This window comes from Canis lupus, chromosome 32 (genome assembly GCF_048164855.1).
Source record: "Canis lupus baileyi chromosome 32, mCanLup2.hap1, whole genome shotgun sequence".
Classification (NCBI taxonomy): Eukaryota; Metazoa; Chordata; class Mammalia; order Carnivora; family Canidae; genus Canis; species Canis lupus.
The window spans coordinates 5,866,422-5,927,369 of NC_132869.1; the positions used below are offsets into that span (position 1 = coordinate 5,866,422).

General features: G+C 42.5%; 2 protein-coding genes and 3 long non-coding RNA genes across 5 annotated transcripts; 3 read left to right on the top strand and 2 right to left on the bottom strand.

Moving 5' to 3' along the window:
* Nucleotides 1-28,440: 28,440 nt before the first annotated feature.
* On the bottom strand, nucleotides 28,441-37,134 carry ACTC1 (actin alpha cardiac muscle 1). Its single transcript, XM_072808279.1, has 8 exons — nucleotides 36,851-37,134; nucleotides 33,392-36,653; nucleotides 32,826-32,976; nucleotides 31,385-31,709; nucleotides 30,584-30,745; nucleotides 30,244-30,435; nucleotides 29,272-29,453; nucleotides 28,441-28,773 (listed from the first exon to the last, which is right to left on the bottom strand). Exons 3-8 carry the CDS (start codon nucleotides 32,952-32,954, stop codon nucleotides 28,630-28,632), a joined length of 1,134 nt encoding a protein of 377 aa, XP_072664380.1. The 5' UTR covers nucleotides 32,955-32,976; nucleotides 33,392-36,653; nucleotides 36,851-37,134; the 3' UTR covers nucleotides 28,441-28,629.
* Nucleotides 31,912-33,248, top strand: LOC140622651 (uncharacterized). Its single transcript, XR_012022342.1, has 2 exons — nucleotides 31,912-32,563; nucleotides 32,743-33,248. It is a non-coding gene; the product is annotated as an uncharacterized lncRNA (long non-coding RNA).
* A 136-nt stretch (nucleotides 37,135-37,270) lies between the features above and the next one.
* On the top strand, nucleotides 37,271-42,979 carry LOC140622650 (uncharacterized). Its single transcript, XR_012022341.1, has 4 exons — nucleotides 37,271-38,665; nucleotides 38,974-39,042; nucleotides 40,097-40,258; nucleotides 41,093-42,979. It is a non-coding gene; the product is annotated as an uncharacterized lncRNA (long non-coding RNA).
* LOC140622649 (uncharacterized) lies at nucleotides 38,448-41,171 on the bottom strand. The gene is made up of 4 exons (XR_012022340.1): nucleotides 41,024-41,171; nucleotides 40,030-40,119; nucleotides 38,933-39,243; nucleotides 38,448-38,615 (listed from the first exon to the last, which is right to left on the bottom strand). It is a non-coding gene; the product is annotated as an uncharacterized lncRNA (long non-coding RNA).
* Nucleotides 42,980-54,590: 11,611 nt separating the features above from the next.
* On the top strand, nucleotides 54,591-55,752 carry LOC140623339 (glyceraldehyde-3-phosphate dehydrogenase-like). The gene has a single exon (XM_072809742.1). It carries the CDS (start codon nucleotides 54,606-54,608, stop codon nucleotides 55,605-55,607), a length of 1,002 nt encoding a protein of 333 aa, XP_072665843.1. The 5' UTR covers nucleotides 54,591-54,605; the 3' UTR covers nucleotides 55,608-55,752.
* The last annotated feature ends 5,196 nt before the right edge of the window (nucleotides 55,753-60,948 follow it).

The following is a 60,948-nucleotide window of genomic DNA, read 5'->3' on the forward strand; positions in this document are numbered from 1 at the left end:
TGGAATTGGTATTTATCCCCCAAGGAACCTTCTCTAACATCTGGAGCTTATTTTCAAGGTTATTTCTTGCTCTCAAAATCATACTTGGATTCTCCTGGCTGCCCGGTATCTTGACCCTCTGAAATCAACCCAGTTCTGTTTTTGCCAAGACTCTGGGGGCTCAGGCATTAACCCAGCCCAGAGGCTTTTGTGATTTTCTGGCTCTTGTCTACCTAACTGCCTTCTGATCACTTTTGGGCTCCAAATCCAAGTCTGGTATGGAATGCGTCTTGTTTCTGGAGCTGGGGTGAGACTGGAAAGAAGCTACCACTCATTACTCACCGCGTGTTTAGCTCCCTCACTGCAGTGTTTTGATAGTCAGCCAAGGATTTGTCAAGACCACAGACTCCAGTTTACCCCTTTGTCCAGTTCACAATCTTCACTGACCAGCATAATCCCACACCAAAGTTCTCTTTTTTGTTATAAAATCATCATTCTACCTTGACTACAGACTGTCTTGGTTCATACCTCCCATTCCTGGAGCTCACCTTGAAACCACAACCTAGTGACCTTTGAAGCACCATTGTGCTTCACCCACTCCCCACCCCTTACTCTACCACCATAAATGAAAGTAATCCGATAAACAAGCATACCAGGGTGTTAATAACTGATAACCACTTAATGTATTATCCTTCTCAGAGGAATTATCCTCATTTAACTTGTAAAGCCTTCACTGAAAGACGTGAAATTTGCTAGGTAATTTTCCAAAACACTGTGTGGAAAAAGAGAATAGCTATTTGGGGGTGAAGGGTGTTCTGAGCCTCCTCAAATTACGCCACACAAGGACTTGCTTCTTTTATGGATCTGTAAAGTGGTCCTACTTGTGGAAATATGGGGATTACATTAACACAGTGGTTCTTCAACTTTATGTTAGAATCACCTGGAGAGCTTTGGAAAATCCCAATGCCTAGATTGTATCCCAGACCAATTAAAGCAGCATTTCTGGAGATGAGCCCAATGCATTGATATTATTCTTAAAAACTCTCCAGGTGATTCCAATATCCAATCAAGTTTGAGCACTAGTGCAATAATACCCACCTCCAACTATTTAGGCACAACTGCCCTGTGAGAGGCCAATAAAATAGGCTTTCTTTTCATGCTGGGAATGATGCTTCTGGACACAAAGCCAGAATTTCATTCTGAAAATGTGTTCCTGTGGTTCTGTAAGTACTTAGTATAATCCATACGGGCTAAGTAGTTAGTTGCTAAACTGAAAACACCCATCTCATTTCATCTCGGTCCATTTTTGGCCATCTGGTCCTCGTATTTCCAGTACAGGGCTATGTGTATATTAATGAAATGATTGTATCCGATTACATCTTTTATTCAGAGCACAAGAAGAACAGTCCATGTATCTTGTTCTCCAGCGTCACTGTTTCTCTCATGGTGTCAATAATTAAGTTATTCTATTTCATGCAGAGGGGGCATGGTATTCCATTAAGGTAAGAGTGTACAGCAAATCTGTTATTGCTTACAATAAAATTTCAATTTTGCTTCCTGTTATCTATAATGTAGATATAATATAGATGTTTCAGTCAAAAGCATAGACTTCCCCAAGTCAAATACTTGTTAGTCATCTCCATTTAAAAATGTCCCATCATAAGAGTGCCTGGGTGGCTCAGTTGATTGATTGTCTGACTTAGTTTTGACTCAAGTCATGGTCTCAGGATTATGAGACTGAGTCTCAAGTTGAGTTTGCCCTCAGTTCAGAGTCTGCTTAGGATTCTAACTCTTCCTCTCCATCTGCCCCTCCCCATGCTTTCATGTGCTCTCTCTCTAAAATAAATAAATAAAATCTTTAAAAAACTAAAACTAAAAATGTCTGTCATATAATTCATGTTAACAACCAATGTGACAATTGGTATACAAGAGAGATCACCTATAGCTCAACTAACTCACCAAATAGCTGAGTTAGATCACCTATAGCTCAACTAACTCACCAAATAGCTGAGTTAGTTGCAGTTTTCTCTAGTTCCTCTGCATAAGTCAGATGGTCAGAAAGCCATATGCCTAAACTGTATTTTTTTTGCCACTGCTTGGTGGACTAGGGAAGGGTCAGGGGGAGGGGACCCACTTTTTAACCTAAATCTTTCATCACAGTCTTTTACGTTGTTGCTGCAACCAAAACTGTTCTCCTTTTTAGAAAGATTTTATTTATTTATTTATGAGACACACACACACAGAGAGACAGAGACAGGCAGAGGCAGGCAGAGAAGCAGGCTCCATGCAGGAAGCCTGATGTGGGACTCGATCCTGGGACTCTGGGATCATGCCCTGAGCCAAAGGCAGACGCCCAACCACTGAGCCACCCAGGTGTCCCAACGGTTCTCCTTTTAAGGAAATTTTATAATGCCAGTTGTTCAAATAAAAAGGAAGTTATTCTATCTTGTGACATCCGACTGAACAAAAATGAACGAAGAACAGACGAACAGTTAAATAGTATGATGCTCACTCTTTATCACTACTTTCCTATGCTTTTACTTTCTAGAGTAAGCATTAAAAAATCAACAAATATACATAAATATAAATATATGTACATTGTTACAACCAAATTCCCCCAACCCATTAATATTTGATCTTTGCACATATAGATTCTTGACCCTCACATTCATTTGTTTGTTCAATGAATATTTACTCATGGCCTGGTAGATGCCAGGGGGATACAATAATGAATTAAATGATATAGTCTCTGACCCCATGGAGTCTAAAATCTAGTAGGAGAGATACACAAATCAATCAATAGTAATATAATTTTAAAACTGTGAAAAGTGCCACCAATGGACAGCTCTGAAATATGCAGCCCTGAATATATAAGAGGGCAGGGATGGGCTGCCCTGCTTTGTGGGTAGGGTTGGGAAGTGAAAGTCATTCTTTAGCTGAAATCTAAAGGAAGAACAAATCGGTGAAAGGGGTAGAAAGGGAGTGTTCTGAGCTCAGGAAACAGCAGTGGACAGACCTTGGAGTGGGAAAGAGTAGCATATTCAAAGAACTGTAAAGCCTCCCTGGTTGGTTCGTAAGTGGGAAGGAGAGGGGGCATGCAGCAAGGCTGAAGAGACAGGCAGGGGTCTCATCAAACAGAGCCTTGTAGACTAGGGTTGCGCCGTTGGTATTTTTCCTAAGAGTAATGTGCTGCTTTTGAGGGCTTGAAAAGAGGCAAGTGACATGATTAGGTTTGCTTTTTTAAAAGCTCAATCCATTTGCATTATGGGGTGAATAGATTGGGGGGGGGTGGGCAAGAGCAGGGATGACAAGCCACTGGTGAAGGGTTAAACTCAAATAGCACCCTTTCTTGCACTTATCTTCCATCCCTCAGGGAAACACCTCTACTGTTTAACCCTCTCTGCTCTCAGGTTAATGAGCTAGATGACTTCTCAGGAACCATCCAGAACTCATAATCCTCTTTAATTATGTAGGAAACAAATAGGCTATGATTGTAATGATCAACATAAATACCTCCGTGATTAGTTGAACCTTAAGGGCATTACTAATTGTGATGCCTCTTTCAAACACGTTTGTCTCTGAGTACAGTAAACAAATGGTGGAAGGCAGCTCTTTAGCACCAAGCAATTAAAAAAAAATGGAAAGAGTGGGACCCCTAATTAAGGAAGCCAGGGCTCCTGTGCACCTTTTTTTTTCCTCCCTGGAAACCCATGTTTTGCTTCAGTTCAGCAGAGGCCAGAAAAAAGTTCAGGTGGAGGGGAGCATTCTTTGAAAGAGAAAGAAGACATTAATCTCCAAGAATTTCCTGAGATTTTGGCCATTTATTTTTAATAATATTGTTTGAAGATGGCACCACAATCAAATGAAACTAAGGAGATCAACACTGCTGTTGATAAACAAATCCTGGGGAGTAGAACACAGATGAAAGTTGTTTTCCTAGGAGAATATAAATATATTCCAAATTTAGTAACCATAACTCAAACTATTTCTGCGACTCCTCTTTTAGAATTGTCTCCAGAACCCCTTGTTAGCATGTAAGAAGATCCTCATTACTTGAAAAAAATCACACCTCGTTTTTTACTATAAGTTGTATGAGCCAGCCTGATTACTCAATTTATTTTCATTAGAGGCTTCTGAAAATACATATTTTAATGAATCTGAATTTAAAAGAGGGTGAAAAATGATTTGCACCTGCATCGTATAGAGTTTCTTGGCAACTGTGAGCTGAGATTTGGGTTCCTTCTGCTTCTCCAGCATACAAGTTGGAAGGTTTCCTTGTGTTCTCCATGAATATCCAGTAACTTTTGGTTTTTTTACAAAATCAAATTTCCCTTCAAAGAATGGGTTTGCTATCACTGAAGATATTCATAAGCCTACTTGGCAGGCCTAGAATAAAGATAAGAAGCAGTTAGATGAATTCCTGAAATACTCTGTGCTCTGACAGGGCACCATGATGCTGCACATGGACGGCCTTGCTCGTCTGCCTTCTCCTGACCCCTCCTTGTTCCTCCAGACTAAGTCCAGCTATGCCCCCTAAGAAGACCCCCTCCTTCCCTACCATGTCCCCTACACAATCGTGTTAGGAGCTCCCAGCATGTAACTTTCCATGCTGTATAATAATTGTTCTCACCAATAGACCGTGAACTTATCCAGAGCAGGAACCATGTTATTTTTGTGTCGTTTTGCTTTTACCTTTATCTCCTTCAGGACTTAGCACAATACATAGCATGTAATAGTCACTCAAATATTTACGGAGTAAAACTTCATAAATAGAACAGCCCTAGAATACTGGTCCGGGAGCTAGAGATTTAGCATCCAGGTTTTTCCATGGCCAGCAGAATCCACCAATTCTTACCTCCAGCACCACCTTCTTAGGAATCCTTTCTGACTTTAACACTTTTTTTTTTTTTTTGTCTAGGCTTGGTGCCCCTTAAGAGACACTTCTTTTCTTTTCTTTTCTTTTCTTTTCTTTTCTTTTCTTTTCTTTTCTTTTCTTTTCTTTTCTTTTCTTTTCTTTTCTTTTCTTTTCTTTTTCTTTTCTTTTCTTTTCTTCTCTCTTCTTTCTTTCTTTCTTTCTTTCTTTCTTTCTTTCTTTCTTTCTTTCAGTTAGTTAACATACAGTGTAGTATTGGTTTCAGGAGTAGAATTTAGTGATTCATCACTTATATATAACACCCAGTGCTCATCACAACAAATGCCCTCCTTAATGCCCATCACCCACTTAGACCATGCCCCACCTACCTCCCCTTCGGCAACCTTGTTTCCTATAGTTCAGTTTCTTATGGTTTGCTTCCCTCCCTGTTTTTATCTTTTTTTTTTTTAATTTTTCCTTCCTTTCCCCTGTGTTCATCTGTTTTGTCTCTTAAATTCCACATATGAGTGAAATCCTATAACATTTGTCTCTCTCTGACTGACTTATTTTGCTTAGCATAATACACTCTAGTTCCATTCACATTGTTGCAAATGGCAAGATTTCATCCTTTCTGATGACTAGCATTTCATTATATATATATATATATACATATATAATGCATGTTATAGATGTAATACATACATGTAATACACACACACACACACACACACACACACACCACATCTTCTTTATCCAGTCATCAATTGATGGACATTTAGGCTCTTCCCATAGTTTGGCTATTGTTGATAATGCTGCTGTAAACATTGGGGTGCAAGTGCCCTTTTGAATCAGCATTTTTGTATCCTTTGGATAAAGACCTAGTGGTGCAGTTGCTGGGTCATAGGGGAGCTCTATTTTTAGCTTTCTGAGAAGCCTCCATACTGATTTCTAGAGTGACCACACCAGTTTGCATTTCCACCAACAGTGCAAGAGGGATCCCCCTTCTCCACACCTGTTGTTTGCTGGCTTGTTGATTTTAGCCATTCTGACAGGTGTGAGGTGATATCTCATTGTGGTTTCGATTTGTATTTCCCTGGTGGTGAATGATGTTGAGCATTTTTTTTCATGTGTCTATTGGTCACGTGTATGTCTTCTAGGGGGCACAGGTTTCTAAAGAGAGAATGCTATGAGAACATGAAATATTTGGGCCTAAATCCCACTCTGTAGCTAGTTTCTAACTGTATAACTTGGATTCATTTATTTAGTCTGAGTATTGATTTCCTTCACTAAAAATATGACAATAGTACCACAGGGTTGCTGGGAGCACTGCATGACATATAACCTGGCAAATAGTAAGTACTTAATAAATGCCAGTCTGCACTCCCCCTTTGCACTTCCTCAGCACTCTGCACTTGTCCCATCATCTTCCTTATCTGCCTTCCCTTGGATTCCAAGTCAAAGATTATATTTTTCCTACCTGAGGACTCATGGGAATTATTCAATAATTCCTCCAGAATTTGTTCACTGAACACAATCTCCCATTTTAGAAGCTTAGAATGTTAAAATGACCCACTCAACTCATAGGTAGGAAATTGCCAAGCCAAGGACCACAACACAATTCTAATGCTTTTTTAAAAAGTATTTATTTATTTATTTGTTTATTTATTTATTTATGAGAGCAAGCGAGCACATGAATTTTGGAAGAGGGAGAAGCAGACTCCCCACTGAGCAGAGAGCCCAATGCAGGGCTTGATTCCAGGACCCCAGGATCTGACCTGAGCCGAAGGCAGAAGCTTAACCAACTGAGCTACCCAAGTGCCCCACACAAATCTCATGCTTAAGCCAATACATTCTGGTCCCACTGCATGAAACCATGAAATTAATGTATACACATATCTGTGAAATAGGATCCGTGCACACCTACACACGCACATCTTCACAAAGACTGATCAAATATTAAGCACAATCTAGCTTCCCTTAATGGAAGAAGAGGATCGTATTTATATTCATTACTACCACTTCAATCTACCATATACTTCACTCTTTTTGTTCTGCTATCTTCCTGAAATAACTGTATCATAATTTTGTTGAGCAGATAGTCAGAGTTTATATTGTGTTGTGTAAATACTATTCCCAACTTACTCTTGTAGAATTCCATAATTTCCCCATTTTCTGTGCAAAATTTTATTCTCCCTGGTCTGAACATTTTTGTTTGGATGGCTTGATTTTCTAAGGTCTTATTTATTCAACCCCAAATTCTCTGTCCCGGCCTCCTCTCAAAATACTTGAATACACCATGTCCTGCCAATTACATTTTCTTGGAGAAACTTCTTCCAGAACATTCTGACTTCTCCAATCTGACTGATTAGAGAAGTAAACAAGTGGAGTGCTGGGTGGTACCTCACCATCATCCCTCTTTCCTGTGTGCATTGATTTGCCCCATGTTTTCTTCTTTTGTGGTGTTCTCCCTTGTTTTGATAAAGTCTTTTCTCTAATAGTTTTTTGAGACAGAGCCCATGGGGGGAAAATGTTAGAGACCTCTTACACCTGTAATTGACTTCGATCTCCAATTGCATAACCCTTCAGGGTGTACAGGCATTCCTCTGTGGTCTTACAGTTTCCAGTATTACATCTGAAGTACAAGACATTCTCATTCTTGTATAATGTGTGCAACTTTTTCTTTAGAAGATTTTTCGGATATTCTTTTTGATCCTAACAGTCTCAAATTTCACAATAGTTTACCTTAATATAGATCTTCTCTTCATCTCCTGTGCTAGATATTCAGAAGGCCCTTTCAGTCTACAAACTCATGCATCTCAGTTGTGGGGAAGGTTCTTGGATTATCTTGTGGATGGTTTTCTTTCTAATCCTCACCCCTCTTTGCTCTGTTCTCTCCTGTTAGAATTTATTACTTGGACATTGGCCCTTCTGGACCTGTCCTCTAACTTTTATCTTCCTCTCTAATTCTCTCTTTGTTCTGCTTTCTGGGAGATTTCCTCAACTTTTTCTTGCATTCCTTTTATTTTATTTTTAAAACTTCTATAATCACAATTTTAATTTGCAAGAGTTCTTTTGCACTGTCTTGTCTCTCTCTCAGGAAAATAACTATAATTTTTTAGGTTTTCTTTTCCCTGCATGGTCTGTGTTTCCTCTATATTTTTTTAGGGTTTTTTTTTGTCTCCATATTTCACATTACAGGTTTTCCTCTTCTGATATCTTCTGACTTTTGGTTGTCAGCTCATGTTTAAGAGTGAATGAAGCACTACGGAACTGATTGGAAACTCCAAGTGTGTGAGTGGGCTGACTATGGGTTTCAGGGTAGGGCAGTGCTACTGGCATATGGTGGGTGGATCCCAGGGAGGCTGCTATACATTCTTCATGCACAGGAAAGCCCCCCACAACAAAGAGTTCTTCTACCCAAAATGTTAGTTTTGGTTGAGAAATCCTGAGTACCTCATAGAGCGATTTAGTTAAGAAAACCTCTGATTTGGGTACTTTTTTCCCCCTCTTTCTCCTGGGCTGGTTAGATTCTGCCAACAAGAATCCTTTCTGGGTGGGGGGTGGGGTTTAGACCTGGCTTCCAACATCCTGGGTGCCAGTAGAGAGCTGGCGGTTTTAACAGTCAGAGTGCAAAGGTCACTTAATCACTCCATTGGCAATATTGTCTCCCCATCATCATCTATGAGTAAATTCTCCCACTCCAGAGACCCTCTCCAGAGGCTAAGCATCCAGTTTTCTGCCAGAATGGAGGAAAGGCAGTTACTCAGCTGTATGGAGTGGGGAAGGAGACAGTAGAATTTAAATATCTCTTTAAATAGACTTTTAAGTAATCATCCTGATTTCAGCATCCTTACCCCCTCTTGACTCTCAGCTCCTAAACATTTATGAGGCGGAGAAGAGAGGTGAGTTTCTGCTGAATAAAAGAGTTGGTGCTCAGTTTTTTCTACAGCTGACTGCTAAGATATTATCACTTGACTATCTGCTTTCCAGTTTTCAATTCTCTTTATCTTTATAGATTATGTCTTCTTAAAAATCCCTTTACTGGGCAGCCCCGGTGGCTCAGCGGTTTAGCGCTGCCTACAGCCCAGGGCGTGATCCTGGAGACCCAGGATCGAGTCCCACATCAGGCTCCCTGCATGGAGCCTGCTTCTCCCTCTGCCTTTGTCTCTGCCTCTCTCTCTCTCTCCTCTCTGTGTATTCTCATGAATGAATAAATAAAATCTTTAAAAAAATCCCTTTATTATCTCATTAGTGAGGTCTCAAGAGTAAATGTATGTGCTCCCCCATCTATTATGTGGCAGTTTCACAATTATCTTTTTCATGTTGAAGAATTCACCGGTATTCTCCAATAAGAAAACCCCACAAACAATGCATCTATACCGAATTCAAGGTAAAATGTCTGCATTCTGTTAACTTTTTCATGGCCAGTTTGCAGGACATGTTACCAAATAAGTTTTGATGTCGGGACTGGTTTGGCTGGGTTCTTTTTCTCTTAAAGAAATCTACTGACTACAAATATGAGAACCTGATTTAGAGTTCACATTATCTACAGGATGCAGTGTGATAGGAGCCAAAAAAAAAAAAGAAAACAATTTTTTAAAACCCAAACCCAAGAGAAAACAGGAATCTAAACATAATCTGCTAAAAATAAAATAGCAGTGTGGTTTAATTGACTAACTGAAATTCTGTGTGAAGAGAATTCAGATTTCTACAGCTGACCTGCTCCTCAAGCAGCTGGAAAAATGATGTTAACTCAGTGTCACTGGCTGCGATTTCTCCTGGAAATCTAATTTTCACTGTTGTTCTTTGAAATCTGGTGACTCTGGAGGGGACCTGGATTGTGCTCTGGATTTCTATCCTATGCACAGATGCTGCTTTCACTGCCAACTGGAGCATCACTTGCATTAAAAATAAAAAAAATAAAAATAAAAAACCTGCTTTGGAAGCAGAGAGAGGATATACCCACATTTCCTAGGTACAGTGAGTGCTGGCTATGATTCTTTACACTTCAGCCTCAAGTCTCACATGAAGGCAGACATTCATTCCACCATTAAAGACACATTTGCATTGAAGTTGTGCAAATAAATGCAGCCCAAGAGTAACTGAAGCCCGAGCCTAGAATGAGGTGACTCTTCCATTTTAATATCTAAGGGAACTACTTATATGGTGCCATGGCAACAGCATCACCTTCAGTGGTTCTCCTAAAAAAAAATCTTGCAAAAACATGATCAGAATACATGAAGATTTGGCATTGATTTGATGAGCCAGTGGTCAAAGTATTTCGTGCCTTACTGTATTTCATTGGGTACTTTTTAACTTTTGAGAAACTACACAAAAAATATTCAGCTTAGAAAAATTAGAATATACAAGTAGCTAAAGAAAACTCCCAGTAGTTTCTCTTTTTTTTTTTTATTTATTTATGATAGTCACAGAGAGAGAGAGAGAGGCAGAGACACCAGAGGGAGAAGCAGGCTCCATGCACCGGGAGCCTGATGTGGGATTCGATCCCGGGTCTCCAGGATCGCGCCCTGGGCCAAAGGCAGGCACCAAACCGCTGCACCACCCAGGGATCCCTCCCAGTAGTTTCTTATTCAGATATGAGCACTGCCTTGCGGTGATTTTTCTATGCCTATATACCCAACTATATATATATATATATATATATATATAGAGAGAGAGAGAGAGAGAGAGAAGTATATTTTTGAGACAAAGAATGAAAGGGCTTTCTCTTCATAAACCTTCACTGAAAAACTATGAAAAACTATGAAACTATGAAAAATTTTTAAAAACTATCAATCAAGAAAGAAATTAAGTCCAGAGTGGAATGTGAGAAAAAAATTATGAAAAAAATAGTCTTGTTTATAAAGGCAAGTACATACTGTAAATACTGTGGAGTCCAGGATCAAGCTACCAGTCTATTCAGTTCCTAGGAAGGGCTCTCTTTCTGGATTGCATATGACCACCTTCCTGCTAACTCCTCAGATGGAGGGGAGAGAAAGCAGGCTCCCTGGTGTCTCCTCTTATAAAGGCATAAATCGCATCATGAGGACCCCATCCTCATGATGTCATCCAAATCTCATTACTCTTAAAGGCCCTATCCCCAAATACCATCACACTGGGGATTAGGGCTTCTGTATATGAATTTTGGGAGAACACAAACATTAAGTCTATAATTGTCAGTAAAGGAAGACAAGGAAACGAAACATAACAAAAAGCATAGTAAATGTAAAAAAAAAAAAACCCACAGAATTCGATGACAGAAGCATCAAAATGTGATTTAATCATTAGATGCATAGTATCTAGCAGAAAAAAGGAAAGAAATTGATTTTCATCTATACATCTCAATAAAAGTAGATCTCAAAAACTAAATGTTGAATGAAAAAAGCGAGATGCTGGGTGATAAGTGGAATGTGACTTAATCGGTTTAAATGTTAAGCACAGGAAACCATAGCCTGTGTTTTCTACAGGGATATTTAGCAGATAAATGGATATTTGGGAAATCTATAAAAATAGAATCAGAGGCACCTGGGTGGCTCAGTCCGTTAAGCATACAACTCTTGATTTGGGCCCAGGTCATGATCTCAGAATTGTGACATGGAGGCCCATGTAGGGCTCTGCACTGAGGGTGAAGCCTGCTTAAGATTCTTTCTCTCCACCCTCTTTCCTTCCCTGTATACCCCACTCAAAAACAAACAAACCAAAAACACAAACTCATAGATCAGAAAAGCAGGCATCAGTTTCAAGAGAATGGAAACAAAACAAAACTGAAGAAGGGGGCTGAAGAGGAGTACAAAGGAACTTGGTACTGAAAAAAAAAATTTTTATGTGAAAAAAAATGTAAACACCTGTATGGTATCCTGTTAAGAGTCTGTCAAATGTTAAAGATGATACAATGAGCAGAAACAGACAGATTTATTGTCCTCACAGAACTAATGGTCTGAAGGGAAGGCAAATAATTACTCTCAAAAACATAAATCATAACTGTGGGTAAGCTCAAGGAGGGCAATAGGGGAGTGCAGGAGTGAGGAGGAAGGCAGCACTCTCAGTGGAGAGGCCACCATATGCAAAACCCTGGCAGTGGGAGTAGACATATATATAAGACAGTAGGGTTAGAGCTGGGGAAGGGGTACGAGAAGGGGTTAGGACAGGAAGAGAGAGCCACTCCATTTTGGTCTTCCAGGCTGCTTGAAAGGTCTTTATCTTGAAAGCAGCAGAAAGAAAGCCATCAAGAGGTTTTATGTGGTAGGGGGAGATTAATCAGAGTTGCAGTATTAAAATATTGCTCTTGGTTCTGTGTAGAGTGAGGATAGAGGAGCAAGAGAGGATATGTGGGAGTTATTGTAGTGTCAGGTGAGCCTGGGACTGTGAGGAAAAGGAGAAGAAGGAGATGAAATTCATTCCACCAGAATCAAGAGATTTTTAGAAGAACATTCAAAAAGACTGGCTGATAGGTTGGCCATAAGAAGTGAGACAGAAAGAGGTGCAAAGATGAGTCCCTGGCATCACTGTATGGACTCCTGCCATTTAGAGAGATGAGAATAAGGCCAGTTTTGGAGGTGAAGATTTTGAGTTTGCTTTTGGACAAGTTGAATTTAAAGTGCCTTTGAGACCCAAGTAGAGATTCAAGGAGGCAGCTGAATATAAATGTTTGGAATATAAAGGTGGGAGTCAATCCTTGGGGGCATGAATAAAGTAACTTGGGGACACACTGGAAGGGGAAGAGGACCTGTATAATTGTCCTGACAAATTCTGTTATGGCTGGTAGGTAGAAGACAGAACTGCAAAGGATATGGAAAAGCTACAAGTTGGAGGAAAACTAAGAGTAGAGCCAGGGAAGAAGATCTTTCACCAAGAGGCAGGCATCACTTGTGATGAGGGTTGACAATAGCTCTCTGGACGAGGCACCATGGAGGTCATTAGAGATCTTCACAAGAGCTGTGTTGGGGGGTGAAGTGAGAGATTGGAGTGAGCACTAAGGAAAGGGAAGCAGCCCTTTGGAGGTGTCTGACCTGTGGAAAAGAGAAAGAGAACAGCAACTCCAGTGGAATGTTGAGTTGAGGCCACATGGTTTCTAATGGAAAGATTTAACTTTGCACTTTTGCTGAAGGCAATTGAGAGAGTTTCAGTCTCTGGCTTCTCTTTTCTTTTTGAAGTTGGCAGGGCAAGTCAGGAAGAACAAAGAAGACATGGAGAGAGCAGTAGGAGTAATTGTTCATAAACTTAAGGCATCTAAAAAAAACACAAACAAACAAACAAACAAAAAAACCTTAAGGCAGAAGGTTTAAAATGGCTCCCGGTTGCTAAACATGTGCTCCATATAGGCACTTCACCAGTCTATAGCCTTATAGGCATTATGTCCTTACATAGGGGCACAAATGATTTCTCCTACATTATAAGGTCTTCATTTAATTCAGTTGAGTTTGTTTCCTCCAGAGGAGCTCAGTCCCTAGTTCAAATTCTACACTGCACTTAGAACTGGAGTTTGTGAAGGGATGGCCAAGTACTGTATGTAACTTCTGAAACCATCTAGAGCATTCTTGGGAACATGCTGGGTGGTGTGGTCTAGTGGAGCAAGGAAAACCCTGAATGTGAAGAAGGGTGTGGAACAACACTGATAATGCAGCAGGGTCACTTCAGTCTGGAAGTGACCTCGGAGAGAGGGACAGGACCACAAGGGAAACTGGCGACTCCCCCATCCTGGTCCATCCCTCCCTCCCCACATGGAGTGTGTACTCCATGTAAATGTTAACAAAAATGTCAAACTTTTTTTTCACCATGATCCACACACATATACACAAAGAAACCATTTATGTTGCAACCTAGTGCATACACATATAGACTTCAACAGCATTCCACAAAACATTATCTACCCTCACTATACACAGTATACTCTGGTATTTTCTATTTTCTCCCCTGCTTGGTTCCTTTTTTTTCAATGTTTCTTGGAATCTACTCAACTAATTTCAAAATTCATTTAATGGCTCATGACTTAACAGTTTGAAAAACATGGTTCTAAATAGCATCAAATCATTCTGGTGGACAACTGAATACTTACCTGTTGGCCTGAGCCAAGAGAAGGTAATGGCTATTTGGGGAAGAATGGAAGAGAATAAGCAGTTATGGGTATTTGTCCAGCCTTCCTAGGAAACTCTGACCCTGGTCTGGTAAGAGTGTCACCAGGGCTCAGTAAAATGAGAGAGTTTCATAAGCTACCACTTCTGTGTGTGGCCCAAGTTTTCTTATGTGGGTTTGTTTCCTTCTAGAATTTGTACTACCAACCAGCGGTCATGGTCTAGGCAGCTTCCTCCCCTCTCACCACTTCCTGTTTCTGTATTCTCTATGGCACAGGCCAGTCTTCAAGCATTTTTTTTTCTAATTTTCTAGGGTTATGAATTTATATCCTGTCCTCTCTTTCCACTGCCCATCTCCCAAATGGTGACTGCTCCCTAAATTCAGTGTCACTGGCACAAGCCACATCTTCCAAAGAGAAGGGATGAGGACAGGGCTAAGATTTGTTTGGCACTTAAATCCCGTTTGAGGACAGGTCAGGCCCAGTAAGCAAAAGACAGACAGACTCTGTCTAGAAAAGAGAAAGGCTAGGGTATGTTTGACTTCAGTATTTAAGAATGAAGTACCAGCTGTTCAGTTCTTCAACAAATAGCAATCGAGTGTCTGCTGTGGAGGAAGGCAAGAATTTCAGGAGGGAGTCATTAATTCAAAGGACATCCAGAAAATACAGAGTAGATGGCACCTTGATCTGCTATAAAAAATAAATAAATAAGTGACCCTAGGGATGAAATTTAATAACTCTTTATAAAAAAGGTCTACAAATCCAGGGGTATCATATGTGGGAAATATTCACTGACTGGAAACAAACATTTGTATTAGATAAATTAGCTCCTAAAAAGTCCATTTCCTCTGCTCACGCAAATGTTGCTCTTTGTGCTGAGTGGAAGGGCATTTCCGCTTCTCCCACTGCAAAAGCTGTATTTCTTTCAACATTAAGGTTAATGAGGGCTGGGGCCCCCTAATCTACATGAGTAGGTTAATTCTCATGTGTCCCAGATAGTTGAGAGAGAAAGAGATTTAGAACTTCGGCTGAAGGGAGATGCACACACTGCCCACAGCGAATGCACGCCAAGAAGCCAGAAAGAGCACCCCATAGAAGGGTCTCTGTCCCGCAGTTCCTCCATCTACAAGGTAGGGGTGCTGAGCCTGACCCCACCCTTCCCTGTGTGTGAATGGGAGGCAACAGTTCCTAGGTATGTATACTTCAAGGTTTGATTATATTGTAGTAACAGAAATATTTGGTCAAAAATTGGGGTGCCTGGGGGCTCAGTAGGTTAAGCGTCTGACTCTTGATTTTGGCTCAGGTCATGATCTCAAGATCCTGAGATAGAACCCCTTGTCAGACTCTACACTCAGTGGGGAATCTGCTTGAAGATTCTCTCTCTCCGTCTGTCCTTCTTCCCTGCTCTCTCTCTCTCTCATAAATAAATAAATAAATAAATAAATAAATAAATAAATAAATAAATAAATAAATAAGTCTTTTAAAAAAATCCCTGATTCCGCCTCTTTGGGTAGGCAGGATTTTAAGAACTATTTTGTCAAAAATTAACAGAGCTGCCATGACATTGCTGGTAGAACACCAATCTTCAGTGTATTTTCAGAATTAAGGATGTGGTTTGAGGTGATCTCATATTCTGTTGTCAAGGGCATGGATGGATTTCCAAAAAGCCCTTAGAAATGTCTTCATTGGCTTAGTTGAAAGTTCAAAGTTGAAAGTCACAAAACATTACCAATGAGTGAGGCTATTCCAATCCTTTCATTCAAAATGATAACAGAGAGGTGCCTGGGTGGCTCAGTCAGTTAAGCATCTGCCTTCTGCTCAGGTCATGATCTAAGCGTCCTGGGATTGCGCCCCATATCAGGGTCTGCTCAGTGGGGAGCCTGCTTTTCCCTCTCCCTCTACCCCTCATGCTCTCTTGCTTTCTCTCTGTCAAATAAATAAATAAAACCTTTTTAAAAAATGATAACACATTATGTCCAAAGGCAAAAGAATGTGACTTCTACACTGCATTCTTGCCCCCCTCACCTTTGGCTACTTTTGACATTGTTGTGATAAAAAAAAGGGGGGGAGGGCAGGGAGGACAAGAAAGCAAAAGAGATGACTAAGAGACTCCTGTTTGTTAGCCCTCACAAAAAAGTCCTCACTGTTACCGTCAAATACTCAGATGCTTCAACGTTTAAAAAAAAATTTAAGTTGATAAATAGAATGATTTGGGATTCATTCATTCTGACACTGTCTGGCTCTGTGCTAGACATGCTGTGCTAGAAAATGATGGTTTAAAAAAAAAGTCTAGTAGTAGAGACGAAAGAAGTAAGCTAACAAGTTATGATCAGTATGAAATTCAAGAACAGACAAAACTAATCTATAGTGATAGAAAGGGTCACCTGGGATGGAGGTGGAGAGGGCTGTATTTGGAGGGACAAGAAGGAATTTGGGGGGGAATGGAATGTGTGATGTATTTTGATTGAGGTGGTCGTTACTGGGTATACACATTTGTCAAAACTCATTGAATTGCTTGCTTAAAATGGGCATGTGTTATTGTACATAAACTACACCTCAATAAAGTTAAAACAAAAAATAATATAATAGGTGATACAAAGGACATGAACCAAGGGTGGAGGCGAAGGGAGGAGGAAAGAGGCCCATGTGGAAGAAATCCCATGAGCAAAGGCCTGATGGTTTTCCTTATTTTTCTTGCAATAGAGGACTTTATGAAGACAAGGTCATGATTTTACTCTTCAAGAAGAGTAAAGGAATATGAAAAGGAATATGCAACTGAATCATCCTACCAATCCTTCTAAATGTAGAAATAAGAGATAAAGGGCATGAGATTTCTTTTTGAGATGATGAAAATGTTCTAAAATTGACTGTACTGATGGCTGCCTCTGTCCGTGAATATACTAAAAACCGATTAAATTGTACATTCTAAACGACTCAACTGTATGGTATGTGAATTATATCTTAAAGCTTTTGTTAAAACAACAACAACAACAACAACAAGATAATTTAATTCAATGATGAGACAGGTTTGGGAGGAAACTTTGGACATGGATTAAAGCAAAGTAACCTAGATGAGATCCTTCATGTTTACTTCCTTAGTGTGCTGCTCACATGTTGAACAAAAAAAGAGGTGACTTCTGATAGATCTTCAACTTCATTCATATGCTAAAGAGAAACACTGTCCCCCCACCCCTTCCACCACTGAATAAAATTACCCAATACCAGACTTCCATTTCTGATAGGGTAGCACTTTGGATACCGAAAAACTGTCCCACGTAAAATAACAGAAATCCTGGATTACAGTTATTTTTTTTCTTAAAGATTTTATTTTATTTATTCATGAGAGACACACAGAGAGAGGCAGAGACACAGGCAGAAGGAGAAGCAGGCTCCTTGCAAGGAGCCAATGCGGACTCCATCCCGGACCTGGGATCACGCCCTGATGGACGTCAGTCGAAGGCTCAACCACTGAGCCACCCAGGTGTCCCTACAGTGATTATTTTAAATGTATTGTTCAGCTGGCATAAAGTCACCTCAGAGCCCTAAAGCCAAGTGAAGTCCTGGGGAGGTCAGTGTGAGAAGCTGGTGCTAACAGTCAGAATAGGCTTAGGTTATTCCTGAGGCAAATAAGCTCATGGTTAACACTTTATTTCTCATTTATGCCTCATTTATGTGTCCACAGGAGGCATTAATCCTAATCCTTGTGGGGACCCGGCCTACGGAGGCTTCAATTCAGAATGTGAGTGTTGTAGTAGATTTTCAGTTCCTTGTATCGTGCTTCTTTCTCTCTAGTTTCTCAAACTATTAAGTTTGGGTATATATTTTATATTTTATATCTTCCCTATTAAGATTTATATTTGGAGTAAACACTCGTCAAGTTCTTCCTGCTGAAACCCTCATCCCTACCAACCTACGGTTTTCTTTTTAAAAACTGGAATCCTCATACTGTATTTCAGTGACGGAGCTCCCTTTTATGTATTGAAATCAAACCAGTTATTATAACACAATGAAATTGACACTTCAGAGTAATGGGTATAAAAGAGAACATGGCTTCGCTTTACTGTAAGGTTCAAACAGATTTAAAATAAGTTGCTTCAACTTGAGAGGAGGCTCAGTGTGGTACATAAAGGGCTTCCTACACGAGAATTCAGGAAGCCAATTTAGATTTTTTTAAAAGGCCCTGTAATGTAAGGCCATGGTGATTATTAGTTTAACTCTTTGAACCCCATGTCCTGAAGTTGTGACGTTATTTAGGTCCATCTGTCCTTTGGCAGAGGAAGGGGAGTGTATAGCTTCACATTCTCAGCCTTCAGAGTAGTGCTCCCTGAATTCTCCAGTTGCTCTTGGATTACTATTGAGTTGCTCAACAAAGATCTCTGCTCACTAGACCCTTCTGGATCCAAATGCCAGAGTTCACCTTCTTTAAATATTATTCAGTGGATCACTTCTCAGAAAGCACATCAGGAGAGACCACATGTTCTCTCATGTCAAATCCAAATTTCCACATTTGTCTTTCAATCATGTGCTCACACACGCACACGTATGTATAATGCTTATTAATATACTAATATATAAATATATGTAAGTGTGAAAATATTAATAACAGTGACTATAGAGCACTAATTAAGGTCCTCCTGTGTGTCAAGGCCTGAGCATACTATCCCATTTCATCTTTCTCGCAACTTTGTAGGGCCGTTTGATCATCATTTGTGTTTATTAGGCAAGAACACTGCCCTCCTGTGTCTCCAAAACCCATGCCCTAACCCTCATCCTCCTGGATCCCAACCTACCTGACCGCTGCCTCCCTGAGCATACTCTCTGCTCTAGTCGAGTCTCCCCACTACTTTCATGTTCCCCAAACCACTCTACTCATTCAGTCTCCCTCCCTCTCTCCCAAACCCTAAACACTTTTCAAGACTTAGGGCAAATCCCATCTTTCAGTGATGCCTTCTCTCCAGTGTAGGACTGGAGCTGCATTTGAATCACTTTGAAATTTTAATTTCCTTGAAAACGCATAGTCCATTCAAGCTAGCAGCTCAAAGCTTGAAGCTTCAGTGGTTCTGTCATCTTCTCGCCTGCCCCATCCAACCCACAGCACCTCCTGGCATTGCTGCTCGTGAAACCCATCTTGACTCTATCTACACTTCTCTCCATCTTTACAGTTTCCTTCATATCCAAAACCCAGCATCTCCTGCCTGCATAAATCTAAGGAGTTCTTAGTGGCTCATGTGACTTCACTCTTGCTTCTCCACTCCAGTCTCACATGATACTTAGAATAAGGTTTTAAAATATGTTTTATAAGTTTAAAACCCTTTGACATCATTCTGTTACTTTTAGAACAGCATCCAAACTTTTATCACTGTCCAGAGGCCCTGTATGATGGGTGTTAGGACTACCTCCCCAGCGGCACTTACTCCACCAACCCCTTTACCCTCATCACTTTCCATCCACTGGTTATTCTCACTGTTTTGAACATGATAGACTCTTTCACATCAGGGTCTTTGCAGATGTTATTTCCATTGCCTGCTTTTCCCATTTTTCAGGTCTCAGATTTAATGATACCTTTTCAAAGAGGCTTTCCCTGATGGTCTTACCTAACTGGAATCTTCCTCTCTGCTAGAATCTCCTTTCACTGCACCATTATTCCTTCCATGGGCTGAGATCAAGTTCTATCTGTGTATTTGTAGATTTAGACATTTGTGCCTCCCCCTTCCCTACCCCCAACACATACGCACTGGACCACTGGACTGTAAGCCATGTGAGTACTGTGGCCATGCCTCTTTTGTCTCTAGCACTCAGTAGAAAGACCCCAATAAGCATATGTTGCCTTAATCAGTCAATCACAAATCAGTTCTTCCAAATAGATTTAAATTTTTTGACAGGATTATATTCTTTTTCTCCTTAAAGCTCCCTTGTAAACACTGAGAATATGACAGGAACTCAACTTCCTACCAGTGGGTTGAATACACACTGAAAGCATGCCCTCGGATTTCCAGCTATTGTCACTGTTAATGAGATCCACTGGGCTGCTGACAGGGATGGGGAGCAGCCTCAAGAGCTCTGACTCTGCCACTTATTAGCAGCATGATGTAAGGCAAATAGCCTCTTGAGGTCTCAGTTTTCAACGATAAAATGGGAATAGTAGCCAATGGGCTGGGTGCCTAAAATGATACTGATATTAATAATATTATTTAACAATGATTGAGCACTTGTACTGCACTAAACCCTTCAAATATATTATCTAATCTAACAAAATAATGTAGTAGGGTCTACTATTAACCCTTACTTTCTGTTTTCAGATTCTAGGAGTTCCTCTATACATTTTTAATAAACTCCCTTCCTAACTTGAGATAGTTTGAGGAAGGTGCTGTTCCCTATGACTTGAATAGCACTGATCAGAAACTAAGGCCAAAGAGCATAGAACCCAAGGCTCCAAAGAAGATGAGAGATTCGGGGAGGTGGACATCAGGCTCAGAGCCAGGAAGCTGAGTGGGAATGGGGCAGGGACAATGTTTCTCCCTAAGTGCCCACTCCTATACCAGCCTAGTTGGTAAGAAATGATTTAACTGGGAGACTTAGACTGTGGAACCAAATTCTCTCAGGCCAACTTTACTTGAAACCATTGTGCATCTGTTTCTCCATCTATGCTAATTTCATAGATGCAAAGTGAAAAAGGGGGAAAACCAGGCTCTTGAACAAGGATGAGAAAAAGAGAAGGGATCATGGTGAGAGTCAAAGAGCACAGAAGACCCCTCCTGGGTGGCTAGTTGGTTGAGCATACAACTCTTGATTTCTTCAACTCAGGTCATGATCTCAGAGTTGTGAAATGAAGGCCTACATCAGGCTCTGCATTCATCCGGGAGTCTACTGGAGACTCTGTCTCTACTCTCTCCCCTTCTGCCCTTTCTCTCTCTCTCTCTCTCTCTCTCTCTCTAATAAGTAAATAAATCTTAAAAAAAAATAGCACAGAAGAACAGAAAGGAAATCCTCTTCACATGGCCACGGGCCCAGCTCTCTGTTGATGGTGCAGACCTGTGTTCTCTGTGGGAGTACACACACACACATACACACGTACACACACACATTCGTGATGTAGCCTCTTCCCCCTGACACCACAACTTGCTTTGATTTGTCTTCAAGGTCTCCAAGGAAGAGCCTTGGTTTCCTCTTTGCCATCCTTCACTTCTTCATACAAATCCGCTTGAACCCTTTTCTTCCTCCCCAGCTTTCGATTCCTTCCTTTGTCCTATTCTTATTCTTTGGCTCATGAAAAATTCAGGATCTATGGAGAAAGCATTTCAATGGATTTGAAGGGACCTTTACAACCCATGTCCCCCTCTGTTCATCCCTTGGGGCCCAGCTGTCATAATCTGATCTAGAAAAAAAGTAAATGGATAGAGAAGGGAAGTCAGCAACTAGGTTGAAGTTTACTTTGAAGCACAGGCATCCCTGTACCAGGCACTGTGCTTGGCGTCTGAAGTATGTGATATCACTACAGTTGCATGACAACTCTGGGAGCATGATTTTTAGTTAGCTTCTTTGTCCTGACGTTCAGAGAGGCTAAATTATTTACTTATAAGCCACTCTACTAGTCAGTGGGAAAACCACTATTTGAACTTAAATATTTTTGACTGAAAGCCCATGCAACATCAATCCTTCAGGTTAGTATAATAATAATAATTTAAAAAATTATAAACAGAAAACTATTGTTAAATTATAGGTGTGTTCTCTAGTGGGAAAATATGTTCTAATTTTCCCCCAGAAACATAGATTAGGTAACTGGCATGTTAATTAATATGATCTTTTCTCTAGAGAAATGCAAATAAAGTTAAGTGTCATCAAGATATGAATGGTAGGGAGAGTGTCCTGGATAGCCAGCATTGGGTCAAGACCCAGGAAAGAAGTCCAAAGGGTAGATTCCAGAGTTAAAGATGTCTTAGGAAAATTTCACTCTTGTGCCTAAGTCAGATTTTTAAAAATTATTTTTTAAATTTAAATTTAATTAATTAGCATATAATGCATTATTAGTTTCAGAGGTAGAGGTCAGTCTTATATCACACCTAGTGCTCATTACATCATGTGTTCTCCTTAATGTCCATCCCCCAGTTACCCCATGCCCCCATCTTCCTCCCCTCCAGCAGCCCTCAGTTTGTTTCCTATGATTAAGAGTCTCTTATGGTTTGCCTCCCTCTCTGATTTCGTTTTCTTTTCTTTTACTTTCCCTTCCCCTATGCTCCTCTGTTTTGTTTCTTAAATTCCACATATAAATGAGATCATGTAATAATTGTCTTTCTCTGATTGACTTATTTCACTTAGCATAATGCCCTCTAGTTCCATTCATATTGGGGCAAATGGCAAGATTTCGTATTTTGATGGCTGAGTAATATTCCATTATATATATACACATATATATACATACACATACAATATCTTCTTTATCCATTCATCAGTTGATGGACATTGGGTCTCTTTCCATAGTTTGGCTATTGTGGACATTGCTACTATAAACATTGGGGCGCAGGTGCCCCTTCAGATCACTACACTTGTATCTTTGGGGTAAATACCCAGTAGTACAATTGCTGGGTCATAGGGGTTCTATTTCCAACTTTTTGAGGAACCTCCACACTGTCTTCCAGAGTGGCTGTCCCAACCTGCATTCCCAAAAACTGTAAGAGAGTGCCCCTTTCTCCGCATCTTTGCCAACATCTGTTGTTTCCTGACTTGTTAATTGTAGCCATTCTGACCCCGTGAGGTGGTATCTTATTGTGGTTTTGATTTGTGTTTCCCTGAAGGCAAGTGAGGTTGAGTGTTTTTTCATGTGTCTGTTGGCCATCTGGATGTCTTCTTTGGAGAAATGTCTGTTTGTGTTTTCTGCCCATGTCTTGATTGGATTATTTATTCTTTGGGCATTGAGTTTGATAAGTTCTTGATAGATTTTAGATACTAGCCCTTTATAGATTTTGGATACTTGCAAATATCCTCTCCCATTCTATCAGTTGTCTTCTGGTTTTGTTGACTGTTTCCTTTGCTGTGCAAAAGCTTTTTATGTCAATGAAGCCCCAATAGTTCATTTTTGCCTTTGTTTCCCTTGCATTTGGAGATGTGTCTAGCAAGAAGTTGCTATGGCTGAGGTCACAGACATTGCTGCCTGCGTTCTCCTCTAGGATTTTGATGGATTCCTGTTTCACATTTAGGTCTTTCATTCATTTTGAATATATTTTTGTGTACAGTGTAAGAAAATGGTCCAGTTTTATTCTTCTGCATGTGTGCCCAAGTCAGATTTGCTTTTAAACCACCTACATGACGGCTACCCTGTCAATATCCAGTGATATTTCCAAAGTTCTTCAAGTGAACCTATTGACCGAAGGTCTTGCTTACACTTGACTGCAGAGTCCATTTCTCATCTACCGCTAATGCAGTATTGTAATTCAGCTTTACTGTAATCTTCCCTTGCGTCTGTTTCCTGTCTTCTCTCTCCAACCTTGATTCCCATGGAAGCTGCAGTAAAAGAATGCAGAGCCATAAGCAACAGCATTGCTGGGAGTCCTGCAGACCACCCCTGCTTAACTCTTACTTGACTCAGCTCTCCTTTGTCAAGCAGCGGAGAGGACCCAGAACCCCACTGAGAAAGACATTCTTTATCTGCCTGGTCAGTCTTACTCACATTCATTGCATACAGAGCTGATGACTGAACTGCTTCTACCATAGGAATCAACAGTAACCAAAAGTATACTTCTGCCCAAGAGTTTTTATCCTGTAGCTTCCTAATGGGAATTTGGTTGCTATAGCAACAGCCAAGCTCTGCCAGAAGGAGAAATTCCTTGTATAATGAGCCCGGAGGACCTTGTGAAAATAAAGGAAATCTTTAAAATGGAGCTGGGAAGCCCTGAAGGGGGAGCTCTCCTACACATACCACCACTCGTGGCAGCCTGGGTAACCAAGGGAAGAAGGAAGATGAAAACTATTGAGGCAAGAGAGGACATTTTTCACATAGGAATTTTATCTCCTGCTTTTAAGAGAAGGCAGGAGGATCCCTCCCTGCCCCAGCAGCATCATATTAACCCCCACTTGTAGCAAATGAGAAACTACAACCTCAAACTCTTATTCTTCTCCAATAAACTTTTGTTCTAAACAACCCTGCCCAATTTCCTCCTAAAACCCAATAAAAGCTGACCTTCCCTTTATCCCTTTGGACTGGCTGATGGTTCACCAAGGCTTGTTTGTCCTAAATTGCAATTCCTCTGTTATTTCTGAATAAGCTCACATTTTCTTGCTTAAATAAAATTACTCTTTCCTGTATTTAAATTTAACCTTGAGTATCAATCTTTGCTGATTTTGACCTGAAAGATTCAAAATTTCCTTAGTACCTGTCAGTTACTAGGAAATATTTATAGCATTTATATCATGTTAATCACAAAGTGAATCTAACATTTCTTTTTATACACCTGACTAATCTGGTCATAGAGAGATCATTGAGTTTCTGGGTCCCTGGGCCACGCCGGAGTCTGGAAAAAAAAAATCTGGGTACTCACACATACCACCAACCAAGCTTCTCAGTCTTACCTCAGTTTTGTTTGAGTGAAGTCATTGCTCTTCTCAAGCCCTTCTCATGGCCTGTTAAATCAAATCAAACTTCCAAATGGAAATTGGAGCCTTTGCCCACAAATTACCATATTTTCCCTTATGCTCTAGCTCACTGGGCATGGTGTTCATGCCATTTTGTTCTCTTCCATTGGAGGATTACCCCTCCCTTACTTAACATTGATCAGTCCCCATGGTGAGGATGGTATGACCCAGTTCTCAAGGCTGACCAGACTGAGACTTCCCTGGAATTTTTTCAGAACGATAAAGTGAAGACACTCTTCTGCTCCAGAAGCTGATAAGTTGGTAGACTGTGAATCTTGGACCATCATGCCCAACATGTGGGAAAATCTTGTATTAGTTTGCTCAGGCTACTATAACATAGTAGCACAGACTGGGAGACTTACACAATAGGAATTAATTTTTGCTAAAAACATTGGGGTGCAGGTGTCTTGGTCTTTCACTGCATCTATATCTTTGGGGTAAATCCCCAGCAGTGCAATTGCTTGGTCATAGGATAGCTCTATTTTTAACTCTTTGAGGAACCTCCACAGTTTTCCAGAGTGGCTGTATCAGTTCACATTCCCATCAGCAGTGCGAAAGGGTTCCCCTTTCTCCACATCCTCTCCAACATTTGTTGTTTTCTGTTGGCAAATTAAACTCCAATAAAAAAAATAAAAAAATGAAAAAAGGAATTAATTTTTGCACAGTTCTGGAGGCCAGAAGTTCAAGATCTAGGTGCCAGCAGGGTTGATTTCTGATGAGACCTCTCCATCTGGCCTGCAAATGGCTGCCTTCTTGCTGTGTCCTCACCTGCCCCTTAGTCTGTACATGCACCCTCCTTGTATCTCCTCTTCTTATAAGAACACAAGTCCTATTGGATTAGAGTCCCACCCTTGTAACCTCATTTAATCTTAATTACCTCCTTAAGGCCCACTCTCCAAACACAGTCCCATTTGGGGTTAGGGTTTCAACATACAAATTTGGGGTAAGACAGTCCTGTCTATAACAGATTCCATAAAAGAAATGGAGAGAGAGTGGAGCTTCAGTGACATTGTCTTAGTCAACTGACCCTACTTCTCTAAATATTCCATTTCCTTTAGTACTTTTTCTTTTCTCTGTAACTCTACTCTCTTGGTTATTTAAATATATCTACATAATGCCCATTGCTAAGAAATGACTATTGTTGAGAAGAATGAAGAAATGGTGTTTGGGAACATTAGAAATTAACAAAAATAGGGGATCCCTGGGTGGCGCAGCGGTTTGACGCCTGCCTTTGGCCCAGGGCGCGATCCTGGAGACCCGGGATCGAATCCCACGTCGGGCTCCCGGTGCATGGAGCCTGCTTCTCCCTCTGCCTGTGTCTCTGCCTCTCTCTCTCTCACTGTGTGCCTATCATAAAAAAAAAAAAAAATTTAAAATCCTGGACTGGATGGAAAAATGTTTAAAAAAAAAAAAAGAAATTAACAAAAATACTGTTTTCATTATAAAAGGAGAAGAAGTATCATGATCTCCATAGGTTATTTACATTACATCTTAACCAAAGACACATTCAACATTCACCGTAGACCTCTCAAATATTTTACACTGGTGAAGATGGCCTTAAGAAAAACCTCTGTTGCCTTAGTATCTTTCTTAAGCACAATTATGAGACTATTTAGCTGTTCTGATATCTTATACCCCATCACCAAGCAGAGATGAGAAGACTTCAGAATTCAGCAAGATCTGTGTGCTTATTGTGCTTTATCACTTCTTCTACATATATCAGATGTTGAAGTTCCAAAACTTCTACTTTTAAATAGAAATAACAATACCTACTCCCTTTCCAATCCTACGTGAAAGGAACCATAGATGATAGCTCAGCCAGTTGTCTAAAGTTGAAGTGTTCATGCTATATTCCAAGGATAAAATTCATGATACTTATGTACTCAGTTTGAGAGATGAAAGGGAAACAGAGACTAGCTAAATCATATCTCCTCATATACGCCCCAAATCCATCTCCTTGGCTGATACCTATCTTTTAAGCCAATCTATCTGTGCTACACATACAACTGGGGATGGAGGTGGGAGTTGGGAGGAAATTGCCACTGAGTTTGTTATTTGATGCTTAATGCAGAAAAGGACTTCTATTCCGGTATGCTAAATATGGAGCTCTAAACTCTGAACTCCTTAAGCACAGAAGATGTACAATAATCCATCTTTGTGTCCCCTGCACCTACTACTGTGCTTGGCCTGGAGTCAGGGATCAAGAGATACTTTTGGAGAGATGCCTGGATGGTTCAGGGGTTGAGAATCTGCCTTTGGCTCAGGGTGTGATCCCGGGGTCTGGGGATTGAGTCCTGCATCAGGCTCCCTGACAGGGAGCCTGCTTCTCCCTCTGCCTATGTGTTTGCCTCTCTCTCTATGTCTCTCATGAATAAATAAAATCTTTTAAAAAAAGATATTTTTGGAATGAATAATATAAAGATACAAGTATGAGCTTGAGTAATGGCATTGGCAATTTTACTAACGATGTCTGATGAGCCCTACATACTCAAAATTTTGAACCCAGACACTCAAAAGGGTATGTGATAGAATACACTAAGACCATGACTACAGTTTTATATCTCTATATTTATGTTTATTAACTTCATGAGTATAGTTTAAGATTCAAATTTTATGACTAAAGATGGTTTAAGAAGCACCAATAGATTAGATGTCAGAAAATGTGGCTTCCCATCTTGGACAGTCCACAAGTTGTGTAACGTTGCACCACTTGTTTCATCTTTCTAGAAGTCTTGATGCCCTCATCAATAGATAAAAGTTAAATTACATTCATTCAAATGCTCCAACGGTTCCTGAACAATGAACTTGAAAATGAAACATCTTAGAGCTTCTGCAATCGCGTGGAAATCTACCTTTGCAGATTGATTTCCTAAGTCATCAGCTCCCACCAGCCTGCCCTGTGTCTTGTTTGCTGGCTGCTGCCCCATTTCCTTCTGCTGAAATTTCCTGCCCGCTCTTCTCACCACTGCAATTCTTAACCATTCTTCAAGACCCAGACCCATGTCCATCTCTTGAAGCCTCCCAGACCACACACACTGGGAGTTTATGGGTAGTGTATGCGAGCCCGTCAAGGACAGAGCATGACTGATTTCTTTCAGATGCTGCCCCCAGCAGCCCCCACAGTGTAATTTGAAGAGAGTCCAGCATGGAATAAAGGGAATATTGCGGCTTCCCACTCCCCTTGACCTCTTGGTGGACTTCATAGCCTTTACTGCACTCAACCCCAGATCTCAAGATTTCAAAGATGAAGAAGAGCCCAAAGAAAGACCTTTGTCCCAGAAGTTAGTTACTAATGAGGCAAAAAGGATCTGGTGCCTGTTTCCTCACATTTATTGCAAGCACAATGGTCTTGGTCTGTTTAGGGAGTACTTGGAACAGGAGATGGCTGGGCTCAACGGTGAGCCGGACTCCATGTTTCATCATTAACATGCATAGTCCTCAGGAAGACAACTGAGAAGTCTAGAATTGATAATTTAGGCTAAGTTATTTAAAATAATCTTTGACTTTCTCAGTACTAATATATATATATATATATATATATATATATATAGTTTCTACAAAGTTACAAAAAAAACTGGAATATGTGCTGAAACAATGTTCATTCTCATTCATAATAACTAATCTCAAAGAATCCTGAAATCCAATTTTGCATCTTTGTTTTTGTGGAGTGAATCTAATCTATCTACTTTTCAGATGTGAAAAATATTCATGATTCTATTCCAAAGTGTAAAACTGCTATTTAGTATTGTAACTCCTAAATAAATGGCACACCAATTCTTCTGATGAGCTTTGTGGTACTGTGATCTCACAGTGCTCATGGGGACAAAGCTGATGATACATGAATTCACAGACTGAAGTAAGCATACACTGGCCCCACCCTCCCATGACCACCAGGAAAAGAAAGAAGAGAGGCTTTTTTGGTAGGTTGCAAGTCCTGGTCTGGTTTATTTATAAAGCAATAAATATTAGAAGCACAAATAAATTGCACATGTGTAAACAAACTGTACAATGATTGATGAGAGATAAGGAAGGGTGGTTCGGGAGATTCCAAGAAGCAGAATACTGTCGTCCTGAATGTAAAGTAGACTAAGAGAGAAGCACCTTAGAAGCATTTGCGGTGGACGATGGACGGGCCTGCCTCATCATACTCTTGCTTGCTGATCCACATCTGCTGGAAGGTGGACAGGGAGGCCAGGATGGAGCCCCCAATCCAGACAGAGTACTTACGCTCAGGGGGAGCAATGATCTGCAGAAAGACAACAAAAGCTTCCAGTGAACTCTGACATTCCAGGCAACAGATCAAGCAACATGTTGGTGAGATTCACAGAACAAATCTTAGATGTTAATTCATTGTAATGTAAGATATTTCATCCTCAAAAGTATTATGGCTGAATCAAGTTTTATGCACTTTCCTCTGGTTCATTATATCCAGTATCAAAGACTACAAAATAGCATTGCTCCACTTTTCTGATCTAGAGTATAATGTGGCAACAAGCTAAATGTCTGGTGGAGGCTAGCCGAAAAGTTGGAGCCTTTTAAAGTGTGTTTGAAGATGTAGGGTTTTTTTTTTTCTTCCAAGATCTATTATTATCCATTGCTTGAAAATATATTTAAAGTCTCCTATCTTGGGAAAAGTGCTAAAAAAGCTAAGAGGTAAAGTGTAGAGGAGACAGGAAACAAAGAATGAGTTCTGCTTGCAATACTGAGACCCGCCTTGGCTCTCCCACCCACAGGAGTTCTTTACCTTAATCTTCATGGTGCTGGGAGCCAGGGCAGTGATTTCCTTTTGCATGCGATCAGCAATACCAGGGTACATGGTGGTACCTCCGGATAGCACGTTGTTGGCATAAAGGTCCTTGCGGATGTCAATGTCACACTTCATGATGCTATTATAAGTTGTTTCATGGATGCCAGCAGATTCCATACCTAGAAATAAGTTTGAAAAAAAAATCACAGTGCACTCAGGCCAGGGGCCCAGGGTGGAGGGAAGAAGAAAGGATTCCTTTGTGTTGATAAACTGTCACCCATTTGTCTCTGAAACATATGTTCTTCTTTAAGATCTACTGCAAGGCGTTTGTGGAACAGGTGTCTCTAACAGTGCTGACAGTTAATCCCCAACTGCCAAGACACAAACAACTGTGCTCAGCACCTGCTGGGAATGAACACTTGAACACAAACATTAGACGTGCGAAGTTGGAAAGGGTGAGACGTGCATTAGAGTTAGATTAATGCAATTTTTATTTATGGACTAAGGTAAGATTCCGACAAGCTTCCTCTTAGAAATCATTCGGAGGCAGGATGTTTGGTAAGATGCAGGGGTCCAGTCATTCCTATGAGTATGATTACTGTTTCATTCAATGATGAGTAACTTCAGAGTAAGTCCGGCGACTGGTAATGTACTTACTGGAATAAGTCAGCCCTTCTGACTAATCATTCCTTTCCTACAGATACAGGTTATTCAATTACTACTCTGTCTCATCCTTTATTTTGACATGAAGTCAGTGTGTCATCTTTGTCGTATCACAGCGACAGAACAGTATGGCCCTCCCTTTACTGAGTCACCAGGATGTGAGGCTGAGCTGTGTGGGACCCTAAGCTATGACTTCTTTTAACTCAAGGGCTCCTTAATCCTTCTTGATGATAATAGATTTTGCTCTGGGCCACCCCTAGATTTCCAGGGAAAGGCTGTACCTCTGCCCCAGGCCCTACCACTCACCGATAAAGGAGGGCTGGAATAGTGTCTCAGGGCAGCGAAAGCGCTCGTTGCCAATAGTGATGACTTGGCCATCGGGCAGCTCATAGCTCTTCTCCAGGGAGGAGGAGGAGGCGGCTGTGGCCATTTCATTCTCAAAATCCAGGGCAACATAGCACAGCTTCTCTTTAATGTCACGGACAATTTCACGTTCAGCTATAGAAATAAAGGGTATCACAGTCAAACTCCGAAGAAGGAAGTCAACCGTGGGGAGTAGATAGCTTCTCTGGTTGTGGAAGAAGGCAGACACGTTGCTGTGGCAGATGACACACACACACACACACACACACACACACACACTCACCAGTGGTGACAAAGGAATAGCCACGCTCAGTGAGGATCTTCATGAGGTAGTCAGTCAGATCCCGCCCGGCTAGATCCAGACGCATGATGGCATGGGGCAGGGCATAGCCCTCATAGATGGGAACGTTGTGAGTGACACCGTCCCCAGAATCCAGAACAATGCCTGTCAGGAAGAAACAGACAGGAGCAAAGTAAATCCCTGAGGACACCATCCCCTTAGCTGTGTCAAAGCCTACTTCCAATCTTGGCTAAAAGATACTAGCACTGGGCATGGATCCAGATCAAATTAGGTTTCTTACACACAAAGAATAAAAATGAGCACAACGAGGGCTAAATCTGAAGCCAGCAACAGCTCACCCTTTTCAATATTGTAGTAGAAAAATTTCCCCAGGACCCTTTCAAATGAAAGGGATCTTTCACCAGCCATTCGCTCAGTATGGGAACATCCAGGCGTGTTTTTCTTTCCTCCCATCTTACGTGCACGTGTTTTCTCTTTTTTGACTCAGACCCTGTAGGGACTGTCGGTTCTCCTTGAGGATGTTTGCCCAGGCGCTGTGTGGGCATGAACACATACCAGCGATGGCTGCGTCCCGGGTTTGTAACATCATGTGGAATCTTGGTATGTGACGTCACCTACTTTAGGGTGGGTAGGGATCTACCTCCTCGGGCTTTCAACACGTGGAGAGGTACGTGATCTGAAACTATTGGCACCTCCCTCTCTTCTCTGGGACACCCTCCCAGGGAGCGCGAGGGAAGCCGATTCATGGCAAGGTCAGTGACTGTGTCCATAGCCCAAACATACCGGTGGTACGGCCAGAAGCATACAGGGACAGCACCGCCTGGATGGCCACATACATGGCAGGGACATTGAAGGTCTCAAACATGATCTGGGTCATCTTCTCACGGTTGGCCTTAGGGTTGAGTGGGGCCTCGGTGAGCAGAGTTGGGTGCTCCTCAGGGGCCACACGGAGCTCGTTGTAGAAGGTGTGGTGCCAGATCTTCTCCATGTCATCCCAGTTGGTGATGATGCCGTGCTCGATGGGGTACTTGAGAGTCAGGATACCTCGCTTGCTCTGGGCCTCGTCACCTACATACGAGTCCTTCTGTCCCATTCCCACCATGACTCCCTGTAAGAAGAAAAAAGATGGGGAAATCAAGCTTCCAGCATTTTAGGAATATAACGGATGCCTTATAAATTTACACCTAACTGCCCAAGTCGAGGAACACCCTATAAATACCAGAAATAAAAAATACAATTTTACCCCGATTTAGAAATATCATTTAGAATCAGTCTAGTCCCTTCCCCCACCCACCCCCACACTCCCCAGGTACAATTCCATTCTTTTTTTTTTTCCAATTTTTTTTAAAATTCCATTCTTTAGACTATAACTGGGGCCGCTTCATCAAAGAAGTACAGCCTCACCTCATCTTAAAAATACATAATGCCTTCATTAAATTATTAAGTTCATCACCCATGTCAACTGAAATATAAATGACGACATTGTGGAATGACTGAATTAATGACACATTGTATTTCTCCCAAGAAAAGATTTTGTTCATCGCGTGAACATGAAAAGATGGGCTAATTTGCCATCACCGCTCTGCCCTGAAACACAGCCTGCCAGGCGCTGTCCTGCACTGCCCGTCAGTCACCAGTGCCCATGAATGCGACTCTCCTTCCTGGCAGCCTGTCTGGCAGGGCATGTGGCAAAGCCCAAGAGCATGGCACTTCTTTTAATAAACAAGGTGACATGTCACTGTCACGCCTGGCTCCTAAAAATGCAACAGCCAGGAAGCAGATGGATTGCATCCTTTGGGAGCCCCGTAAGCTGGCCGTGAACAAGGGTTGGGTGTGGGTCGGGTCCCTCTGGTTGAGAGCAGTTCTGTTGTGCCACGCCGGGAGCAGGCCTAGGGGACGAAGGCCAAGTCACGCACAGAAGTGTGTAAGGGGCCAAGGAGACCCTGGCAGCTAAGCACGCAGGTCAGGAGTGGAGGAGAGAAGCTGCCGCCGACCTTCCCCACGGGGAGGGGACCCTGGGAGCGCAGCGCCCCTGAGAGTTGGGGGACAGGTGTCCTGGGTGGTGTGCTGCTGGTGGGGGGAGCATGGCTTGTCTGCGCGCTTGTCCGCGCGTCCGTCCTTTCCTCGTTTGCCCTGAGCAGGCCCTGGACCGGGCGTCAGGGGGCCCCCTCCTAGGCTGCCGGCCGGGCCACCCCAGGACCGCAGGCCGGGCAGCGGCGTCTACCTGGTGGCGCGGGCGGCCCACGATGGAGGGGAACACGGCCCGGGGCGCGTCATCCCCCGCGAAGCCGGCCTTCACCAGCCCGGAGCCGTTGTCGCACACCAGGGCGGTGGTCTCCTCGTCGTCGCACATCCCGGCTCAGCTGCGGCGGGCTCTGCAGGTGGACAGCGGGGCGGCGCGCGCTCAGCCCGGGCGGGGCGGGGAGGGGAGGGGTCCCCGGGCCCAGGGGGCAAGGAGCTGCCGCCACCCCTTAGCGAGCCCTCCCCAGCCCTTCCCCCGACCCGGAGCCCGCAGGCCCCAACCGCACCCCCTGCCCGGGCCCCAGCTGGAGGGACCCCGGCGACCGCGGGGGCGGGGGGGCGCACGGATCACCACCTGCGCGCCCCTCTACTGTGACCGCCCGCGGCCAAACAACTTAGGATCACACCGAGAAGTTTGGTTTTTTTAAAAAAAAAAAGTAGTGTCGCGGCAGGCTGGGGGTTTGGGGCCGGGGGGGGGGCGCCTCGGGCTGGGTGTCCTCGGGCTGGGGGGCCCGGGCTCCGCGGGGCGGGGGGCGAGCGCTGACTCACCGTCGGCGGGTCGGGCTCGGCTCGGCTGGGGCTGCAGGCGCTGGGTGCCGGGCGCGGGGCGCGCCGCTTTATAGGGCGCTGAGGACGGGGTCAGTTGCGGCGGCCGGGGGCAGGGGTGGGGGGCCTGCTCAGCCACCTTGCCTTATTTGGTCGCCCTCGCACCACTGAGGAGCGCCGAGGCCATTCATGGAGCCAAGGGCAGGGGAGAGGATGGGCCAGGGGGCTCCCGGACCATGTAAGGAAGGGGAGGGGGCAACCAGGGGGATGGCCAAATAGGGAGCTGGGGAGGGGCGGGCGGTGCAGGGTAGGGGGCAGGGGGAGACTAAGCGACGCCAGCTCCCCTCCTACCCCCCTTGGATGGAGGTGCACCCTGGCTGAGCTGTGGGCTCGCTCCTCGCAGCCCCGCCCGCCTAAGACAATAAGCCCTGTGCAAGCGGGAAGGCTTGGCCCCCTGCCCTCCGCTGAGGGGTCCTGACAGCTGGACCAGGGCAGCAGGGGAGCGACAGCAGCTTCTCATCTTCCACCACTGCGAGCTGCAGGAGAGCCCTGGCGGTCCTCGGGGACTCAAAGGGCACCACAGCAGCACATTTGGGTGGCCAGAAAGTGGGTCCCTGGGGCAGGTCACCCTGCTGGTCTAGTCTCCACCAGCTCAGGTTGCTGGGGCCTGTTCCTCTGGGTCCGAAAGCAGAGATGAACCGAGGCCACCTTGATCCCCAGCTCATGCATGGCTTAGGGTCTGACTAGGGACGAGGCTAAGAATTGGAGAGAGAGCCTGGCCAAGTGTTGCTGGAGAAGGAGCCAGGTTTACCCCACCATGGATATCAGGTAACTCTCCTCATGTTGCCAAGGTTTTGCTCCAACTCAGACTCCTGACTTCAGGCCAGAAAAGGATCCCCTGCTGCCAAAGTGAATGAAGGAACAAACGCCAAAAGTAGCTTGAGCACTTGCTGGTGGGTAGAGGAACAAACTGGGGGCAAAGGCCTTAATTCCAAGCAGAGACAAGACTGAAAGAGCAGATATTCTTGTCAAGAAGATAACAGCCACTTCAACCAACCAAACACATCACAGGACAGCAGAGTTAGAAACAGCAGAGTCTCGGCCTCCATTCACCACTCCCCCCACCCCCACCCCTGAACTACTGATTCAGAATTGGCAAGATGCCCATTTGATTCATATGTACATTAGAGCCTGTGAAGCCATGATAGAAATGATACCAGCTCCTTCATGGAAACAGATTTAGAAGGGTCTCGGGGCTTTGGAGAAGGGAGTGGAAACATGCCATGAACTGGGGAGGGAAGAAAGGAACAGAGAGACATAAGGACAGAGATTACTGATTTGCTCTGGGGTGTCCTGCATTCTCAGTTCTTGACTAGCACTTGGATTTTTAATGCTTGTGTTTTCCCTCCTGTTCACACCAGTTAAAAATAGAAAACTGGGCACAGGCACTCATCTCTAGAGTGGTCTTGGATTGATATGCTGAGGAGGTCAACTGATTAGATACTTGCCCAGACTGGGGAATGTTGGGCCCTCGCTCCCTGAGCTCCCCAACCATGTTTGGGTTGGTTTGGAGAAGAAACTATGGGGGCAGCTGGGTGATGGAGCCAGGTGAGGGGTCTGGCTGGGGTCACGCCCTGCCACACAATAGGCCTTTTACAAAGAAAATGCCCGTTGACAGGATGCGAAGGGCAGAGGGGTCTCAGCTCACACAGATGCAGAAGAACCATGGAAAAGGAGGAATGAGACTGGCATTACAGCCAGACAGCCCTGAGTTCAAATCCTGTTTCTATCGCTTACAAGTGCATGTGGTCTTGGGCAAGTCACTTCACTTTCCTGAGCCCATTTTCCCCTCTGAAAAAGGACACAGTAAGGGTAGCTTTTTTCTGGTAGGGGTTATTAATTATCAAAATAATGAGGGACCATCCACATAGAAGATACACAAAGAAGAATCCACATAGAAGATACAAAGCAAATAGTCACTGTTACAGTTCAGTAGTTCCAATACTCCTGGAGGCAGCAGTTGCAGTCTCTTTCGAAGAACTGGGTCAATTTCATTCATTTATTGATTCAGCAAATATTTGTGGGACAAGAGCTGTGCTGGTCATAGGAATAAAGCGATACGTAAAGCAGAACAGAGCAATTACAGAAAAGTCAGAGCCGCGTACGGCATGTGCTGGGATGAAAAAGGAGGGAATCGCTGGGATAGTCATGAAAAGAGGGATCCGAGGAGGCATCAGCGAAAGCCTTCCTGAAGAATATCCTTTTATTGTCTTTAAAGTAGAGCAGGGGCAGCCTCGGTGGCTCAGCAGTTTAGCGCTGCCTTCAGCCCAGGGTGTGATCCTGAAGACCCGGGATCGAGTCCCACGTCGGGCTCCCTGCATGGAGCCTGCTTCTCCCTCTGCCTGTGTCTCTGCCTCTCTCTCTCTCTCTCTCTTTCTCTCTCTCTGTGTCTCTCATGAATAAATAAATAAAATCTTTTTAAAAAAATAAAGTAGAGCAGGACTGAAATTCATGAACATTTGTGTGAAAGAAGGTTTCAACCTGGGGGTGGCAGGATGGCAGGCTTCCACATTCACTGCCAGAGGTGTGAAGGGAGCAGTCCTGGGAAGTCCAGTGTATCGCTGAGTGCTGGAGCTATCGGGGTGATTCCTCTGCAAATCCTTTCGGGGCTCAGGAGGCCAACTCCAGCGTCCCATCTTGGGACCAGCCTGCTCTGGTGGAGAGGGTAGGTCGATGGAGCGTAGATACCAGTTTCATAAGACAATCTAACCCCTTAAAATATTTTCAGAACAATTTCATTTCCTTCCCACTTAAAACAAAAGGTATTTTCTTTTTTTTTTTTTAAACAAAAGGTATTTTCATATGCATCATGTTTATGGTAGAAAAGAACACTTTTTTCCCCTTAAAGCTGTGTGATAGTTCAATATTTGTTCATTGTAATACTGCTCAATTTCTACATTTTAAAACGCTGACCCATATTTTATGTATCTTAAAATATAAGCCAATGGGAATGTAAGAGCCAGTGACTGGTTTTCCTTTGATACAGTTTTTGAGGGATCTGTTTATTTTTTTTAAAGATTTTATTTATTTATTTATTAGAGAGAGAGAGAGAGAAAGAGAGTACGGTGAGTGGGAGGGGCGAAGGGAGAGAGAGAAGCAGATTCTCCACTGATCAGGGGGCCCGTTACAGGACTTGATCTCAGGACTCCAAGAACACGACCCTAACCAAAGGCAGATGTTCAACCACTGAGCCATCCAGGTGCCCCTAAGGGATCCATTTAATTTGAAAATTAGGATTGATTCTGTCACATTTACCCAAGTATGTAAAAATGAGGTATCCTCTGTGGTGCTGTCCAGATATTCCTTTCTTTAAATTTAAGAAAATCTTAAATTTAAATAGCTTGACATTTACCATGCTAACCATTTAAAATTGTGCAGTTCAGCAGTAATCAGTACACTCACATTGTTGTGTAAATAATATCCTGATTTCATTTTTTGATGCAAAGTTTGACTGAAGTGTTCAAAGCGAGCAATGGCTGCATCCTGCAGTTTGAGCAAGGCTGGTCTCTGTCCTCTGAGGCAGGGAACCAGTGGGCCTCCCTGGCTGGAGGTCGCAGAGCTGGGCCGCGGGAAGAGTGTGGGGTGGGATGCAGGCCCCCGACTGCGCCCCGGTCCGCCCTCCAGCCGCTGGCGGGGCGCCTCCTGGGGCCGCGAGCTAGACCCACCCGGTCCACCTCGGCAGATGGAATCTGCATCGGAAGTAAGTCCCCAGCGCCCTTCCCGGGTGATTCCTGGAGGGGAGGCCGCGCCGCCTGCTGTGCCCTGCCCGCCCGCTGGCTGACCTTGAGCCTCGCAGCGGGTCGGCGACACGGGGCGGGGGTCCCCGGGGCTCTCCGGGCAGGGACAGGCCGCGGGGAGCGGCGCAGGCGGGCCCAAGGCACAGACGCTGGGCCCTTCCCCTGCCCTTGCCTCGAGGGAAGCCTGTCGGGGCCACCATCTGCTGGGATCGGGGAGGGAGGGCCAGCCTGCTCCGCCCTGGGGATTAGCAGTCACTCGTGTCAGCTGTTCCCCATCGGAGGTGTCGCAGTATTTGCAGAGAAGCCAGAAACACACGGAGCCGCACGTAACTCCTCCCGGACCTGGCCCGGCCTGCGTGGGGCTCAGCAGGGCGGGCCAGGCCCTTGGTAGCCCAGACCGGGGGGCGGGGGGGGGGGGGCAGCTGGCAGAGACGCTTCTGTTCTCCTTCCCCCTGCACGTTTGTCCACTCCCACCGCCCTCTGGCTGGAGCTGGTTTGGGTTTTCGGTAAAAGAAGAAAGTGACGTGACTGCCGGGATGGGATGCGGCCCCACACATCCTGGGGCCCGGAACTCGACACCGACGCGCCTCGTCCGTGCCTGGTGCTGCCCCCGTTTCACACGCACCCGCCCCAGAGATTAACCCAGGGGGCGGGCATTTCAACTCCAAATGGATTCGGCTCTGGGCCCACTCTGGCACCAGCTGCCTCCTGACATGATAGGACCAACGGTGGTGAACCGTTTAATGAGGTTTTGAAAAGGAGGACAAAGCAAGGAGCAGGAGCGGAGAGGGAAAGCAGGAGGTAAAAGGAGGATTCTTCTGGATCCTGGAGTCACATGGCCTAACCATCTATAAGCTGCATTTTCACTCTCTTTCATCCTGATGTAAGTCCAGGAAATCACAAAGGATTTCTAATGGCCTTTTAAAAAATTCCTTAAAAGGACTTCGCCCTCCAAGGATGAAATGCTGATGCTCACAGGTTTCTGCTTGGAAGGTGTTCCTCTTAGCTCAGATTTGGCTTGCTCCCCACACCGCCAATAACCCTATTTATGGAGTTTCAGTTTTCGAGCATTACCTGGAGTAAACCTGCTTTTCCTGGAGCCCAGATGTGGCATTGCCCAAGCTCAGTCTGGCCACGTTTCGTGCTCACACAGGTGCCAGACTATGTAGGCGAGATCCAGGAGCTCAGACAGCCAGCTACTTTCACCCCCTGCCTACTGTGCAGCCCAGCTCCTCCCCAGAAAAGGTGGGGCACACATCTGACACATGGGAATAGTAGTAGGAACACTAACCACTGGCATTTATTGAGCACTTACTAGGGGCCATATGCTGCTTTGAGACTTTATATGGGTGCGTGGTCCAGGTGGCGCTTTCTAGGTGACCGCCAGCTGCAGCGTCTGCAGAACTGCTCTTCCATGTGATGTCACCAGCCTACAAAGAGAGGCCACGTGAGAAGAACCCCATCTCTGTCACAAACGAAGGTACTGCTGCCTCTATTGCAAAAATGTCACTGGTGTTCGTCGAAGGACGTAGACTTCTTTATGAACCTCTTAGTAAAACTTCCTTGCTGGCTCTAGCACCAAGAACAGTAACACTGCCCTCAAGTAACCGGTCTATGTTGGATCCTATAGATCCTGAATCTAGTGACTCACCAGGTTTCTTTGGTAGGGGCTAAGAAAAACCCTACAAAACCACCCACGTGGCCCATGTTAACATCATTACAAGCCATTATGATCCCTTGTACATACCCAGCTCAACTTTTCATTTTTCCTTTGTCTTCCATTTTTAGCTTTTGTTTCTCTTTGTAAGCTGCTGTGAATCTTTCGTGGGGCAAAACAAAGGATGGATGAACAAACAGGTAAGATTGAACTCTGCGAGATAGTGAAGATAATATTTGAAATTATAATTAGAGTGATCACTGCACATGTAGCCAAGAGTCCCAGGTGACTTGCATAGGCCTGTAGGTTTCTTTCATCCAGGTGTGAGCACCCCATATTGTTTTAATTTTCTTCTTAACATCATGATAGGTATTACTGGAAATACAGACTCTATTTCCCCCCTGCAAAAATAATACGTGTTTATTGTGGTAAACTAGAAAACATTGACCAGAAAGTACAAAGAAAATGATGCATCTGGTTGAGTTTTCTAAGCCCTATAATTTTAACCTCCTTAAAATAAAACTTAAATGTGATATAAAATTCACGAGGCCTTGGCTTCCGTATCTACTTAACAGCCGCTAGACTGAGGAAAGCTGGTCTCCTATTCTGGTAGTTTGCAAGAATGTCCACTTGTTCTTCAAAGAGAGACATGCAATGCAAGGAATTTACATTTAAAGCATTTCTTGATTTTACAGTTGTGACCTAAATTATCCCTAGTCAACAGCTGGAACCAAAGAACACCAAAGGAGCAGGGTCTGCCCTTGAAACTACACCATCCACATCTCACTTAAAAATTTTAGAGGGCAGGTGGTAGTTTCCAACTCAGCTGTTGAACTCTCTCAGAATTGCTGTCTAAAAACAGAGATCTATTGCTAACATAAAACTAAACCATATAAATACATTGCCAAATGCTTTGTCTTTATGTGGGGAGTTGGGAGCAGTTCTTTTGGACATGTTTATAGTGATTGTATGATCAGTATTTCCGAGTTCCTCTTGGTTAGGACCACAGATAACCAATTTGCCTCTTCCCCCCATTCCCCCCCACGGTCTCTAATTTAATTTCATAAATTAGAAAAGTAATAAAGATAAAGGCTTTGCCTAAAGCCAGTGATCTGTATTAACTCGGGGAGGGAAACAGATCGTGCCTCCAAAATGAAAACAACTGAAAAGCCATCTCAAGTCCTTACACAGAGTGTGAACGCTGGCACTCGTACAAGTAACTAGCACTGGGACTGGGTGCTTCTGGCATTTCAGAGAGAAGAGCCGGCCTTCAGTCGCTGAAAAGGGAAAAGAATCAGCCGTTAAACCATGATGTGGCTTTGAAAAATGATCAGAAAAATCTTGGGTATGACCCGAAGGATGTAACAGAGTATTACATCACCAAAGAAGTACCTGCAAGAACTGGAGAGACCTCAGGTGAGAACATTCCTTATGGATGAACAAGAAAGGTGTCCTCTGTTCAGTTAAATTCTGTTGGACTATGCAGTTTTCTGGGGAGAGACTCTAGCTGCTGTTTAATATTATAGCTCAGTATATCTGTCACAAAATGTTCAAGCTGGGTCCGTCTCCCTACCAGTGGATATAGCCATCTTCTTTCTGGGCCCAGTGTCCAGTGAGAAAAGGGTCCAGAGGTCTTCTCCTGTGGTGCAGAAAGGGACCCCTGAAACCCTAAGCCAAGCTGATCCTTTAGACTGGTGCACTGGGTCCATTTGTGGTGTCCACCCAAGGATCGTATCCTTATGCTGCTGGCTCACAGTGGTGGTGGGATGAGGAGAGTGACTTGCAACCCCTTTACCCCCTTCCCATGAAACCCCACAGTGTTAAAGCAGAAGCACATACACACACACATATATATATACCGTTGCAAGGGCTGACACTTTGCTTCCACAGTGGGTAGTAGAAAACCTTGGGTAAACGGTGCTCATTTTGTCCAACTCAGGGATGTAGGCCCCAAAATGGCAGTAGGAAAGTCAAAACTGATCCCAGGAGGCAGAAAGTTTTGTTTATTAGAAGAGCTCTAGTGTTCTAGAAGTGCTCCTACTGCAGGCTTAAATAGCAAACCCTAAACTATGGTTCTGTAACTTACAGCTTTAGGTAGTCAGATTTTCCTTTGATCTGAAAGCTGACCGTTATTCTGACTACCTATGGAAAGTTAAATGTTAGGCTTGCCTATGTTCTCACCTGGAACATATTTGTGTGAATCTGAGAGAATCAGTCATGAGTAAAAGATTTATTGCTTCTGTTTTCTAGGTTTCACAGAGATGTCACCTGGATAGGTGAAATACACCTTTCCGAAGCATCTGACTCCGTCACCATCGTGACAGGGTTTCGAAACCTCAGAGTCAGTGTTGCGCAGCAGCTAGAATGAGCAGATGCTCTGTGTTTCTTCAGATATCTGTGGGTGGAGAAGCTCCAGGTAACATTTTGTGATGTCACCACACGGAGACTGTGATGCAAATGAATACACATTTTCCCCCAAAATGGGACGTGCTAGAAAAACATCGTACCTGATTATTGGAGCTGGTATAATTTCCAGTAGAACATCTTTTGCCCTCTTTGTCTCTCTGAATAGTATTTTCAATTCTCAGCATCAACCAAAAAAACATCCTGTTCTCAGTAACTGGCTATGAACGAAGGGTTTTAAATAGTTTCCCTGGGAAATTCAGGCTTGCTTTCACCTATGTGGAAACTTAAACATGCCTTTATAATGCTCATGTTGCCAGTCACTTAGCAAAATTTTTCAGGTGAATTCACTCATTGATTTGAAAAAGCATTATTTTTAGCTAAATAGAATCAAAATTATGGTGTTTGTTGTACAAATGTAGCTATGAACAGGAGGAAAAACTCCAATTTTGTAGCTGAATGGGGTTCCCTTGAAATCAAGATGTGGCATATTCAATCTGCTCAATCAGTATTTATTACGTGCCTTCTCTTTGTGAGGCATTGTACCAGGTGGAGCAAGGGATTCTACGATGAGCGGACGATGCCTCCACACCGTGGAATGTGTACACTATGTTAGGCGGTGCATAAACCACACCTTCCACCACAAAGATCTGTGTTAAGCATAAAAAGGTATTCAGCTAAGGGAGGGGGGTTGGAAAGAGGGAGAGAGTCCTTGTCGTGGCGCCTGGGCAAGGCTCCATGGATTTTGAGCTGAGCCGCTATGGACTAATCAACAGTTCCCTCTTACCCCACACCAACCTGGCATAATTTTGCAAATGAGTTTCAGAGGCAGACTGGGCTACTGAAGGATGGTATTTGAAGATTTAAAAAATGTTTTTAAGGGTTTTTATTTATTTATTCATGAGAGACACACAGAGAGAGGCAGAGACACAGGCAGAGGGAGAAGCAGGCTCCATGCAGGGAGCCCGATGAGAGACTTGATCCCAGGACCCCGGGATCACGCCCCCGGCCAAAGGCAGACGCTCAACCACTGAGCCTCCCAGGGGCCCCAGGGACTTGAAGATTTAAAAAACAACAACAAAACTGGAGCTTTAGTATAAAACTGGCAAGCTTTAGTCTATTATGCTATTATTTGTGAAATTAGTTTCTTTACTAACCATTGTTTAAAAAGTGAAGGCCATGGATGAAGATACGTTGTCCTCTCTTGGAATAACTCCAGTGTGTCCGACAGGCACCCCCTGAATGCCCACCACACCCCCCATGCTGTACTTCTGAGAAGGTTCCATGTAAAGTTGGAAATAAGCCCACTACCGAAGGCGCAACTGAAATCGCCTTTTCAAGTGAAAAGCATGTGTGCTTGTGCTGGAAAGGGCCGCCGCATCTTACTCCTCAGGAACAGAAAGCGGGAGCAGACCTGGAGAGAGAGCTCTTACCCGCTTACCCCACGTCATCTCCTGTGACCGATTGTAAAACTCTTCCAGTTTGAAACTGAGAAGTTTTAAGTTTGCTTGTACAGGAAAAACGTCGACTGCCGAAGCCTGTTGCTAAAGATCTCTGCAAACGCACCAGAACTGTTAACGGAGGGGAGGGTGCTGAAGGGCAAGCGAGCAAGGGACCTGTCACACTTCTATTCTGTATTTGTGTGCTGTTTAATATTATTCCCAAAATGTGTATTACTTTTTATAAATGTCAGAAAGGAGGAAACCAATATAATTTCACATCCTATTGCTTAAAGCCTGGCACGTTTTTGTCTTGCTTACCTTCCGGGGGTCTCTACCTAATAACCTCTGCATACTTGAAGAAAGACATTGCATCACCAATAGATGTTTAGGATCTTTTCCACCAGTGGTGCTGGGTTTGTTGTTGTTGTTGTTGTTGTTTAAGATTTTATTTATTTATTTATTTGAGAAAGAGCGAGCATGTGTGAATTTGTGGGAGGAGAAGCAGGAGAGGGACAAGCAGACCCCTCCCTGAGTGTGGAGCCAGATGCCGGGGCTCAATGTGGGGCTCCACGTGGGGCTCGTCCCGTGGCTGTATCCCAGGATCCTGAGATCAGGATGCTTAGCCCACTGAGCCACCCCAGCGCCCCCGCAGTGGTGCTGTTTTTAGAACTGTCATCATATTTGGTCAATCATCTAACTCTGCTTCAAGATATCTATATGCAATAACATGTCTCTTAGCCAGATGGGTTAGGTATTGGGTTTCTGACACAGTGGAAAACAACCATCGTTTAGAGAATTAAACTCATCTAAATACACCCACACAAAACGACAGAGAAGATAATTTCATTTCCTTTGATGCTTCATAAGCCATTTACAGAATATTCTCATTCTGAACACAAATTCTTGTTACCCACATGCACATCTCTTTGTCAGACATAGAATATTGACAGATGCAGAATACTGAGCTAAACTAAAATGATCACATCTTGAAAAGTCGCTTACATGAGTTAACTGTCCGTGTCAGCATCCCTGTTTTAGCTCTGCATTTCTCTAGAAAACCGAGTAAGTTCGGACCTCTGGTGCTAGCCAAGGTGGAGCACCCTGCTGCCTCCACATGCTCCCTATTACAACCGTGGCCATGATATATCAAACATAAGATGACTCAAAGGAGGAAAGAAGAAGGTCACCTGCCTGGGGACTTTGGGACTTGAGAAATAAAATGGTGATGAATCTAGATTTCCTCCTGCCTCCCATATATCCCAGGCTGGGTGCTCTAGTAGCCTGCATCCTGGAACTGCCAAGAGACATGCATACACTAAGCTACAAGAAAAACCTATTCTTTCTAGTCAAAGAACCAACGAAGGAGTAGCCCTGCCGTGGGAGCCTTGTTAGCAACCTGCCCTACTTTGGCCAAATATGAATGCATTCATGAGAAAACTGCATCTCTCTCTCCCTAGTTTCAGCCCAGTTCTGCCTACTTGTATTGGTGGGACCAATCTCCCGTTTCCTGTCAGTTGGAAGCAGGCAGTGCTCCTCATCTCCCAGATGTGTCAGCAGAGTGGTATGAAGGTTCCTTGTGGTGGAACTCTTCTGTATTTTGGTGGCCACAGGAATCTGTGTAGGTGATAAAATCGCCTGGCACTGAATAGACACACAAACATATACGTGAGTGCCTGTAACAAAACCTGATGGTATCTGAATGTGGTTGACGGATTATATCAAGGTCAATTGGCCAGTTGTGATATTGTACTATAGCTACACAAATTGTTATCATTGGGGGAAAACCGGGTAAAAGTCTATGGGATCTCTGGATTATTTTGTACAATTGCATGTGAATCTACAATTATCTCAAAATATAAATGTATTAAAAATGAACTATACATTGTGCAAAAAATTAATTTCTTTGAGTTTCCCAGTCAGTTTGATTCTGAATGAATTAGTTCTTAAATCCAGGTGATCATAGTCAATGAAATTTAAATAGTTACACTAAATATATCACATTCCCTATATTTATAGCAGGAGTACTGGCTGGCCCAGTATAGGTCTGGCATGTGGAGTTAGGTGCCGTTGGAGCTGAAGAGGTGCCCATATCCATGGGCATGTCTGATGAATCAGGTGCTGATGACAGTGGCAAACCGCAGGGTGACGAAAGAGCCCCAGAAGGAGAAGTGATATCTACTTAAGGTGGAATCTGGCAGGGCAAACTCAGCAACAGGACCTGAAGATTGGAGAGGAGGGATGCTTCTGATTAATAGCATGGTAGCTGCTTACGACATCCCAGACTGGGGATCCCTGGGTGGCGCAGCGGTTTGGCGCCTGCCTTTGGCCCAGGGTGCGATTCTGGAGACCCGGGATCGAGTCCCACATCAGGCTCCCGGTGCGGAGCCTGCTTCTCCCTCTGCCTGTGTCTCTGCCTCTCTCTCTCTCTCTCTCTCTCTCTCTGTGTGTGTGTGTGTGTGTGTGTGTGTGACTATCATAAATAAATAAAAATTAAAAAAAAAAAAAAAAACGACATCCCAGACTGAACTATCCCAGGAGCAGGTGAACATTTTGAACCAAAAGGCGTATTTTGTAAACAAAGAGAGCTATCTCACAACATTCGGGACCTAAAGGCCTCAGCTGGGAGCACATGGTAACAGAACAGAATTTAAAGGATGGAAAGTTAGCTTCCTGCTCTGGTCCAGATCCACAGCTGAACAGTGACTGATGCCTAGCCTGAGATGCAGCACCAGAAGATGGCTATGAGGCCTGGATGTTGGCAGCCAGGAGCAAGTGGCCACGGCAATGCAAATGATGGCCAGAGTGGATGGGGCATGGCCATGGCCAGAGTAGTACCATCCATACTTCACCCTGAGTGACTGTGAGACACCCCCCAGGGACTTCTGGAAATGCAAAAGAGTTGGCAACATCAAAAAGGCAGGAGTGTGTGAAAGCAGGGAAGGGGCAGTTTACTCAGTTATACAGATAGGGGTTACCAAGCAAACAAAACTCTCAAGCAAACAAACAAAACGTTCTCAACCTTGGCCGCACATGGGGCTGGGTCAGGGAGAGACAGAGCTGGAGTATGAGGTCTGCCAAGAAAGAGGGGCCCTGGGAAACAGTCGAGGCGTTCAGCTGAGACCCACAATAATCTCCACCTTAGGGGTTAAGACAGATGGACAGTCAACAAACTTTGAGTCAGCTCAATCCCAGGATAGTTTAGAGCAATTGGCCTCACCCTGTCTTCCAAAATCAAAAGTAAGTACCCTCTGGAAGAATATAATATCCTACAGAACTTTAAGTTATCTCTACAGTTTTTCATACACCATGTCTGGTACATTAAAAAAATATGTATATATATATAAAGGATTACTTGGCAAAACTACATGATTGAAAACCCACAAGAAAAAAATGGACAATGGAGGAAACTGTCAAAAGATCTGGATACTGAACTTATCTGACATACATGTTATATATGTACTAAAAAACTGAGCAATATGCTCAAGAAAGTAAATGGCAAAATAGAAAATTTCATCAAAGAATTAGAGTCTGTTAAAAAAATCACATGAAATTCTAAAACTAAACATAACAAATTAGTAACTCAATAGATGACTTTAAGAGCAGATTGACACAGTTGAAGAGAGGATTAGTGAGTTTTAGGGTCGGTCAGGAGAATATATTCAGATTAAAGCAAAGAGTACGAAAGAATACATGGCTGATTTAACATTTAAAATTCAGTTCAAATAGAATTTAGCAGAATGATCATATGATCCATCCAATATGTGGAAAACACTTTGGATAGAAGTTAACGCCTATTCGTAATAAAAACTCTTAGCAAGCTAGAAATAGAAAGAAAATCCTTGATCTAATAAAGAGTATCTACAATAAATCTACAGTAACATAATATTTTATCTCTCTTGTTCCCTGAGATTATGAATAAGGGACAGATGTCTGCTATTATCACTTCTATTTTACATTATACCAGTGCTCCTCAACAGTGCAGTAAGGTAAGAAATATAAGCAAATGGTATAAGCATTGGAAAGGAAGAAACAAAGCTGTCATTAATTGTGAGTGTAAAAAATACAAAAGGATTTATAGTCAAATTATTTAATTTAGTAAGTCAATATAACAAAGTGAATTAAGGGACAAAATGCAAAAGTTAACTTTATCTCTACATGCTCACAATACACAAGTAAAAAGATAACGTTTGAAATACATCATTTAAAATAGCATCAGAGGGGGGCACCTGGGTGGCTCAGTGGTTGAGTGTCTGCCTTTGGCTCAGGTCATGATCCCAGGGTCCTGGGATCGGGTCCCACGTCGGGGTCCCCACAGGGAGCCTGCTTCTCCCTTTGCCTGTGTCTCTGCTCTCTCTGTGTCTCTCAAAAATAAATACTTTTTTTAAAATCTTAAAAAAAATAAAATAGCATCAGAAAACATCTGTACTAGGATTAAATCCAATAAAGATATATAAGATCGCTATAGATGAAACTACAAAATATTAGTGCAATAAGTTAAAGAAGACCTAAATAAATGGAGAGATACGTCATATTTATGAGTCAGGATTCAACATTATACTGTCAATTCAATGTAAATTGATTTTTAGATTCGATGCAATCTTATCAAATTATTAGGAGTGTGTGTGTGTGTGTGTGTGTGTGTGTAAATGCTCATTCTAAAATTATATAGGAATGGAAAGGGCCAAGTTGCCTAAGATCACCTTTAAGAACAACAAAGCTGAAGGACTTACACGACTGGATAGCAACAGTTATGATAAAGTCATTATAAAAGAGTGCCGTATTTATGCAAATTTAGACAAATAGTTCAGAAATTGACCACACACAAATGTGGCATTTTGACAAATGCCAACTGGAGCAATACTGAGAAAGTGACGATCTTTTTAATAAATGGTGCTGGATCAGTCAGGTAACCATAATGAAGAAAACAATAAATATTGACCCCCATCTCACACCATACACAAAATTCAATTCTAAGCAAATGTAGCTTTTAATGGATGAATTTAAAGAATTAAGTTCTTAGAATATAAAATAGGATAATATATCGATTACTTTGGTATTGGCAAATATTTCTTTCTTCCTTAAGATTTTTTTGTTTATTTTTTTGAGAGAGAGGGAGAAAGCAAAGAGACAGTACATGAGTGAGAGGGAGGGGCAACAGAAGGAGGCAGAAGCAGATTTCCTGGTGAGCAGGGAGCCTGATCCAGGACCCTGGGCTCATGACCTGAGATGAAGGCAGAAGCTTAATTGACTGAGCCCACCCAGGTGCCCCTAAGCAAAGATTTTTTTAAATTTTTTATTTAAATTCAATTTCCCAACATACAGTATAACTAACTCAGTGTAGGCAAAGATTTCTCAAACAAAAACACTAACTATAAAGAAATAACAAGAACTTCACTTCAACAAAGAATCTATTGGGGGAGAAAATATTTGCAATACCTACATCCCACAAAGGGCTTAGATTCATTCAGGCGATACAAAGAATTCCTATAAATCAAGAAAACGATAGACAAGCCAGTATAAAAATGCACAGGAGACTTAGAGAGACACTATGCAAAAGAGGGCATCCAAGCGGCCAATCAACATTTGGAAGTGCACTCAGTCTCCATAGTAATAGGGAAATGCAAATAAAAATTAAAATGAGCTGGGGGGCCTGGGTGGCACAGTCCATTAACCCTCTGACTCTTGGGTTTGGCTCAGGTCACCATCTCAGGATCTTGAGATCAGCCCCACGTGGGGCTTCTTGCTCAGCAGGAAGTGTGCTTGAGAGTCTCTGCCCCTCTCCGCCACACTCTCTTACTCTCTAAAATAAATAAAAATAAATCTTAAAAAAATAAAAATTAAATTCAAATGAGCTGCCATCACAGAGCAGTAGAATGCCTAAAATATAAGACTGACAATACCAAATAGGGTGAAGGAAGTGTCCTGACATCACATTTGCCTCGCTATCCCTTGTTCTCTATCCCTTGATGTCAGGATTTCACCTCTTTAGCCAGTAGCCTTCCCAATTTAATCTCCAAGACTATCTCTTTCTTTCTCCCTCTTTCTCTCTCTCTGCTCAGAATATCATCTCTAATCTTTCCTGTCAAATCATGTTTCTCCTTTTTTTCCTAATCTCAGTCGCCATTCCCTTTTAAAAGCATTTTCCAAGCCAGTGCCAAGCCAACTGGACTTCCAAAGCAACAAGAAAGTCCTTTCTGTGCCTTCGTCCCCAGCCAGTTCCTGCTTTCCCCAGCTCCCATCTTCTGAGTAGATGCGGGTTGCTTGTTCTCTATGCTGCAAATGATAAACACATGGGCTTCCCTCAGGTGTCTTTAAAGTCCTCTTTGTATTTACCCTTTCTCTACTTCTGAAATGGAGCCTTCCAAAGGCTGGGAACCGTAGTGTGTATCTCCCCTACAGCCTATTAGTGAGTGACCATTTTGATTGAATAAAGCTAAAAAATAAAAAAGTGAAATGTTTTTAAGAACTTTGTTTTATCCATTTTAAAAAGGAGCAATTATTATATATTCCAGATCTTGATTATTAAGAGTGCTTGTGTGCAGAAAGACCAAACAAACTACAACAAAACCATAAGAATTTGGCCTTGAAAAACAAAGGTTTATGTATTTTCTGAGCAATGAACTGAGGAAGAATTCTTACCCTGTGATGAATTCTGATGTCACATTGAAAAAAAATTAAGGTACATGTAAGCTGGGGAAGGGGAAAAAAAAAGATACATAACTTCTGCCACGGGCTTAGGATGCTTACGTATAACAAGGGTCAATACAATGGAAAATAACGCAACCTTGGCCAAAAAAGGAGGGAAAAGTGGGGAGTGTATCTTAGACCTATGCTGGACGTGTCACTCAGGCCTGCCTTCATAGTCAGGTCCAGATCCCTAGCCTGTGCTGATTTATGGATTTTTTTTTCTAGTAGAAAGTAGGATATGAGTCTCACCTCCAAAGTGAATTTGAGATACTTGATTTAGAAAATTACATGGAAACAGAGATAAAGGGCAACCAACTCACAACCAAACTTCTTTTCATTAAAAAGTATCAAAGTATCAGCAAGCCTTCAAAACTGGTATCTCGTATTTCATATAAATGAAAAGAAAGTCAGATGATACAGGGCCAGGAAAATAAACAGCATGTTTATAATTAGAAGCTCTTTCCAAAGATCTGGTCACGTCTGTGTGTGATAGGATAGAGTACGAGCATTTCATGAGGCACCAGAAGGTAAAAATAAATAAATAAATAAATAAATAAATAAATAAATAAATAAATAAATAAATAAAATCCTCTCTTCAAGGAAAAAGCCCGGCATGATTCGGACACCCTGGTACCCAGCTGTGCTGCCCCAGGTCCTGGAGTGTCCTGGAGTGGCAGGGAGGGTCTCTGGATATTTGTTTTGCTCCCTTCTCCTCAGATCTGTTCAGCTAATTAGAGACTCCTTTGAGATTATCAAGATATTTATTTTTCCCTCCACCCCAGTAAGGGTAAGCTTATTGTATTATTAATGCACATTATTTGGTTACTTAAATTAGGTTTTCTGCAATTTGATCATCTAAAGCAAAGATTTAAATTGGAACCAAAGTCGGTTGATCCTTTCGGCTGGCTTGAGCTGGTGACATGATGAAAGAAGGGGCACTGGTGCCATTGCTATTTCTCAATGTCTAGTTTTAGAACAAAGAGACAGAAGAATGCAAACTGGCACAGGGGAGGCATGCTTAGAAGACTACTGAGGAATCTGACAGTGGAGAGAATATTTATTAAGAGGAAAAACATGTATTATTTTTATCAAGTGTCTTTACGCAGGTGACTGTTGCCTGTCCTGTCTCCACAGCAAGAACTCTGCAATGGAAAGACTACATCTCCTAAGACTGATTTGAAAAAGTGTAAGACAATCTCCCAGGACTTTGTCCAGACAATTTGTGTTGAATAGAGAAAGAGGTTACTATAAGCAAGAGTGGTCAGGGAATGCTTCCTAGAAGAGGTAGTTTTGGTCTTAAGGTCTGAGTAGAGTGCACCAGGCGGACAGGAAAGAGAATGGCATTCCAAACAAGAGGCATGGAAAAAGCAAAGCCACAGAATTGTGAAAGGTCAAGATGCTTTCAATGGGAACTAATGAAAACGGCCTGGCTGGAGCAGAGACATTCAGGGATATAGTTTATTAAATACATTTAACAATTTGATCCAAAAGAGAGAGATGCCTTCCAACGGTACGCTTCTTTATCAGAAACTTGTTTTTCAACTAAAGATAATGATAATGTCAAAAGCATAAGGGTAGATCTAAGCCACCAGAGCTATCATTATTATTATTTGTTAAAGATTTTATTTATTTATTTATTTATTTATTTATTTATTATTTATTTGAGAGAGAGCTAGCGTAAGCAGGGGTAGAGAGAGGGACAAGCAGATTCTGCACTGAATGTAGAGCCTGACTTGAGCCTTGATCTCAGGACCCCAAGATCATGACCTGAGCTGAAATCAAGAGTTGGATACCTCACAGATTGAGCCACCCAGGTGTCCCTATCATTATTATTATTAAATGCAATATCCATGTGATTCAGAAAAAGCCCACCCTGGATGAACCACCATCCACCTTGTCTAGACTTATATCCCAACAGATGAAGACTCTTAAGTTTTTTAAGTAAGGGACATCTTACTCCAATGGAGCACCAACTACCCAGTCACCTTTATAGATTTCTCTAGTCAGTTCAGAATTTTATTCTGCACATTGTTTCATACCTTTTCTATCCTCTTTGAACATTCAATGAACTTCCATTCTTGAGATAGACCCATGTAAAGGAGTTTTAGAAGGTGTCGGATGAATCCTAGTCACTACCAGGAGTTTGGAATAAAAGATCCCTAGTAACATTTTCTAGCCTCATTTTTTAGGAATTCACTTGTCTTTTCCTTTCCTAAATTTCTCCTTCCATACTTTACACATATTGACTCCAGGGCTTTCTTCTTTGATTTGTCTATTCTCCCCCAGTGGTTTGAAAAAAAAAAAAAAAAGCCTGGATTTGTATTTTGTTGACTTCTGTAGTATAAATACTTCCACCATGGCCAATTTCAAGCTACCACCAGCTTGAAATATTTTACAACCAATCCGAGAAGCTGGGAGCTTGTTCTAGCTCTCTGGGCTATGTGCCTTGTACTGTGCTCCCTTCTCATTCTTCAGACGCTCTTCCCATGGGCCTCTACTCTCTGGCCTTTGTAGGGATTTTATGCTTGATAATAACAACAGCCAGGATCAGCTGAATGACCTTTTTTTTTATTTTTAAAAGATTTTATTTACTTATTCATGAGAGACACAGAGAGAGAGCAGAGATATAGGCAGAGTGAGAAGGAGGCTCCCTGTGGGGAGCCTGATGCGGGACTGAATCCCTGGATCCCGGGATCACTCCCTGAACGGAAGGCAGATGCTCAACCACTAAGCCCCCAGGCGTCCCTCAGCTGAATATCCTTAAATCACTCACCTTAGACTCACCTTATGTGGCTGCTAAACCACATATTCCCCTATTCCATTTGTTAGGCTCACCTTTCCTCTCATGAAGGTCCATATTTTAACAGTACTGGGTAATGTTAGGGAAGCACAACAAGCATCAAAAAGCTTCTCTCTTCAACAAAATCCTGGTTCCTTAGCATTCTGGGCATAGTTCTCTTGCACACTCCACAAGAGACAACTCTTATCCCTTATGCACTCCCCTTCAGTGATAAACATCAATGTATATGCAAATATTCAGGTATCTTGTCAAAATGAAGATCCTAATTCACAAGTGAGGTGGGCTCCAAGAGACAGAATTTTTAACAAGTTCAGAAACCATGTGTGTGCTGCTAGTCCAATGACTATATTTTGAGATCAGACATGATACCCTATAAGGCCATTCCTAACTCTGGTTGGAGAATACAGTTGCTCATCTCATGGGGAATCTTGATTCTATCTGCCTTTTGGGCAGGGTTTTTCATCTGCACTCAACAGTTCTGAGGATGGTGGTGGTCTCTCCCAGACTTTCAGCTCTGTGGCCCCACTGTCCTCATCTTGTGCCATATCTTGACTCAACTGCATCCCATCCTGGCAAAGTCAATATCCTCTGCTCCTCACATGTCATCTTCAAAGCATCTCTTTTCCTCACCCTTTCTTTCCCACCAACTCACCTCCCTTTCTAGCTCATTCTCACTTCCCAGGCCGACATTCCCTGCCTCCAGGTCCCCAATCTAGTTTCACCAGTGCTCTTAGCATGCCTGAGTTTTTTATTGGGTCTCTGTGTGGTATTGCTTTTCCATTTGCATTCTCATGTCATTCCATTGACATCTTCAAGAATAGAAGTCACGACTTTTCTCCCGTTTTCCCTCTTCTCTGAGTCACGTAGGTACCCCCATGGAAGCAACACTCCTAAATATCAAGCAGTGTCTTCTGGTGTCTCATCTTCCCTGTTCCTAAGTCCTTCCTTGATTAAGTGATGCATCTTTCTCTATGCTGCAGACTTCTCTTTCCTCTGTACCTAATATAGACCTTAGTCCCTCTCAGTTTCATCATATGAGGGAGCATGGAGTTAAGAGTATAGACATTGGGGTGATAAGGTCTTGCCTGAGCTCAAATTCTACTTTCATCTTTTATTAGATATGCATATTCAGGTAGGTGATATTTTGCCTGTCAAAAACTGTTTCTTTGAAAAAAGGGAATATCACGAACAAACCAATCTCAAGAGTCTCCTAGATTTGGGTGGGCACTGGCCCTGGTGGAGACTTCATGGCTTGTGATGGCACTTGCCAGGCAGCTACAGTCTCAGATAGTGGTGGGCCCATTTATTTTTTAATCATGAGGAATTTAGAGTAGCTCAGCATCAAGCAGAACCTCATATCCATGTTCTATTAATAGTGCCTGGTTCCTGGCTTGATTCTTGGAACCTTTTTGCCCAGATCCAGTACTGGTTTTTGTCTTCGTAAGTTGCTGGATAATGTTGTACTTTCTTCTCCTGAGTCCTCCCATTCATTTATTTACCTACTGTATATCTGCTAGTATTCTAGAAACAAAGGTTTAAATCTTCCTCTTGAGTCCTGTTTCAAGCCTGAGTCCCCCTCCTTCCACAGCCAGATTTCCCTAATGACAACTACTGAGCACGTGACACCTCTTATCACTCCAGGTGAGGATTCCCACTCCACTAGGAGCAACAGTTCAAGATATCAACACACTCCATGATGGAAAGTCTTCAAGAAAGATGCAACTCATCTAGGCACTGGATGGAACAATGTGTTATGCCCATAGAGAAGAGACAGAGCAAGATCAGCTTCAGTTATGGGTACTGGTCCCTCGTGGCCAGCAGATCTCATCCTGTAGTTGATGCAGGGAGATGGTCTGCATGAATCCTCATGCTGCGGGTCAAGGACCTGATTCCCTCCCTACCAGGAATAAATATAATAGTGAGGTTGACCAGGTGCTGTATGACATACAGACTTAAGCAGAACAACGAAGGCATATTTATTCTAAAATAGGAAAAGATATTCCCACATGATGTGATAAGCTCAGCACAAGCTGTAGGTACTCTTTATCTCCTGGTAAGGAGGTCTTCCAGGGCCAAGGCCTATTCTTACATGACCATGCAGGACTTAAAAGACCACATGCCAATGACTGCCTTTCTCCATGACTATCTCCCAGAATCATAAGATTCTTAAAGTTGAAGGAGGTCTTCAGGGTCATTCCATCTACTTCCCCATCCATACAATTTTCCTATTGTCTATCATATAGAATTTGGCTGCCTGGCATCACAATGCTGCCCTATTAGCTACCCAATTCCTATGCCATGTCTCACCGAACCCACCCAGCTACCAGCCATCCTTGCATCTGGTGAAAACAGTAAGCTCACTCTCTGCTCCTCCTCGTTCAACAGACAGCCACATCTTCTGGTGCAGTGCCAGCTGTGTCCCTGAGACACAATGGTGAAGGTTGGAGTGAATGGATTTGGCCATATTGGGTGCCTGGTCACCAGGGCTGCTTTTAACTCTGGCAGAGTGGATATTGTCTCCATCAATGACCCCTTCATTGACTTCAACTACATGGTGTACATGTTCCAGTATGATTCTACCCACGGCAAATTCCACCACACGGTCAAGGCTGAGAACGGGAAACTTGTCATCAATGGGAAGGCCATCTCCATCTTCCAGGAGCGAGATCCCGCCAACATCAAGTGGGGTGATGCTGGTGCTGAGTATGTTGTGGAGTCCACTGGGGTCTTCACCACCATGGAGAAGGCTGGGGCTCACTTGAAGGGCAGGGCCAAGAGGGTCATACTCTCTGCTCCTTCTTCTGGTGCCCCCATGTTTGTGATGGGCGTGAACCACGAGAAGTATGACAACTCCCTCAAGATTGTCAGCAATGCCTCCTGCACCACCAACTGCTTGGCTCCTCTGGCCAAAGTCATTCATGACCACCTTGGCATCGTGGAGGGCCTCATGACCACTGTCCATGCCATCACTGCTACCCAGAAGACCATGGACGGCCCCTCTGGGAAGCTGTGGCATGACGGCCGAGGGACTGCCCAGAACATCATCTCTGCTTCCACTGGCGCCACCAAGGCTATGGGCAAGGTCATCCCTGAGCTGAACAGGAAGCTCACTGGCATGGCCTTCCATGTCCCCATCCCCAATGTGTCAGTTGTGGATCTGACCTGCCGCCTGGAGAAAGCTGCCAAATATGACGACATCAAGAAGGTGGTGAAGCAGGCATCAGAGGGCCCCCTCAAGGGCATCCTGGGCTACACTGAGGACCAGGTTGTCTCCTGTGACTTCAACAGTGACACCTACTCTTCCACCTTCAACGCTGAAGCTGGCATTGCCCTCAATGACCACTTCGTCAAGCTTATTTCCTGGTCTGACAATGAGTTCAGCTATAGCAACTGGGTGGTGGATCTCATGGTCCACATGGCCTCCAAGGAGTAAGAGCCCCCTGGACCACCAGCCCCAGTGAGAACAAGAGGAAGAGAGAGGCCCTCAGCTGCTGGGGAGTCCCTGCCCCAACTTAATCCCCCAACACACTGAGAATCTCCTGACCTTCAATTTACATCCCAGACCTCCTAAGGAAGGGGAGGGGCTTGGGGAGCCCTACCTTGTCATGTACCATCAATAAAGTATACTGTACCCAGCCAAAAAAACCCCCAAAAAACAAAAACAAATACCACTAAGCTGAAATTCTGACACAGAAGAGATTGAATATGCAGATAGGCAACGATAAGACCATATATGACAACAGGACACTAGCCCACAATTTCTGCAGCAGCCAATCCAGGAAACTAAATCTCAGCCTATGTCACAATAAGTCCAGAATGATTGGGTCTTGGTCAGTGACTACCAACTCCCCTATTTTTTTTTTATATCCTTGTTTCCAATTCAGAACCAATCAGAGTTTGCTAAATATGCTTTCCAAACCAACTTCATAAGATGGCCCACTTCTGGTTAGCTAGCCTCTAGCTTTCCCATGCCCAAACACTCCAATCAGGGCACTTCTGAAGACTTCTCTCTATTAGACTATAAAGCTTTTCCATTCCCCCACCTGCTTTGAGTCTCTGCCAAATGCCAATGAAGGTGGCTGACTCCCTCCCTATAGCTAGCTGTGGATAAATAGTGTCTGTTTGTTCTTATTTGGGTGGTCTTCATTTGTTTCTATACATTAGTGGACAACAAGTTAAATGAATTTGCAATCATCTCATAGGTTATGGACCTTGTGAAATGAAACTCATAACTAAAGCATCTTAAAAGTAGTCTGAGGGGAGTAGAAGTGCATTTTTAGATTTCTTCCCAGATTCATGAAGTCGTAATTGACTTAACACATTGCATTTGTTTAAGATATACAACATAATGATTTGATGATGGTATATGTTGCAAAATGATTATCATAGTAAGTTTGGTTAACATCCATCACCTCACATAGTTAATGATTTTTTTTTCTTGTGATGAGAACTTCTAAGGTCTAATCTCTTAGCAACTCTCAGATACACAATGCAGTGTTGTTGACTATAGTAAATATTGCATATTTGAAAGTAATGTACATTACATCCACAGAATTTTTTTTATCATTTAACTGGAAATTTGTATTTTTCGACTACCTTCACTTATTGCCCTCACCTACACCCCTGTTTCTGGACTTCCAATCTGTTCTCTGTTTCTGTGAGTTCAGATTTTAAAAATTCCACACAAAATTGAAATCATATAGTACTTGTCTTTGTATGTCTGATTTATTTCACTTATCATTAATGCCCTCAAACTCCATCATGCTGCAAATGACAGGAATTCCTTTTTATGGCTGAATAATATTTCATTGTATAACTATGCCGCATTTTCTTTATCCATTCATCTATCGTTGGAGACTTAGGCTATTTCCATGTCTTGACTATGTGAATGATGCTACCATGAGCATGAGGGTGCATATATCTCTTCAAGATAGTGATTTAATTTCCTTCAGATATCTATCCAGATGTGGAATTGCTGGATTATATTATAGTTCTTTTTTTAAATTTTTTTGAGGGATGTTCATACTGTTTTCTATAGTGGCTGCACCAATCTACATTCCCACCAACAGGGCACAAGGGTTCTGTTTCCTCTACAATCTCTCCAACACTTGTTATCTCTTTTATTTTGGATAATAACCATTCTAACAGGTGTGAAGTGATCTTGTTGTAGTTACGATTTGTATTTGTCTGATAATTAGTTGACGTTGAGCAACTTTGGATGTACCTGTTGGATATTTGTATGTCTTTTTTGGAAACTGGCTATTAAGTTCCTCTTCCTGTTCTTTTAAAAAAATGATTCATTTATTTATGTGAGTGGAGGGGTGGAGAAGGGATAGAGGGAGAGGGAGAGAAATCCTCAAGTGGACTCCTTGCTGAGGGTGCAGCCTGACTAGGCTCCATCCCAGACCCCTGAGATCATGACCTGAGCTGAAATCGAGTGGGACACTCAACCAACTGAGCCATCCAGAAGCCCCTCTTCTCCCTATTTTTTAATTGGATTTGTTTTTTGCTGTTTTTGTTTATTTGTTTTGCTATTTAGTTGTATAGAACTGCGTTTAAAAATTATTTAAGTTGTATAGAAATTTATGGTAATGTGAATAGCCATACAGCAGAGAAAATTTGGCTAGTGGTAAAACGAAAGAAAAAGACACATGCTGTTTCTGAAGGATATGCTATATACCACCAAGCCAGATTAAACATAAGGATAATATTTTTGTAATATAGATTATAAAACTGGCAAAGAGATAAATTCTAGTAAAAGATGTAACTATGAAATATCTGCTAGAAATCAAATTCTTTTCAAAGTAGGGAATCAGATGCATTTCCACTTGCTTTGCTAATAAAACTATAAAACCCAAAGATTGTGTGGAAAAGGGGAGGAATCAAAGCTAATAGTTACCTTCTTCTTAGAAAGTTTTGAAAATATGGTAATAACTGAATGAATTGAGTTGAAGTGAACTGGAGAATGCTCAGATTTGCAAACAACAGACTAGGAAAAATAGCTGGATCTAGGCAACGTTTTTCTACAATAGTCTTATAAAAATTAGTTCAATCACCGTTAGAGATTTAACAGCCCATTATTTTCTTCTACTGAACATTACAGCTAAAAATGTCCTTACATTTACATACAAAGCAGTGAGGTGTAAAGTCATGTTATTTTAGCATATGGTCCTATTTCTGAAATGCTAATTTGGTAGATATTTTAGGCAGTTAGTGCAAACACTGAAATAAGAAAATCTATCACCTACATTCTACAACAGTTATAGTTCCCACTTAGAGTTAATGTTTTCAAATTGTCCGCACTTCATTTTAATCAACTTTTATTTTCTATTTTCTTATTATCACTTTACTGAGTCAACGTATGAAGTTTGTATTTAAAAAACAATGTTGCTCATGATTTCAGTAGCTTAGTAATCAGTCCTCTCTAACTAGATGGAAAGAAATTAATTTTGAGATCAGGGACCAAGTCTTAAAGGTCACCCAAATGCATCTCTCAGCATGCATACATTCCCGAATTTCAGCTATAGTTGCACTTTAATGTAACAGCTACAGATATGAAGAGAAGATATTACAAAAAGCACCGTAGGTCATATCTGCACCAAGCAAATTACTAACATTGCCGACTGAGTTCTTTTTTTCACTGAAAGATCAAAATTATTCTATTTTTTTGGACAGGTAAATACAGTTCACCAAAAAAAATTTGCAATCATTAAATAAATATCTAGCTGTCAACTATGCATAAGAACTGTGCTTGCTACTATAAAACAGGCTGAAGATGGAAAATTTGTTTTCCAAGTTTCTCAAGTTTTAAAATATATTATCTATAAATGTTTCTCTTAAAGGCATTCAATCTATGTATCTTAGAATGCCATAAAAATGGCTACGGTTTTGTTCATTTGGTGCAAGTTCTGTGAAACTTCGGCCAAACCAATTCTACTTTTTATTTTTTTAATTTTTTTTCCAATTCTACTTTTTAAAAAAATTAAATATTTCTCCAATATGCTTTTTGGGGGCTTAAGTTATCTGAAAAATATGTTTGAAGCAGTGCCCAGAAAGCACAACCAGACAAACAGAAAACATTCATTTTGTGAATAGTTTCCTGCTTATTTAGTATGTGGGCAGCTGGGTATCTGATGAAATGCACATTAAGGTATTACCCTCTCCATCAAAGTCTCAGTCCTGTGTGTGTGTACACAGTACTTCCAGGACTGGGAGGCTATTGACTGTGAAATGCACCATTGATTCAGGAACAAAAATTTGGTGAAAAAAAGAAACCACTCTATAAAATGTATACTTCGTTATAAATATTAAAATAAAGAGAAAGAATGCAGATAATTTAATATTCTCATAAACACATGCATATATATAATCAATTATATATAATTAATTATATATATAATTATATATATAATCAATTTTTCTCCTAGCATTTCTCTCTCTCTCTCTCTCTCTCTCACTCTCACTCTCTCTCTCTCTATATATATATATCGAGAGAAATATCTGTTAATGTTGTTCTTTCTCTTTCACACACACACATACACACACAAACACACACATCACCTAAGTTGGAAAACCTCCAACATCACAGTAAATATATTTCAATCTCACATCCTGACTAACACATGCCATCAGTAGAAGCACACTTCTCACCTAAGTGACGCAATTACACAGTTTGGGTGCCATTTATCACTCTTTAAATATTATGGTGCAAACGATGATTTCAGTGTGACAATATCATGCAGAGTTTTAATTTATGGCAGTTGGGAAATTCCCAAAGTATGTGAAAAACTTCTAAATATCACATGTGCACATGATGACTAAGTATAAATAATAAAGAACGATCTTATTGATTTTCATTGTGTTTAACAGTATTTAAATTATATCACAAATGAAACTGCATTATTTCTGTTTTGAATTATATAATTTAAATTATTTAGGGCCAATCACTTTCTAAAACTCAATAAAGAGGTTATATGTGACATTTTGAGGAGAAAGTTAAACATGTCTCCTGACCACAGGAGGAAAATATAAGGCAAAGGATGAAAGATAAACAAGAACAGAAGATGACATAGCCATCTGTCAGCCTCCCAAAGGACATGTTGGTTTTTATGATGGTGCTTTCTGTTTTCTTTTTCAGTGCTTTGCTAGGCAGCATGCTGCTCAGTTAGCAGCAGTCAAGTATAGGTGTGAGACAGACACAATTAATAATAGTTAACTGCTTTTAGGTATCCCTAATATATAACCTGGCTTAGCCTAACACAGTTTGGACAATGCTTACAACTTTAAAGCACAGGGGCACCTGGGTGGCTCAGTTGGTTAGGTGTTTGCCTTCGGCTCAGGTCATGATATCAGGGTTCTGGGATTGAGCCTCACATCTGGCTCCATGCTCAGTGGGGGTCTGCTTCTCCCTCTCCCTCTGTGTTCTCTCTCTCTCAAGCAAACAAATAAAAAACAATGCCCCCCGCCAAAACCAAAACCACAATGAGATATCACCTCACACCTGTTAGAATGCCTACAATGAAAAACGTAAGAGAGAAGTGTTGGCGAGGACATGGAGAAAAAGGAACTCTTGTGCACTGCTGGTGGGAATGCAAACTGGTGCAGCCACTGTGCAAAACATTATGAAGAGTTCTAAAAAATTAAAAACAGGGTTACCCTATGATCTAGTAATTGCACTATGGGATCTTCTTTTACCCAAAGAATACAAAAACACTACATCAGAAGAATACATGCATCCCTATGTTTGTTAAAGCATTAATTACAATAGCCAAGAC

Excerpts from the sequence above, each read along its gene's own strand:
- LOC140623339 (XM_072809742.1), top strand. The coding sequence starts at position 54,606 with ATGGTGAAGGTTGGAGTGAATGGATTTGGCCATATTGGGTGCCTGGTC.
- ACTC1 (XM_072808279.1), bottom strand. The coding sequence starts at position 32,954 with ATGTGCGACGACGAGGAGACCACCGCCCTGGTGTGCGACAACGGCTCC. Across the intron at positions 30,436-30,583 it reads CTATTCCTTTGTCACCACTG|CTGAACGTGAAATTGTCCGT; the intron begins GTGAGTGTGTGT and ends TTATTTCTATAG. Across the intron at positions 29,454-30,243 it reads ATTCCAGCCCTCCTTTATCG|GTATGGAATCTGCTGGCATC; the intron begins GTGAGTGGTAGG and ends ACTTATTTCTAG.